This window comes from Gossypium hirsutum, chromosome A11, assembly GCF_007990345.1.
Source record: "Gossypium hirsutum isolate 1008001.06 chromosome A11, Gossypium_hirsutum_v2.1, whole genome shotgun sequence".
Lineage (NCBI taxonomy): Eukaryota > Viridiplantae > Streptophyta > Magnoliopsida > Malvales > Malvaceae > Gossypium > Gossypium hirsutum.
This window is the reverse complement of record NC_053434.1, coordinates 6,285,574-6,357,662: the sequence shown is the minus strand read 5'-3', so window position 1 is coordinate 6,357,662 and position 72,089 is coordinate 6,285,574. Positions and strand designations below refer to the sequence as shown.

The window sequence follows — 72,089 nt, the reverse complement described above, 5'->3', positions numbered from 1 at the left end:
CATTTTTTATGATCCGTCAAACCTTTTATCCACTTGGAACTCTTCTTCAAGTCATGCTTATGTATGGTGTCAAATGCGCTAACTCTCCGATAAAGTGATAGCTTTGTCGCTTCCCACAATGGGCTTTCCGGGGAGATCCCTGGTGTTATTGGAGACCTTAAGTTTTTGCAGGTTCTCCAAGTCCAGGCAACAATTTTTCCGGCCAGATTCCGGTCCAGATAAGCTCTATTTCTTCTCTCAATGTTCTCAACTTGTCTTTCAACTCATTTTCTGGTCATATACCAGATAAACTCATCGGTAACAGCACTTGAAAGTTATCGACTTGTCCAATAATCTGTTTTCTGGTAGGATTAGTGTTGATAATTCTAGCAGGTGTGAGTTTTTGACTCATTTGAGCCTGTCTAATAACTCTCTTGTTGGCAATATACCCCCTGAGATTGGAATTGCAAAACTTGAGGACTTTGTTGCTTGATTACACCTTTTAGAAGGCAAGATTCCAGCTGAAATAGGCCAAATTACTGAGCTTCGGGTTCTAGATGTTTCTAGGAACAGTCTCACTGATGTAATTCCAAAGGAGATAGCAGACTGTAAGAAATTATCAGCTCTTGTGCTAACCAATTTGATAGATTTCGGTTCTGATGCGAAAACAAGTTACATGGATGGTTATCGAGGAGAATTCAATGCATTCGACCTCGGTGTTCCTTTAGAACTATTTTTCCATTCTAGTTTGGAGGTCTTGTGGGCGCCAAGAGCCAATCTTCGAGGGGGGTTGCCTGCTAAATGGAGTGAGTTTTGCTCACTCAGGGTCCTAAATTTGGGGCAGAATTACTTTGATGGTGTGATACCAGAAAGCATTGTGATGTGCAAGAACCTTACTTTCTTGGATTTGAGTTCCAATAATTTGTTTGGGTACCTTCCTTGGAAGCTAAATGTTCTTGTATGACATACTTCAACATTAGTAGGAATAATATTTCTGGTAATATTCATGGATACAACAGGAAAGCAGCTGTGATGGGTCATGGTTTCTCATGTTCTATCGTCTAGTTCCACATGGGTTGAATTCGAGTATGGTAATCTTCCTTTTTGGGGTTCTAAGATGGGGTTGATGATGGATGAGAGTTTTGCAGTACTCCATGATCTAAGCTGGAATAGTTTCACTGGCTCGATACCGGTGTTCTTCATCGCAGATCAGTTATTGGCTAATGATAGTAAATTTTCATACAGGTTGCTACTGAATAATAACATGTTCAATGGTTCTTCTCATAGGGAGCTAATATCTGATTGTGATAAGTTGCAGAGTGTCTCGGTTAACTTGAATGAAAACAAGATAGTAGGTGGGATCGGAAGACCTTTTTTCTTGATTGTGTACGGCTAATAGAGTTGAAGCAGCATATAATCGGATTGAGGGATCCATAGATCCTTGTATTGGCAACTTGACGATGCTTGAATGGCTAGACCTTAGAGGAAATACTCTCTGGATCTTTGCCAAATCAGCTGGGGAAGTTGAAGAACCTGACATGGATATCTCTTGGAGACAACAACTTAAGTGGAGAAATTCCACCCGAACTCGGTCAATTGGCACTGCTTAAGGTTCTTGATCTTTCCCACAATTTTCTTACAGGATCCATCCCTGCTAGCCTAACAAATGCTGGAAATCTTGAAACCATTTTATTAGACCACAATCGGCTTTATGGGGAAATACCCCATCTTTCTCTTTGCTTTCTCATCTGACTGTTTTGGACCTTTCTTTTAATGACCTTTCCGGTTCGATACCAAGACTCCTGCATCAGATTTCAGAAAGGAGAGGGAATTTCGGAACCCTTATAATTTCAGATAACTTCTGCTTTTTTGTTTTTTTTTGTTTGTATGGTGCGTGCAGTTTATCTGTCGATTTAGAAGGGAAAAAAGTTAAGGACTTGGTGCTCTTGAAGGAAAAGTGGTGGTGACTTTTGCTGTGCTCCAAATGAGCTGAATTATGATAATGTAGTTAGTGCTACAGGTAACTTTAGCACCCGAAACCTCATTGGTATGGGTGGATTTGGATCAACTACAAAGCAGAGTTGTCCGCAGGGCTATCATGTAGCTGTAAAGAAGCTTTATATTGGTCGTATTTCAAGGTGTCAGCAATTTGATGCAGAGATAAGAACACTAGGGAAGAATTCGACATAAGAACCTTGTAACTCTTATTGGATATTATGTTGGGGGAAAATGAAATGTTTTTGATTTACAATTACCTTTCTGGTGGAAACCTTGAGACTTCATTCATGACAAGTCCCGGAAAAAAACGAACAGTGGTCAGTTATCTACAATATAACAGTGGATATAGCTCAGGCTCTTGCTTACCTCCATTACTCGTGTGTTCTCCCGGATAGTTCATCGAGACATCAAGCCAAGCAACATTCTGCTTGATGAAAATCTTAATGCCTTCCTCTCGACTTTGGGTTGGCTAGGCTTTTAGAAGTTCTGAGACCATGCCACCCAGATGTTGCTGGCACATTTGGTTATGTAGCACCAGAATATGCAACAACTGCCGGGTCTCCGACAAGGCAGATGTGGTACAGTTTGGGTGTTGTAATGTTAGAATTGCTGTCGGGGAAGAAAGTCCCTTGATCCATCATTTTCTGAGTACGGAAATGGATTCAACATGTGAATGGACCAAGTTGTTGGTCAAGGAAGGGCGTCCTTCGCGGTGTTCTCTGCTCAAGTGGAAGCTGACCTAGGGAGAATCTCTTGAAGCTTAGCTTGCATACGCCTGTACGCGGACACTTCTGTTCGGCTTCAATAAGCAATTCTGAAAATTAAAGCAGTGAAAAACTGAAAAAAAAGATGACAGAACATAAAATGGCTTTTCCGCAGATTCTTCTGTTCATATTCGAAAGAGGTAGCGAACTAGAATTGTTGCCAATGCAAATGTAATAACTATCAGTTCTCTTTAGAGTTATTCTGGATATTTTCTCATACTCAAAACAAGATCTAGATGCGTTTGTACGGTCCGGCAAAACTGTGGTTTTCTTTTCTGGTTGGTTTGTGCAGATGACATTGGAATGGACACTATTCAGTCTTGCCTCGGCAGCCATATTAATGATTATCTTTTATCTCGTTTCCTAAGGTTACCTAACTTGTCCATTATACTATTTCTTTTATTTCTAGGTTAAAAAAAACGATTTTGAGATTAAACTGCTCCACAAATAATCTTGTCGGTTTTTTTTTTGCAGAACGGAGCAGACGGTTGTTGAGATGGTGCAATTGCATAGTCATACAAAACACAATGACAGCTACAAATAATGGCAACTTGGATCGTCATTATCTAGATTCAATACAAATATATAGATGATAGGTGATGTAAGTAATAAAGTATATGATATGCAGCAATTTGTGAAGACATTATACTGCAAATGTCAAATGTGGCAGTGACTATCTGTTCAAATTTGATTGTAAGTAATAGCAGTATATGATATGCAGCAATTATGGTGATGACATTATTACTGCAAAATTGTCAAATGTGGCAGGACTATTTGTTCACACTTTGAAATTCTTTGTAAATATTTACATACAAAGTCCTTGTCATTCTGTTGTACTGCTACCAAATCCACAACCCCATAAAACACATTATTCAACTAAGAGACAAGAAGCAGCTTAATTTAAGCCTCCAACATTATTGAATATAAAGTTATGATACGTAAATCTACAAGTATGAGATGCCATGCCAGGTTTTTCATCCTTCACAAGTCACGACTTACCTCCCACCATCCCACCTAATAGTTTGTGTTGTTTGTGTTGAGTTCAGTTGGCTCTTGTATAGGTAAATATTTAAATACAAAGTCCTTGTCATTCCATTGTACTCTTACGAAATCCACAACACCATAAAAACACATTATTCAACTAAGAGACAGAGAAGCAGCTGTAATTAAAGCCTCCAACATTATGAGTATACTTGATATAGTCAATGGGATCAAACGAGGGAATATGAAATAAGGAAAAAGAAAAAGAAACCTAAGTTGTGATATGTAAATCTACCAAATATGAGATGCCATGCCAGGGTTTTTTCATCCTTCACAAGTCACGACTTACCTCCCACCACCCCACCTAATAGTTTGTGTTTGTTTTGTGTTGAGTTCAGTTGGCTCTTTGTATAGGTATGTACTGAGACCTAGCTTTGGAATCTTGTAACCTAGAAAGTCGATTTCTCTACCATCCCTCTAAAAATAATTATAGGAACGAACCACCAATCACATGAAGTACTTGTTCAGCATATCTCGCAATCATCCAAGCCAGTTCATGAATGATGAACTTTAGGCCTTCCACTCCTCAGAAACAAAATTAAAAAAAGGACCTTTCCATGACCTTAAAATTGTTTCCCCATTGGATCACGCAAAGCAGGATTCTGATGTTGTATGTTCATCCATCCTGAATCATCAGCAGCCATCAATGAGGAAGTTGTATCACAAGTACCTAAATAATCGAACGGAAGAGCAGCTTGCTGCATACTATTTCCAATTATTCCAGAAGGCCCCCCCCTCACCATTCCATTGTTCCTCTGTGGAATGAACTGCCCAGTAGAGCCCATTGATACATAAGGGCTGCTCGAATGAAATTGGTTACAGTGAGATAGAACACTAAAAAAGCTCTGATCTGCATTGCTTGCACTCATGATACTCTGACTTTGGCCACTAAAACCATCTGAACCAGCCCATCCACCACGAACTGGAACTTGATGCTCTCCAGTAAACCAGTTTTGACTCAACAGTTCTCTACTGTTCAACGGATGTTGGAAAGCGCTGGCATGCGGCAGGAGTGACTGCCCAATCTTGCATATTTTCTGAAGGCAGGTGTTCTTGCCTCAGTGACAAGTACCTACCCCCAGTGGAGTAAATATTTTGTGGCATGTTCTGTCCCATATAAACCTCATTCTGCCTCTTTGCTCTCCTCTAACAGCAATGATGACTGCAACTGCTCCCGAAATTGCCCATTAAAATGACCATCTCCCATCAATAGATTTTTGGGGGCTGGAAATCTAGCCCTGCCTGTTTCTGCTCAATATGATATGGTGGCACTCCCTGATCTTTGAAGAAAGATTGAAGCATCTCATTTCGGTCCTGATTTGTATAACTAAAGGAACCATCTTCAGAAAGTCTATGCAACATATCCTTTCCATTATTTTCTTTGTGCGAGTCTGATTCCAGATCAATCATTCGGTTCTGTTGGTCTTCATTGTCTTCATGAATAAATGGCAATCCACTGGTAGATGTGCCTTTGTGGCCAGCAGTAGAATCATGGTAAGAGTGTGGCATGCTATCTGCTGGCCAAACAATTTCCGCAGAAGAGACGGGAACTTCCTGACTAACAGTTGCATCAGCAGTGTTCAAATTGTCTGAGTGCTCGGATACATCTGAAGATGCAACATCTGAATTTGAGAGGTTCTCATTGTTTTCAGACTCTGCATAATTGCACAACCGGCCACTATCAATAGAAGAAATCTGCTGTGGAGACTGATTCTGTGGTAAGGCCAGACTAGACTCCCCATCTTCCATGCTGGACTCACTTTCTATTGCTTCAGTATCCTTTTGATATTCGAGCAACTTCTCAGGATCCTCTTCCTCTACATCTAGAACAGGCAAATTTGTAACAACATTGGCTTCCTGATTCTGGACCAATGTATCTTCATCCTCTTCATCCTAAAACACCAAAAAATATCAAGATTTTAGTAGCATACAGGATGTTCAAAGCTGCTAAAACTTCTTAGCAAAGTGTCAAGAAGATAAGTTGTGAAGCATATGCTATGGCTCAAGCCCCAACAACCACCACCCCCTAAAATATCAGGAAAAAAAGCGGAAAAGATGTTCAAAGCCCATAGAAAAGAAACACAGATCCAACGAGTTTTGATGAATGTCAAACAACAGATTGCAAGTAAGGAACTATACATATACAAGTGGTGAGAGTTAAAGACATGCAAACAAACCTCCAGCAGCGTATCTAGTTTCTCTTTCATCTCTTGCTCCAACAACCTGGTTATTTTCCATTTCTGCGACTGTATCTCTCTCCAGTTTGCATATGATGCAGGGAGATCTTCCTTTACCAGTCTCAACCTATTTAAACAACATTATTTTGAGCAGAGGTATAGTGAATTTTCCAGAGTTCAAGAAAGGATTGTTTACTTTCAACACTCACCAATGTTCATGCAACCTTCTCTGCTCTTCTTCCACGAATACTTCATATGGTTGCACATGCAAGGTATCGATGTCACCTAAAACACGGGTGAGAGACCTAGATTGAATGCTTTTACCAGACTGTTCCATATTCTTAAAAAGATCATGTTGCTTCTTGCTTATCTGAAACATATCAAAGGCAAATTACCCATTAATAACCTTAGGAAGAACAGGAGAACGAGAGAAGGCTGAAAAGTAATAGACACTAAAGAAATCCTCAGTTAAAGAATATAACAGGAGGGTATATAATACAAGTATCACTGGTATATAGTCGTTATTCCTGCCCCACAGTATAATGGTGATAACTGAGAGTTTACTATAAACTATAAAGGAGTGACAAGTTAACCAAGCAGAAATGAATCATATCGCAGTAGAAACAATAAGCTAGGAATCTGGCCACTGGTTCGGCTCAAAAAGGAAGCTTTCGAAAGTTGCATGCTTCCATCAGCCAATCAAAAGTTTAACTAATAACTAATCCTATATCAGAAAGGGTAATTCTAATCCAAGGAGATATTTGTTCAAGATAAAAGGCACCTACTCAAAATAATCCTGTAATTTATAATTTTATACCAATTAAAGCAGCTGCTGACCTTAAAACATGACATGTATTTAGCACCATCACAGTGCTGAATATTGTGCTTGCGTATCTTGTCACCTTTTTTGGGTCTTGCTTCCAGAGTCGGTGCATAATCTGGTGCAGTCAAGAGCATTTCACCTTTGTCCTTGATGATCCTTTTCTTGTACATACTAATATCCATGACAACTAATAAGATTATTCACCGTGAAATAAATATAAACAGAGTAAAACTAAGAGAAAACTAGTCCAGCCACCATTACAAATTCCGACCAGGAGATCTAAATGCTGCAAAAGTTTCTTAAACATGGTTATGGTACACATGAGTGTTGTCAAGGCATGCACCCAGGCACGCCTGCACCTTGTTCCTTAGCAAAGTTCAACAAAAATGCCTCAGACCCTTCCAGTCGAGGCCCAATTGATCAAGTGCACGCTTGGTGTGCCTAGGTACACTATTTGTAAGGCTATAGGCATAGAAAGCCTACCTGATTGAAATTCCTTTTAATTTCCTTTGTTTTTCCCAGTTTTCATTTGATATACCTTTACTAGTAATGAAGGGATGATAACAAACTCTATAATTCCCAATATTTGAGCATTAAATTCTCTATAATTCATAATGCACATTGACCGATAAAAGAGTTGCATGTTCTGTAGATAAACAAAACCACACTTTAGAGTTTATCTTATATCTTAAGCCTTATATATTATACACACACAGACTTGCAAAAACTCACACATATACATATCGCGCTTTACTTCACTCAGACTAACACTTTTCTGTGCCTTGTGCCTGAGGCAATAGAATGGTTTTAGCGCCTAGAGTGCACCTTGTGCCCTTGACAACACATAATTTCTAGTTCAGAAAAAATGACAAGATTGAGAACCACCTAAACCACAAACAAAGGTAAGAAATAATAATACATGCAGCATGGTGGTTCATGATGGAAAAAAAGAGACTACCTTCTTTGTATCTTTCCATCCTTCAGAGCAGAAGAGTTCTGGTTATCACTACTGCATGCTTTCTCATCTGCAACCCAAGAAGAAGATTCAGAAGTCGCTGTAACATCTTGCTCAACGTTGCCAAGCCTAGATTCATTTGAATGTGAGAAAACCCTTTTCTTACCAACCCTTTTTGACCTATCAAAGGAATTGATTGTAACCCAAAAATGAGATTTGATTTTAGCACATAAAAAGAACTAAATGTTCAATAAAAGGGTAAGCACAAAATTTCAATTCTTCATTTTTGTTTGGAACAACCAATCTCAAGGGAAAAGGCTCAAACTGAGAAAACAATGCTATCGTATTCCCTATCATGATGATGTTATGCAATGAAGTAGAGAAACAAGTTACACCGACCAATTTCACAGGGAAGAACCTTCCTCTGCCAAAACCAACCACTTTCCAGAAAATTGAAACACTGTGGCAAATACAAACCTCCATAACTTCTGCACAATTTCTTGTTCTGGGTCTTTGCAGCTTTCCCATTTTTCCTTCAGTTTCTGCAGATAATCTATGGTACTGCCACAAGAAGCAACACAATTGTTGCAACCACATTATTAGGCACCAAATGCACCTTTGCCAAAAACAGCCTATATATTCATGGGTAAATTTAATTATTTTTCACATACTCATTATGGTAGTCCTGTAACTCTGAGTAGTAAGCTTTCTTCTCGGCCTTCAAACGCCGTTCCTCCTTAATAACTTTATCAGGGTGAAGATGACCCGAACAAAGTGATGCACCCCTGTAAGCAAAAATTCCAGTCAAATCTAGCAGATTCAAACTCTACATTAGAATCCTGAATATTATATCTCCTGAAATAGAACTAGAGAGACAAATAGTAAATACCCCAAGAGCTATAACTTCTTTATAAGGAAATCCAAAGTAGTAAAGTTGCAAAATATATGCTTATGGGTAAATGTATTTGCCAATGGACAGCCAACAGAAACTACAAGAAGATAGGATCCATCATCCACAGAGTGAAAAAAGTGTCAAGAGGGAATATACATATACTTACCATTTAAGAAAATGATTTCCGAAGTGAAAGTTATCTCCAGAAAATAAGGCTCGCAGAGTCTGCTCTTTGTCTATCCCTGTGGGAAGAAACTGCATCAGAAGATTTCTCTCGTTTTCAGACAGACGAGTCTGCCAAACCTGTAACAATTTCATGTAAATTCCAAGAGGCATGAGATCAGAAGACAGAGGAGATTAGAAGCAACTGGTTATGAATAATAAGAATATTACCTGATACGAAAGCACCCTTTTCAAGTTCTCTAAGTCGAAAATTTCATGAGGTAGAGTCAAAACATCTGCCAAGACTTTGTGGTAATGTACTGTGGAATCTGTAAATGGTCTTAAATGCCGCCAACTTAAGCCAATTTGTTCCCTTTTGGCAACAACTTTTTTTTGGTTCCCGTCCCACTCAAGGGAAATACAAGATTTTGTGTTTAGATCATTTCTTGGAGACTCTAGTTTTTCTTTTTGGTTCTGTATTGGACCCAAGAATTGCAGCCAGCAATGCTTGCACCATTCAGTCGTTTTCTCCGTTGGTCAGCTGCCATTGATATCAGATGTCAAAAGAAAAGGCAGCAAACATTTTCCTGCATGTGCAAACAGAAAACCAGTACTAAATTGTATGCAACTGAGGAAAACCATTGAACCATTAAAAAAAAAAGCAGTACACCCAAATAAGAATCACCATCAGAACAATTCATAAGACTGCTTAATTAGGCAAAGCACAACCAATCCACTGCCTTTAAATGCATATATACACAGAAAAAAATATATCAGAAAAAAAATTTAAGCATGTTAAAAACAAATTTCTAATTTGGTTTCTGCTTTGCATAATAAGGGACCCCTACTGCTGTCAACCAATAATAATCCACCAGAAAAGGAGCTTCACAACCATAGCAGCAGGCACAATACATAATCTGAAGAAAGCTGTACACCCACATCTTAATCAACTTTGAATTAGAACAATGCATAAGACTGTTTAATCAGACAAAGCACAACACATCCACTGCTTTTAAATGCATATATACACAAAAAGGTGCATCAGAAAACAAATCTTAAGCATATTAGAAAAATGTTAAAGTAATATTGTAAATAAAAAAGATCTGAAATTCTAATTTGGTTTCTGCTTTGCGAAATAAGGAACCCCAATTGCTTTCAACCAATAATAATATGCCAGAAAAGGAGCTTCACGACCATAGCAGAAGGCACAGCATCTAATCCGAAGAAACAGTCCGCCTGCCTCCCGCAAATTAACCAAAAGAGGAAAATTGATTCTGATTTTTTCTATTCAGTCTTACTAGTCAAAACATGAATCGGATCCAAATGAAGTAAGTACAGCAATAAAGCTAACCAAGTTAAAAATTTTCCCTTTACACCAAGTATTTACTCAACTAAATATTTGCAATTCAATTTAACAGAACATTCAGTGTGCAGCATATAGTAAACAATGGAAGATATAGAAACTTTATCCACAATAAAAATAACTAACAACGGCGGTAATCCAATACAGGGCAACAAAAAAAAGAGAACATCTTTATAAAATTCAAACAATTACACTTTAAATTAAAATAATCAGCAAGCACCCAACAAAAAAAAATGGCCCGGAATCAGACAAAAAAAAACCCATGAATAACAAAAACACATTGAATCAACAAACAAAGCAAAAAAGAAAAACTGTTTGCCGAGTCTTGAAGAGGAGATATATTGAAATAAAGGAAACCCTTTTTTGTAAATAACAAAACAATCAAATCCGAAAAAGATTTCTTATGAAAGAAGCAAAAAAGAAGTACCTTGGAACGAGTGGATTGAGAAAAAGGCAAAAAGAAAAAAACAGAGGGTAAACGAAGGGGGAGAGAAAAGGGACGTGAAGAATTTGGGATTAGAAGAAACGGCGAGAGAGGAAAAAAGAGGAAACAAAAGAGAGGGTTTGAGGTTTATCCAATAAACAGAGAGAAAGGCAAAGAGGAGAGAATGTTAAGAGATAGATAGAGATAGAAGGGAGAAGAGTGGAATAGAATTAACATTGCATTACATTACAAAGAGGGGAGAGAGAGAAGGGGGAGGGTGGTGGGGGCGGGTGCGGTTTTTCGGAACCGTTATGTGAAGCCATTGAATCGTTCGTTCTTTGGCGCCTAGCCTAGCCTAGCCTAGCCTCGGCTCTTGGCTTTCACAGTCTAGCCGCTTCCTACACCTCGCCTCGCTTATATAATTTTAATTTTAATTTTATATAATTTTATATTTAATTTTTTTATTTAATTTAATTGTTGTAAATTATTAACATAATTATTGATATAATATAATTTTATATTTATATATTGCGTATATAAATAATTACATTTATTCAGTATAAAAATAAATTGATGTATTTATTTAAATATGTATGATTAAATTAAAATTAAAGTTTTAAATATACATTTGAACCAAAATTAGAGTTTTACGTATATAATTGCATTAAATTAAAGTTTATGTATACAATTACACATTAAATAAAAAATCATGTATAATTTTAAAATTTATCCCAAATAACAATCGTAACCTATTAAATTATCTGAGTTTTTTTAAGTACTATACCAAATAGAATATTTATTTAAAAATAAATTAATTTAAGGATTTTTTAAAAAAAAAGATTTTCTTACATAAAGAGATTTTCTTCCATAATAAATTAGAATGATAAATAATTCACTGAACAATAGCAAAAAAATAGAAAAATATATCAAATTAATAAAATGAAAATGATATTTAAAATTGTATGTCCTAATGTTCTAACTATTGCATGTTGTGGCCATCATAAAAGTCTAGTGAAAGACAGATATGCTGTAACGCCCCCTAACCCTATACCGTCATCGGAACAGGGTTACGAGACATTACCAGTCAGTACAGTCTAATTTCGGTCATTAATTAAAATAAATATTTACACACATCCTAGTTTTAAGATGTCGTCCCTTTAATGGGCCCTCGCGGTCCAATATGAACAGTAAATTTAATTCGGAACTAATTTAGAATCACTACGAATTTTTAGTAAATTTCAAAATTCATACTACATACCGTTGCCAACCATAATTTACTCATTTCATGATCTACAACCTAAATGACTCTCATAAAACATCCTAGGTACATGCCATTACCAATAATTAACACACTTTACCTTAATGAATTCGGGATCGAACTGGGATGCTGATTCAACGTTCTATCTTTACTAAACCTGCGCACGGAAACAAACCGTACGCTGAGTATGGTATACTCAGTGGTATTTCCATAATCCGAACACTTAATAATATAACAATTAAACTTAAAATCACAATAACAATTATAAGTATTCATTTATTTGTTTTATAGATAAATTTTCAATTACTTACCATATAAATTCTATACAAGTCATATAACAAACACAATAACATATTTGTTCAATTCTTTTCATTTACTTACCGTATAAATTCTATACAATATATTCACAATTCACTTGTTTTCACACTTTATTTCTTAACAATATACCATTTTAATTCATTCTAACATCAATCATCATCCATTTGAACTTCACTCATTTCATGAACTTTTTGGTTCATGTTTTCAATCTCATATCTCAATTTCAATTCTCAATTCAATTTCTCATTTCATTCCAATAGCTCAATCAATCAAATTCACTCGACTTATCTTTTCACTTATTTAACCCTATTAACAAGACTCGGACCTTGGCGGATACACGGATCCAACCAAACACACCAATATGGCACCCAGTGCCTCATCGGATAGTTCGAAGCAATATTTGACACCCAGTGTCTCATCGGCCTAACCGAAGTAAAGTTGGTACCCAGTACCTCATCGAATCTATCCGAAGAAATATAGTGACACCCAGTGTCTCATCGACTCGAGGTCGAAGAATCCCTGAACACTTCCAATCCTATGGCATGCCAACTATATCCGACTCAGCCCGATACTGTTAATAGGGTATTCAATTCACTTTCAATTTTTTTCAATCAATACACATTTTAATTAATCACATAAATTCATAATTCAATACAATTCAATTCACTTTTCAATAACAAATATCCAAATATCACAAATCTCATATTTAAAATTTTCAACAATTTATATTTCAATTCAATTCAAATAATCAATATATATTCAATATTCAATATATATATCTATATATATACGCCAATTCAATCAATATAAATTCAATAATTTCATCATATACTATATCAATCCATTTCATTTGCAAAACACAATAATTCTTACTTCAAAACACTTAATATACATATTAAGAAATAAATTCAACAATTAAGTATTAAGTTCGGATTATAGAAATACAAACCGTAATTTTCGAGCTAACTCCCGTTGACTTTGTCTTGTCCTTTCTTAGCCGAGATTTCAAATTAAACTTTGAGCCTTGAAACCCAAATTTTCCTTTTTCTTTTTCTTTCTTTCTTTCTTCCCTGTTTCTTCTCTGTTTCGTTTGCTTTCATTCTGTTTCTTATGTTTCTTTACTTATTTATATAATATAATATATAATATAATATACTATAATATAATAATAATTTAATATATATATTTTAACACATAAAAAATCTCAGATTTTTATGTTTATGCCGCCTCACTTAGGACAAATGGCATAATTGCCATTTTGGTCCTCTTCATTTTCTTTTATTCTACAATTCAACTTTCATCATTTATTCAATTTAGTCATTTTTCCTAATTACTCTTAATTAAACTAAATTTACTTAATTAAACTCTAATTAACCACTCAATTGACTTCGTAAATATTTTTAATAAATATTTACGAATCCATTTTTCAGAAACGGAGACCCAAAAATATACTTTTTCGGTAACGGTAAAATTCGGGTCGTTACATATGCATAACAATAACTACTAAATGAGCAATACTAGAAAACCACTAGAGATGGATCATCGTGGTCAATTGCTAATAACAATATCTTAATCTTGCCATTGTTAAATTATATTGACAATGAACTCTAATTAACAACAATAACGCAAGATGCTTCCCAAAAGCTCTTTAGCATTGATGGTGCATAAAATCAATCATCAAAACTAACATAATAGATGTTATGTAGGTCCAACCTTCTACAAAATGCTAAAAACTACAACTATGAAGACCAAAATACATCACTTGCACAATATCAAACATTTTTTAAAGTAGTTTTTGTTTAAAAAAAAAACAAATGTACCTTTGAATTATTATTTATTAACATATAAAAATAAAAAATTATTTTAAATTATTCTCAATTGAGTTGGTGTGACTTGGTTAAGTAGCACTGAACTCACTAATTTATATTTAATTGAATTAGTGTCATCCATCAATCAAATTCTAATTCAGTCAGAAAATAATTAAAAATTATATTTTAAAAAAATAAATTATATTATTATAAAGATGTGTTCATGTTTATATTTTTATGTATATAAAAAATAACAAACAATGATATTTGAATTTGATATAAAAAATTTTAAACCTTCGACGTATCATTTTAACCAAAAATTTATTTAATTCGAATATAAAATTTTAAAAAATATACTTTTTCGTTATTTTTTTTATTTCATAAGTGTGTCATAATCGAATGGATCTTACATAAGTATCGGTTTGTAACATTTGCTTTTTAAAAATTTACAGCAAACTAGATTTTAAAAATATAATGTTTAATTTGATATTAAAAATATAATTTAGTTTATTGAATATTTATCATTTTAATTTAAAAATTAATAAATTTATTATTACCAATGTGTAAAATCTTTTTTAATGAATTTAAATAATTGCTTTCATCTTAAACTATTTTCAAGATTTTTGTGAAAGATTTTTTATTTGAAAGAAAATTGGTAAATTAAGAATGATATATTATTTGTAATTATATAAGAATGATATATTAGTGGGTTCCATAGAATTGTGTGTAATTGAATCACCCAATTACACTTTCAATTTCTTAGAGTGATAATGAGAATTGGAGTAATTACACCAAAATCTAAATTTTTAAAAAAATATTTTTATACAAATTATAATAATTATATTATAGTATGAACACGTACAGTGTTTATTATGGTTTTGACAAAAAAAATGTATTATAAATCTTAATAAATTATGTTATAAAAATAATTTATGTATTTTATAAAGTTATGATTGAAAATTTTATTATAAAAAGTTATGACTAATAAGTATTGACATAATTTATTAGTGCCCATACTATATATTATAAAAAATAATATATTTATTCATAAAAATGTTATGATTTTTTTATCTTAACTTATTTATAAAAAATAGCTTTCTAGAATTATGGCAAAAAAATTATATTATTTATAAGATGAACAATTTATAAAATATTTTTTATAAAAGTTATATATTGTAAATTTTATTTTAATTTTTTACTTAATTTAGTATTATGAAAAGCGATATAACCTAGCATATATATATATTTTTAAATTAAATTTGCAATTAAAGCTATAAATTATTTAGTCTATGAATCCAAATATTTTAATGTCGATACAAGTTATACAAATATAAAAGATTTTCTCACATCATATGGTGAGGTATAATATCATTTGAGAGAATAATATCAGATACAAGCACTATAGATAGTTTGCAAACTTTTTAATTTAAAACATTTGAGGCTTCTAAATATGGTCAAGAAGACATTTGTTGTTCTAAAAAAAATATTTCTTATATTAACAACATTACCTTAATATAACATAAAAAAGAAGAAGGTTGAATCATATTAGAATGCTACATATTTTATTATTTCAATCATAAGGTAGAATTGAGATTATTTATACTTGAAAGAGTACATGAAAGAAAATATTAACGATCTTAATTCTAAAAATTCAATTTCAAATGCTGATGAACTTGGTTAATGACCAATATAAGATGATAATGAATATATGTTAAATATTAAAGAGGAAATAACCCAACAAATACATACTAGAACATTTTGATAAAATTGCATATGATGTTTATTTTTTTGTTATTTTTATTAGTAATAATCCTATTATCATACTAATATTTTTTATAATATTTAAAATATCTTTTATACAATATATGGTTGAATTATTTTGTAGTAGAAAAAAAGAAGTTTGTCGTCCTAAGAAAAGAAATAAAAATTGATTTGATTTTTTGTTGAAGTAATAATTATCGGCTCGGCTATTAGCCTAGTAAGGTGGGGAGGGGGTTGACGGTAAATAGCTTAAAGGTCATTGGCTCGCGTGGACTTTTAGTTCTCAAAGTAAACGTTGTATATTTTCTTTAATCTTATATTACTCTTCCCTTATCTTTCACATTGCCTTAACCTCCACCTTTTCCCCTTTTTTCAATTTCATCCCTCACTTTTCAATTCTTGACATTTATTTCATTCAGAAAATATCATCCTACTTTTCTTTCTTTTTTTTCAAATATGCACACTTAATTTATTAATAAATAAAAGCTATTTTTAAAAATTAATATAAATAAAAAATTTTAATAGGTGCTATAATATATCTATACTAACATTTGGATCGAAAAATGTCTGATTACCTCTGTATTACTAGGATTTACGTTATTTAGATTTACTTATTTGTATGTTAATTTTTTTTATTTGGTTTGATTAGTTAAAATGTAATTTTCTTTTATTTGGTTGAGAGAATATGAGAAATCAGACATAACACAAATTTTTACTAAATTATTTTTAATCACAATAAAAATAAATAAATAAATTATGAAGAGAATAAATAGATATTATGAAAATAAAGGAAAAAATTTAAGGCATAATAATAAAAATATTTAAATTTTCAATTAAGAAATAATAAAATAATAGGAAAACCTCTTATCATAATTAAATAAATAAAAATTAAGGAAATATGGTAGGTTTAACTTTAAAAAAAAAGTTGACTTGTAAGATCGATGTGGTTGGTGCAAGAACAGATGGTGAAACCTGGGCCATCCAAGTGGCTGACCACTGCAGCACCAAGGCTGGGGCAAAATACACTGCTTAAACCCAGGCAGCTCAAGTGGCTGAGATAATACCTCTTGTGCTTTTGGGAGGATAATGGCAACGAAGATCCCATCCCCACATCCACACGCTCTCTACTCCTTCACCCTCCCTTCCAAATTCACCAGCACACACACCTACCACCTACACCAGCCATGGCTAGGTCGGGTCTCAACCCCTTCCAGTTCCCAAAGACATCATCTTCCTCGGCTGTCCTTGCAGCAAACCATTGTGTCTTCTTCTGCTCTTATGGACCATCTCCAACATTATCAACAAAACCCAGATTCCATGTTTTTTCTTGCAGAGACTGCCGGCTATTCATTGTCTAGCTACTACACTTCTCTTGGTCTCTTTGTCATCTCTGTTCCTGGCCTTTGGTCCCTCATTAAACGCTCAGTTAAATCCAAGGTATCTTCAAGTAGTTAAATAACTTGTTTCTTTCCTTTTTGTATTTAATTGATTAAATAGCAACGGCAAACTATGTCCAAAAAGTTTGTGCTAAGCACTACTTGGCTGCAAACTGGTTTGCAGATAGTGCAGAAGACATTCATAGGGGAAGGAGCTGAGAAGAAGGCACCAAATCAAGTTGCTGCAGAGATTTTATCTTTCTTCACTCGCAACAATTTTGTGGTCACCGATAGGGGAGAGACTATCACGTAAGCTTTATCAGTTAAACACCACCCCCATTCATCCTCTTTTTAATTATCTTTTAGGGATTACAGAAAGACAAATTTGATGAACTTAAAATGAAGATTTGCCATCGGCTCTTTTGTTATTTTCAAGGTTCGAGGGAATGATGGTTCCCAGCCGAGGACAAGCAGCACTGTTGACATTCTGCACCTGCATCAGCCTTGCAAGCGTTGCCCTTGTGCTCACTATAACTTTTCCAGATGTTGGAAATAACTGGTTCTGGATCACTGTTCTAAGTCCATTGGCGTAAGCACGCAAGCTCTATGAACATAAACCATTTTCCTTACTATTTTTTTTTCTGGAATTGTACTTTGAAGCTAATGCTATCTTATTATCTTGATGGAAAATACATATATTTGCAGAGGAGCTTATTACTGGAAGCGGGCATCGAGAAAGGAGCAGATCAAAGTTAAAATACTGGTTACTGATGATGGGACTGTGAATGAGATTGTTGTTCAAGGGGATGACCAGCAAGTAGATCAAATGAGAAAAGAACTCAAGCTCAGTGAAAAAGGCATGGTTTATGTAAAGGGCCTATTCGAGAGATGACAAAAGATATGTGATATTGCAGATTTTGACAGTTCATTGAAATGCACTCCACCGGCCTATATGTATGCTTTAGCCATAAATTTAGGCTTCTGGGAGTAGACTGGCATCTGCGTTACTTCACCTGCAAATTTTGTTACAATCTATCTAAAAATTAAAAGGTTGAATTGTGTTGTATACTGCAAATGTGGTGTCCCTAACTGGTTTTTTCTCTTCCATAAATGGTGATGATTGTTTTTTGCCTGTTAAATGCATTTGATAGGGCTTCATAAAAATGTTCAAGAACACAGTGAAGCATCATTATGTTGCAATAAGAAATCAAAATAATTTAAAACACCCACAGCATCCACGTATGGCAAATAGTCAAGTCTAAAGAACAATTATATTTGGTTCTCCTCAAAATCCGGGAAAATTATTCAGAGTTCAGAGAAATATCAACTGGCTGCAGTTGCAATTATTCCAGTTACAAAAACAACACTAACAATGCCCTCAAAGTCCAAGGCAGGAAAAGCAAAATTCTGTAACAAACCTTCGGCATTATCTAATAAAATTTTAAAACTTATGAGAACCCAAAGGAACACTACCAATTCTTAACCGATAAGCAGTTTGCTCTCATCCAAGAAGGTGTAAGTGGGTACTTCCAGGTTGTATGGTGCCGGACCCTTGCGAATCCTGCCAGAGACATCATAATGGGAACCATGGCAAGGGCAAAACCATCCGCCATAATCACCAGCATTTGGCAAGGGAATGCAACCCAGATGTGTGCAAACCCCAACAACAATTAACCACTCTGGATTCTTAACCCTTGCTGCATCCTCCTGTGGATCACGAAGAGACCCTAGATCAACACTGTTCGCTAACTTGATATCCTCGTCAGTTCGGCGCCTGATGAAGACTGGCTTTCCACGCCATTTAACAGTTACGGTGCTGCCAGGTTCAATGCTGGAGAGATCAACCTCGAGAGAAGCCAGTGCAAGAACATCCTTACTGGCTGACATGCTCAGGACAAGCTTGAGGATGAGCAGACGGATAACAGATGCGTACACAAACCTACCACCTGTCAGGACAAAATAGGCAAATGCCCGCTTGCTGGGGTCACCAGGAGGAAAACGTTCATGGTTGTATTCATCATAAACTATTTTAGAACTGGGGTTCTTAATGGCAGCCACTGTTGCTGGAACATCAGGAATCACACTGTGGTCACTTTTTGGGGTGAGTGACTCAGAAGCAAAACCTGAAGCAAACATTACAAGCATATCTTTAGTTAATAAGCACAAAATAGAAAAACAACCTTTTTCAGCATTTTAGTATTTGAATTTCAGGAAAGGAGGAATATTGAATGGAAAATATCATTTCATGCCATGGAATTGGAAAGGTACAGGCAACAAGTACCATTTGGGTAAAGAAATCCAAGAGTCAAGCCTCCATTGCACATGGCTTTGTAAATACTGGTGCTCAAAAGGAAAAAATAAAAAGGCTTCATAACCAGTAGGTTTCACTTCTCAAATTTAATTGATAATACAGGATCATAACCAATTTCAGACAGTATTTATGTTTCCAAAAAAAATAGGAATAGCGAGCCACTAAAAAAGGACCAACAGATAATATCAAGCATTAATCCTAATCTTGTACATTTGAAAGATGCTCTAACACAGTTTCTCTCACATAACTTACTAAAGAAACACTACAGCTGATCAATCCTCTGTTGATCAAAGGCAATATGCTGTAGATAGAAGCGAAAAAACCATAGCTACCAAATTAGACCAACAAAGACACCTTTCAATCCTTCTTTTTTTTTTTGGGGGGGGGTGGTCATAGGGAGATGCCTTGCCCCAAACATCAAATTCTTTTTTCACCTTAAAAAATGGGTTCCTAAATTAGCTAAATCTATAACCTTTAAGACCATATTTTGATCCAATTGTACTATATTTTAAATAATTTGAGCGATTTCCTAAATTCCATAAGAGAGGTAAGCAACTTCGATTAATTAAGCGAACAAAAGTAAGAAATAAAAAATTTCAAAATGATGCAAAATAAAGCGTGTATTTTCAATTAGAATTTGAATATGAAAACTGTCACAGCGAAAACCTAAACAATAATAGTATTTGATATGACCGCCATATTGGGACGAAAAAGTGAAACAAAGCGGAGAAAATTTGAAAAGCAAAAGGAAACCCTAACCTCTGGTGGGAAGAAGGAATTGAGAAGCGAAAGAGAAGGAAAAGGAAGAGGAGGAGGAGGAGGAATTGGATCTGAGACAATCAGAAGAATCGGCGCCGTCGATGAAAGGACGAGAGGCGATAGCGGAGGTGGCCTGGTGCGACCTCCACGCAGACGAATAAGAAGTGAGCCGCCTCGTTGCCACTCTCAACATCTTCGATTTGATTGGATTCACAAAGAGAGAGAGCCTTTGTTTCTTCGGTTTTTACCTTCAAGACTCTTCCAATTAGCTCGGGAAATCGAGAGGAAAAGTAGAGATATGATTTGTTTAATCTGTAAAATAATAAAAATAAAAAACTGTGTATGTGGGTTTTTAATCTCTCGCTTTTTTAATTGAATAGTTAGTATTTAATATATTTTTTAGAAGGGGAAAAAACTAATATATCTAAATATCCCTATTTTTATTTTTTATTTTTATATAATTTATTTAACTAAAATGTCGCACAAATTTAGTCGAAGATTTCTTATATAAATTTTAAAACTTATTAAAATAATAATTTGAGTTAATGGAAATTTCAACTATTATACTTAATTTTGAAATTGAATATTTTATTTTAATTTGGAATATTTTTTAATTTCATAATTTCAATTATTTATACAAATAATTACCATATTAATTATTGTGATTAAAATGCTTATATTATTATAAAATAAATAATAAAAATGTTATATTGTATTATTATATTTAGAGAATATATGTAAGACAATTTTGAAACAATTTTGATTTCAATTAAAATTATAAATTAAAAAAATTAAAAACAATCAATTAAATTTCATTAAATATTTAATCCAAATATTTCTTAATAGTAAAATTTATTATAAAAATTAAATACATGAATATTATATTTTAATTAATAAAAATAAATTCATAAATTATTATTACATTATTAGAAAAGAATTTAGTGAACCAAACGTAATAATATAACTTTTTTGATATCCTAGGTGAACATTGGAATCCTAAAACATATTAAAATTCTTATTCTAATGGATATCCACTTTATAATAATAAAATATTTATAATATTTTCTATTGGATGTTCGTTAATAAAAAATGTGCCTCCTTAAAATTTTGCTAAGATAAAAACATATGGGAAAAATTTGTAGTGAAGGAAAAAAAGTACAAACATATATAACATGTAACACCCCCTAACCCTATACCGTTGCCAATACAGGATTACGAAATATTATCGGTCACTAGAGTTCTGTAATGACCTAAAATTCACGGGCATCGAAAAAGTACATTAACGGGCCTCCGTCTTAGTAAATCGAGTTTGAAATAATTACTAGAAATATTTATGAGTTTAGCGATGTGTTTAATTAGGTTTAAATTAGGTGAATTTAGCTTAATTTAGAGTAATTAGTAAAAATGACTAAATTGAATAAAGAGTAAAAATTTAATTATAAATTAGTAGGAAATAATAAGGACCAAATAGGGAATTAAGCCTATTTGGGAAGATGAGGCGGCAAAAGGAGTAAAAATTTAAGATTTTTACTTGGTTATATAGTATAATTTTGACAAGTGGATGGTAAAAAAAATAAAAATAAATTATTATTATATATTATTAGTAACTAAAGTGAATAAAAGAAACAGGGTAAAGAAAAGAAACAAAAAGAATAGAGAAAGGAGAACAGAAAGCATTCGAGCAGGGGAAGGAAAGAAGAAAATAAAAGAGAGAAAAAGGGAAATAGGGTTTTTGAAGCTTGGAGTTTAATTGTTAACAAAGAACCCAAGACATCGGCGCACAAAGGAAAGGAGAAAGCTATCGAGGATTAAAACGAGAAATTCACGGTTTGTATTACTATAATTCAAATTACTTTTTATTAAATGTTTTATATCAATTCTATATTTAATAAGTGAATTATAAGGTAAGTATTGATATTTGAGTTGAATGAGAATTGAATTGAATGGTGAATGTGTATGTATAATTGAATTGTAAATTGATTTGAATGTGAAAATTTTAATTGAAAAGTAATCTTGGAATGGAAATGAAAGTGAATTGAGAATTGAAATACCCTATTAACTAGTCGGGCTAAGTCGGATATAATTGGCATGCCATAGGATCTGGAAGTGTACGGGAATTTGCCGGCTTTACTGATCAGGCACTTTATGTGTCGTATTTCAGGCACCTCGTGTGTCGTATCAGACACCTCGTGTGTGGTTTTAGGCACTTTATGTGTCATATACTGATCAGGTACTATGTACCGTTTTAGGCACAATGTGCCGTACTGGTGTGTTGGGTTGGAATCCGTGTATCCGTCAAAGTCCGGATTTGTTAATAGGGTGAATATCTAAAATGAGAAATTTAAAATAAATTGATTGATTATATTATTGAAATATTGAAAGAAACGAAAAAGTTGAATAGTGGATTGAAATTGAGATTGAAAATGAAAGGCATGAACTTAATGTTCATATAGTGATTGAAATTGTTACATGTAATATGTGATGGAAACTGAAGAATAGATAAAAATTATATCGTTATTATTAATTAATGAAAGTTTAAGAATGAATTGATATTTGTGAAATTAGATAGTTACATGTTTGGTAATTAAAATTCTTTATTGCTATTATAATTTGAATTATGGTAATACCACTGAGTACGGAATACTCAGCGTGCGGTTGTTTCCGTGCGCAGGTTAATAGGAGTCTAGTACCCTGGTCCAGCATCTGAACGATCCCGACTCCAGCAAATTTTGGGTGACGTTTTCTTTCTTAATTGAAAGTGGCATGTACTAGGTGTTGTATAAGTTATATAGATATACTTGTAATGTTGGTTATAAGAATGGTATACCACATTTTGTTATTAGTTTGATAAAATGGTAAATATTATATTATATAATTTGGTATTAAGTTGGAATGAAAAATGAATGAAGTTATTAGTTAATTTGGATTAATATTATGAATGTTTAGTTATTAAATGACTATGTTAATGAATTGGTTATGATTTAGATATATTTAGGTTTAAATTGTTTTTGATTGTGCCATTGGTTTTGGATTAGTTTGGTTTTTGGTTTGAATTTGAAGGGGGTTTTATGTAAAAATTAAGAAGAAATGCTGTCGAAATTTTTGTAAAAATAAAAAAAATAAAAAATCTCTGAATACTCGAACAAGTCCCCTTCCATTCCACTTTAATACTTGTGTTGGGCTTCGAAAGTCCATTATAGGGACATAATTCTTCAATTATACTATGAATGTTATAATAATTGTAAAATATCCATAAGTTGTCTGATATATCCGGTAATGCCTCGTAGCCCTGTTCTGGCGACTGTTTGGGGTTAGGGGGTGTTACATTTATTGGTATCAGAGCTATCAGGTTTAGCTGATTCTCGGGCTATATCGAGCTCGAAATTGAGTCTAGAAGTACATGCCACTTTTGAGTCGAAATTGAGCCGGGATTTTTGGATGATGATCTATTTATTTGTTTTGTTTTATAGATTAAAGATGTCGGATGAAAGAATAAATGATACTGATGAAGAAATACATACTAGAGAAGAAGAATCTTATGGGTTAGATGAAACTGAATTGGTAACACCTAGTATTAACCCGATGAGAAACCAACCTCCTAGAGCAGAAAGAAGAAATGATAGAGATGATTCTGATACAAATAGAAAAATTGCCGATGCACTACAAAGAATAGTGAAAATTGTTCCTGCTATGACTTCAGTTCCAATTCAAAGACGGGCCCCGATAAAGGAATTGAGAAAGTATGGTACCAATAAATTTATGGGTCTGAAAGGAGTCGATCCATCTGTAGCTAAAAATTGGATGGAGTCGACTAAAAGAATTTTACGACAATTAGATTGTACCCCCGAGAGTGTTTGATTTGTGCTGTATCGTTGTTACAAGAAGAAACTTACTTATGGTGGGAATCAGTGGTTCGACATTTACCAGAGAATCAGATTACTTGGGATCTATTTCAGAAAGAGTTTTGAAAGAAATGTATCGAAGAAATGTACATCGAAGATAAGAAACAAGAGTTTTTGACGTTACAACAGGGTGACATGTCAGTAATAGAATATGAGAGGGAATTCTCGAGACTCAGTAGATATGCCTCAGAGTTTATTCCAACTGAAGCTGATAGTTGTAAGAGATTTTTACGGGGTTTACGAGATGATATCAAATTACAGTTGGTATCTCAACGTATTACTAAAATGGTAGACTTGATTGAGCAAGCTAAAATGGTAGAACAAGTGTTGGGCTTTAATAAAAAGACTCAAAGTGTTAGATTAGCTGGGAAGCGTACGGGAACTACCAGTTGGAACCCTCAGCCGAAAAGACCAAAAGAATCTCAGGGTGGTTGGAGATTCAGTTTTAGATCAGACAGAGGTAGAAGAAGCCAACGAAAACAGACGACGGTATTTACTGGTAGTATACGAGGTCCACCTCGAGATGTGGACATTCCAGAATGTGGACATTGTGGAAAGAGACATTTGGGTGAATGTTGGAAAGTGACCGGAGGTTGTTTCCGTTGTGGGTCGATGGAGCATTTTGTTAAAGACTGTTCGAAGAATAAAAATGATACTCCTGTCACATCACAGTAATCAGTATCTACTGCTCGAGGTAGAGGTCTAGGTAGAGGTAGTTTGGTTGCCAGAAGAGAAGCTGGTAGAAGGAGCAGTGATATTATTACTCAGCAGTCTGAAGCCAGAATACCAGCTAGAGCTTATATGGTCAAAACTCGTGAAGAAGGCGATGCTCACGATGTGGTAACAGATATATTTTTACTGTATTCTGAGCCTGTTTATGCTTTAATTGATCCTGGATCTTCACATTTTTACATTAATTCGAATTTAGTTGAGTTGAGAAAATTAAAATCCGAAATGTCTAGAGTGTCTATTGAGGTGTCGAGTCCGTTAGGGCAAACAGTGTTAGTGAATCAGGTCTGTCTAAGATGCCCGTTGATTATACAGAATAAAACTTTTCCGGTTGACTTGTTGATTATGCCATTTGGGGACTTTGATATAATATTGGGCATGGATTGGTTATCCGAATATGGGATGATTTTGGATTGTTACAAAAAGAGGTTTAGTATTCAGACAGAGGATGGGGACAGAGCTGAAGTAAGTGGCATCCGTACCAGTGATCCGACACATATCATTTCGGTGATGAAAGCTAATAAATTGCTTCAGCAGGGTTGTTCAGCATATTTGGCTTATGTTATTAATTCTGATTCAGTTAGAAGTCAGTGTAGTCAGATCAGTACCGTATGTGAGTTTTCAAATGTATTTCCTGAAGAATTGCCGGGCTTACCACCTAACAGAGAGGTTGAATTTGCTATTGAAGTGTATCCGGGTACAGCACCAATCTCTATACCTCTGTATCGAATGTCGCCCACTGAGTTGAAAGAGTTGAAGGTGCAGTTACATGATTTACTAGATCGTGGATTTATTAGACCAAGCATTTCACCCTGGGGAGCTCCAGTGTTGTTTGTTAAAAAGAAAGATGGTTCTATGCGGTTATGCATTGATTATCGACAATTGAATAAAGTGGCGATCAAGAATCGGTATTCGTTGCCTCGTATAGATGATTTGTTTGGTCAACTTAAGGGAGCTTCACTATTTTCAAAAATTGATTTGAGATCCGGGTATTATCAACTAAAGGTGAAGGAAAGTGATGTGCCTAAAACTGCCTTTCGTACTCGTTATGGCCATTATGAATTTTTAGTGATGCCGTTTGGGTTGACCAATGCCCCAGCTGCTTTCATGGATTTGATTAACCGTATTTTTCAGCCGTATTTAGATCAGTTTGTGGTGATTTTTATTGATGATATATTGGTATATTCGAAGACAGAGGTAGAACATGATCAGCATCTTCGAATAGTTTTACAGATTTTGCGAGAGAAACAGTTGTATGGAAAGCTCAGTAAATGTGAATTTTGGTTATCAGAGGTTGTATTTCTGGGACATGTAGTATCTATGACGGAATTCAGGTTGATCCAAAGAAGATTGAAGCGATTGTCTAATGGAAACTACCCAAGAATGTATCAGAGGTACGCAGTTTTCTCGGTCTAGCTGGGTATTACAAGAGGTTTGTAAATGGATTATCAAAGATAGCACTACCAATGACTAAACTACTGCAAAAGAATGTTCCTTTTATCTGGGATGATCAGTGCCAGAAGAATTTTGAAACTTTGAAGCGAATGTTAACAGAGGCACCGGTATTAACATTACCAGAGTCGGGAGAAGATTTTGTCTTGTATAGTGATGCTTCTCTGAGTGGTCTGGGCTGTGTATTGATGCAAGATGGGAAGGTCGTAGCTTATGCATCTCGACAATTAAAAACACATGAACGTAATTACCCGACGCACTACTTAGAGCTAGCTGTAGTAATTTTTGCTTTAAAGATTTGGAGGCATTACTTATATGGTGAAAAATGCTACATTTACATGGATCACAAAAGTCTTAAATATTTTCTATCGCAAAAGGAGTTGAATTTAAGACAGAGACGGTGGATCGAACTTTTGAAAGATTATGATTGTGTTATAGATTACTACCCGGGAAAGGCGAATGTGGTAGCTGATGCATTGAGTAGAAAAGCAGTGGGGGAATTAAGGGCAATATTTGCTCGACTTAGTATTAATGATGATGGAAGCTTGCAAACTGAATTAAGGGTTAAGCCGATGATGTTTGATCAGATTAGAGTAGCTCAGATGAAAGATGATAGGCTATTGAAGAAAAGAGAAATGGTTCAGAATGGTACAACCAAGAGTTTTAGTATTGACGAGCATGATTGTTTGAGGTTTCAAAATCGAGTTTGTGTTCCAGCTACTTCTGAACTAAAAGAGTTAATTCCTCAAGAAGTACATGATAGTGTTTTTGCTTTGCACCCTGGTGGAATGAAGATGTATTGTGATTTACGAGAATTATATTGGTGGCCTGGAATGAAAAGGGACATAGTTGAATATGTTAGTAAATGTTTGACATGTCAGCAAGTAAAGGCAGGACATCAAGTTCCTACTGGATTACTTCAGCCTATTAGCATTCTTGAGTGGAAATGGAATCGTATTACAATGGATTTTGTTACGGGATTGCCATTGTCGGCAAGTAAAAAGAATGCTATTTGGGTAATTGTTGATCGGCTTACAAAATCAGCTCACTTTATAGCTGTTAGAACAAATTGGTCATTGCAGAAGTTTGCAGAAGTGTATATTCGAGAAATTGTTAGATTACACGGTATTCCGGTGTCAATAATCTCAGATCGAGATCCTCGGTTCACATCGAGATTTTGGAGACAGCTACATGAATCATTGGGTATTCGACTTAACTTTAGTACGGCCTTTCATCCACAAACAGATGGACAATCCGAACGGGTAATACAGATATTAGAAGATATGCTTCGGGCTTGTATCATTGATTTTGAATCAGGTTGGGAACATTATTTGCCATTAGCTGAATTTGTCTATAACAATAGTTTCTAATCTAGTATTCAAATGGCTCCGTATGAAGCATTATATGGTCGAAGGTGTCGATCACCGGTATGTTGGACAGAATTGAATGAAAGAAAAATGATTGGGCCAGAATTGATTCAAGAAACAGAAGAAACAGTTAAGAAGATTAAAGATAGATTGAAAGCAGCTTTTGGTAGGCAGAAATCATATGCAGACTTGAAACGGCGAGACATTGAATATTCTGTTGGTGATAAAGTATTCCTCAAAGTATCACCTTGGAAGAAAGTTTTGAGATTTGGCCGAAAGGGTAAGTTAAGTCCATGTTTTATTGGGCTTTATGAGATTGTGGAAAGAATTGGGCCTGTTGCCTACCGACTAGCTTTACCTCCAAAATTACAGAAAATTCATGATGTTTTTCATGTTTCGATGCTCCGGAGATATAGATCAGATCCTTCCTACATTATTCCTACTGAAAATATTGAAATTCGGTCTGATTTGACTTATGAAGAAGAGCCGGTTCAGATATTAGCTCGAGAAGTAAAAGAGCTGAGAAATAAACGGGTCCCTCTAGTAAAAGTGTTATGGAGGAGTTATAGTATGGAAGAAGCGACTTGGGAACCGGAAGAAACAATGAGAGCACAATATCCTCATCTATTCTCAGGTAAATTTCGAGGACGAAATTTATTAAGGTGGGAGAAATGTAATGACCCAAAATTCACAGGCATTGGAAAAGTACATCAACGGGCCTCCGTCTTAGTAAATCAAGTTCGAAATAATTACTAGAAATATTTATGAGTTTAGTGATGTGTTTAATTAGGTTTAAATTAGGTGAATTTAGCTTAATTTAGAGTAATTAGTAAAAATGACTAAATTGAATAAGGAGTAAAAATTTAATTATAAATTAGTAGGAAATAATAAGGACCAAATAGGGAATTATGCCTATTTGGGAAGATGAGGCGGCAAAAGGAGTAAAAATCTAAGATTTTTACTCGGTTATATAGTATAATTTTGACAAGTGGATGGTAAAAAAAATAAAAATAAATTATTATTATATATTATTAGTAACTAAAGTGAATAAAAGAAACAGAGTAAAGAAAAAAAACAAAAAGAATAGAGAAAAGAGAACAGAAAGCATTCGAGCAGGGGAAGGAAAGAAGAAAATAAAAGATAGAAAAGGGGAAATAGGGTTTTTGAAGCTTGGAGTTTAATTGTTAACAAAGAACCCAAGACATCGGCGCACAAAGGAAAGGAGAAAGCTATCAAGGATTAAAACGAGAAATTCACGGTTTGTATTACTATAATTCAAATTACTTTTTATTAAATGTTTTATATCAATTCTATATTTAATAAGTGAGTTATAAGGTAAGTATTGATATTTGAGTTGAATGAGAATTGAATTGAATGGTGAATGTGTATGTATAATTGAATTGTAAATTGATTTGAATGTGAAAATTTTAATTGAAAAGTAATCTTGGAATGGAAATGAAAGTGAATTGAGAATTGAAATACCCTATTAACTAGTCTGGCTAAGTTGAATATAATTGGCATGCCATAGGATCTGGAAGTGTACGGGGAATTTTCCGGCTTTACTGATCAGACACTTTATGTGTCGTATTTCAGGCACCTCGTGTGTCGTATCAGGCACCTCGTGTGTCATTTTAGGCACTTTATGTGTCGTATACTGATCAGGTACTATGTACCATTTTAGGCACAATGTGCCGTACTGGTGTGTTGGGTTGGAATCCGTGTATCCGTCAAAGTCCGGATTTGTTAATAGGGTGAATATCTAAAATGAGAAATTTAAAATAAATTGATTGATTATATTATTGAAATATTGAAAGAAACGAAAAAGTTGAATAGTGGATTGAAATTGAGATTGAAAATGAAAGGCATGAACTTAATGTTCATGTAGTGATTGAAATTGTTACATGTAATATGTGATAGAAACTGAAGAATAGATAAAAATTGTATCGTTATTATTAATTAATGAAAGTTTAAGAATGAATTGATATTTGTGAAATTAGATAGTTACATGTTTGGTAATTAAAATTCTTTATTGCTATTATAATTTGAATTATGGTAATACCACTGAGTACGGAATACTCAGCGTGCGGTTGTTTCCGTGCGCAGGTTAATAGGAGTCTAGTACTCCGGTCCAGCATCTGAACGATCCCGACTCTAGCAAATTTTGGGTGACGTTTTCTTTCTTAATTGAAAGTGGCATGTACTAGGTGTTGTATAAGTTATATAGATATACTTGTAATGTTGGTTATAAGAATGGTATACCACATTTTGTTATTAGTTTGATAAAATGGTAAATATTATATTATATAATTTGGTATTAAGTTGGAATGAAAAATGAATGAAGTTATTAGTTAATTTGGATTAATATTATGAATGTTTAGTTATTAAATGACTATGTTAATGAATTGGTTATGATTTAGATATATTTAGGTTTAAATTGTTTTTGATTGTGCCATTGGTTTTGGATTAGTTTGGTTTTTGGTTTGAATTTGAAGGGGGTTTTATGTAAAAATTAAGAAGAAATGCTATCGAAATTTTTGTAAAAATAAAAAAAATAAAAAATCTCTGAATACTCGAACAAGTCCCCTTCCATTCCACTTTAATACTTGTGTTGGGCTTCGAAAGTCCATTATAAGGACATAATTCTTCAATTATACTATGAATGTTATAATAATTGTAAAATATCCATAAGTTGTCTGATATATCCAGTAATGCCTCGTAGCCCTGTTCCGGCGACGGTTTGGGGTTAGGGGGTGTTACAAGTTCAAACATAAACAGTACAGAAATAATTATTAAGTATTTTAGAAATTTGTCTTAGTGTCCCTTTTTTGGGCCCTCGAGACCCAAAATAGAGATTAGAAACGATTTGGGACCCAATCGAAAACTCATATTACTTTTAGAAAAAAATTTAAATTTTACCTATGAACAGTACCACACGCCCGTGTGGCCGAAGGGACACGCCCATGTGTCTCCATAACACACCCATGTGGGCACACCGTGTGGCTCGTACGACCTGGACACGCCCGTGTCCTTTACCGTGGAGCTCTCTGACTTTTTAGTCATGAACAAATCAATGTCACACGGCCAAGTCACACGCCCGTGTGCTTTGACATGTGCCTCACACGATTGAGACACACGCCCGTGTTTCTGTCTGTGTGGTAATTCTTGGACATTTTGTTTTCAACATTTTAGGTGCAGGGGACACACAGCCTAACAACATGCCTGCGTGCAAGCCGTGTGTCTCACACGGTCTGGTCACATGCCCGTGTGCTAGGCCATGAGGACTCAAAATGAGCCTTACAAATCTAGTTTACCAACCCTGCAAATCTTGAACCACAAGCAACATAATTTCTAACCTTTTAACTTATTCAAATTACAATCAAACACATCTAAAACATATTGAATCGATCATCTTAAGTGTCTAACCAATGTACCATTATTGGTATCACAAATTTTTATCAGTAAAACCTAGCAATAATTTACTTATTAAACCTATTTATAATTATACCAAACTTAATTAAGTTATATACTCAATCATTATCTTTTATAACAACATTTACAATAATTCTCCAAAATGACCACTTTTGACATCCTAGGTACATGTAATTACCAATAATTAACATACTTCACCTCAATTGAGTTTGGGATCGGCCTGGTATGTTGATTCGATAGTCTGACTTTAACCTATCCTGCGCACGGAAACAAATCGTACGCCAGTATGAACTCAGTGGTATTTCTATAATCCGAACACTTAATAATGTGAAAATATAACATTACTTAATAATCATATAACAATCACAATTATATAACTGTTAAATTCATAGATAAATCCTTTATAACAAGATCAATTCTTTTCATCTACTAACCCGTATAATTTTTCACAATATATATATTCATAATTCACTTGAACAATAGTATTATTTACTTATATCCCATTCAGAGTTACATAATTCATGTGTTTCTATCGTGTTTCTATCATATTTCAGTTCACTGTTCAATATTAATAAATAATAGTCAACTATTCACATTTCAATCAGTAATTCGTTTTAATCTAAGCTCAATATCAGTCGATATTTTTCAATATCAATCAATTTATCAATATTACTCAATAACAATCAATTATTCAGTAGCAATCAATTATTCTGTGGCAATCAATTATTCTGTAACAATTAATTATTCTGTAACAGTCAGTTATTCAGTACTTTTATTTACCCCTATTAACATGACTCGGACACTGACGGATACACGGATCCAACCATCACACCAGTACAGTACGACACATAGTGCCTCATCGGCCAAGTCGAAGTAAACAGTAACAGTAACAGTACAGTACAGAGTACCTCATCGGAATTAATCCGAAACAGTAACTAACAGTACGAGACTTATAGTGCCTCATCGACTCAAGGTCAAAGTATTCCTAAACGCTTCCAATCCTATGGTATGCCAAGTATATCCGACTTAGCCGGATACTGTTAATAGAGTTTTAATAAATTTTCAATTTCCAATTAATACACATTTCAATTAATCACATAAATTAATAATTCAATACAATTCAATTTACTTTTTATTAACATATATTCAAATTCCATATCACTCACACATATATTCATATAAATTCAATAAATTTATCACATACCAAATCAATCTATTTCAATTGTAAAACACAATACAATTAATTCTCACCTTAATTACTTACCATAACATTTAATCAAAATACAACAATTAATAATTAAATTCACCTTTCAAATTTCAACCAATGTTCACTCCAATTCAAATAATCATCTCAATGGACTTAACATACATATTAAATAATAATTTCAACAATTAAATATTAAGTTCGGATTATAGATGTAATGCCCCCGTACCCGAGACCGTCACTGGAGTCGAGCACAAGATGTTAACGGACTTAATTCATTAATTAAATAGCTCAAACAATTTATTTTAGAATTTCCAGACAAGCTGGCTAACTGCATCACAGTCGCTAAAAAATTCATATCTCGAGTTAAAAAACTCAAAATCCAATTCCGTAAATTTTACTTGAAACTAGACTCATATATCTACTTACTAATATTTTTCTAGAATTTTTGGTCAGGCAAATTAGTACAGTTTATTAGTTAAAGTCTCCACTGTTTCAAGGTTCGGCTACTCTGAACCCTGTGTATTACGAATCAGATATCTCCTTGTACAGAGTTTCAATGACTATTCTGTTTGTTTCTCATAAAACTAGACTCAATAAGGATTTCATACATGTAATGTAAAACTCCTAATTGTTTTTGTACAATTTATGATGAATTTTTAAATTCAGAACAGGGGATTCAAAGATTGCTCTGACCCTATTTCACCAAAACTTAAATATCTCATAAAATATAACTCATTTACCTATTTCATTTCTTCCATATGAAAACAGACTCATCAAGCTTCGATTCCATAATTATTCATCATTTAATTCCATTTCTACTATTTTTAGTGATTTTTCAAATTCACGTCACTTCTACTGTCTGATTCTGTTTTGTGGCAAATTTTACCTTTCCAAAGATTTTCATGGTTTAGTTAAGACATAAAGCATACATGTTATCATAGATAAACTTGATTAGCCATTCCAATAGCTAATCATTCTCAAACATTTCCATTCCATCCATGGCCATATTGTAAGATTATACACACAAAATGATTGGAATGCTATACATGCCATATTTCCAAAAATTTCAAGTCATTATATCGCGATTGTCCAGTGATAGTGTGAGCGTGCCTCCGACCGTCCCGATCTCCAAATTGACTTGTCAAAACTACAAAGAATGAAAATGAGGGAGTAAGTATAGATGCTTAGTAAGTCCACATGCAAATAACAAATAACTTAACAAAGCAATTATACCAACCAACATTAGCATAATATCACCAAAACATGTATCACATTTCTATTCATCATTCATCATCTTACCATATTATTGTTGTCGTATCAAGTCTCAACCCAAGGGTTAAGTACATACCTGTCCAAAGTGCCCATTCCACAACACTTACCAATACGTCACTTGCATCTTGAGTATTCTTCCATTTCACTAGAATTTTACCCGTTGAACACATTGGAATATAACTCGGATACATGGAAAGTTTGCACATAAGTGCCACATATGTAGCCAATGTAACAGCCTAATTTTCAGTGGTATCGGGAATAGAGATTTGATATCACCAAATCCGACGGGTGAGTTAAAAATTTAATAAATTAATACCTATGAGTCAAATGTGAATATAAAAGCATTTTTGAATTAGTGAATTTGGTGATTTAAAAGATTTAATTAGGTAAATTGCATCGAGAATGAGGTATCGAGACCTCGACTTCATAAATCGAGCCATAAATATTTTTAGAAATATTTATGGAGTGTTGGTGAGGTAGTAATAAAATTTAGTCAGAAAATTTTGACGTTTGGGTGGTTAATTAAATAAAAAGGACTAAATTAAAAAGGGTGTAAAAGTTGTTAAAAGGATAAAATAGCTTAATTGTCAAATGAGGAAGAACCTAAAGTGCAAATAATCCCAAAGGAGATATCTGGGCAGCAATAGCTGAGAAAAATCAGGAAATGGGGAAATGGGTGAAATAAGGGCAAAATTAGAAAATTGCCAAAATTGGCTAAATAAAAATGGGACTAAATTGGAATATATAGAATTCTCTTCATTTCTCTTCATATTCATAAGCTGAAAAATAGCCATGGAGGAGGGTTCAAGCTGGTTTTCATACTCTAGCTTCATGTAAGTTTAATTCTTGCTTTCTCCTTGAAATTTTTATGTTTTTGGACTTTTATAATTGGGTCCAACTTAATATTTCATTAGTTTTTGATTCCATGTCTAATTTTTGAAGTTTTTATGGATGAGTGCTAGAAGTATATGATGATTTAGCATGGAATTAGAGCTTTAAATTGTTTATATTCTGATTGTATAGAAAGAATTGAATAGAAAGTGAATGTTTAGGACCTAATTGTAAAAGAGTTTAAAGTTAGAGTTTCATGTGGAAATTTTGAACTTCAATAGTTATGAAATAACTTATAATGTCTAGAAAAAGTATTAATTGAGAAAATTATCTTAATTGAGGGGTTAATTGAGCAAGGACTGAATTGTATGAATTGTGAAATTTGGGGTAAAATGGAAGTCAACATTTTGCACTAAAACTGTTTTGGGCAGCAGCTGTAGCTTAACTTTGAAAAATTACCAAAAATTGTAGAAATCGAATTAGAGGATGAATAAAATATGAAATTAAAGCTTATTGAGTTTAGTTTCTTATAAAAGAAATTATGTAAACAATGGAGTTGTAAATCATGAGATACAATAACTTTTGTGAGACAATGTCAGAATGATTTCGGGTTCCCCTATTCTGATTTTGGAAAATCATCAAAAATTGGATAAAAATAATTAGGGGCTTAAATTTATATTTTTAGAATCCTAAAAGAGTCTATTTTCAAGAGAAATAAACAGAAACATCATTCGAATTCTGTACAAGGAGATAATTAATTTTTAGTGAAGAAGGGTCAGAACAGTTAGACAGCAGATCAGAGGAAAATTTAAAGAATAAACTGTACTTATTAACTAAACCAAGAATTCTGAAAATTTTATGGTAAGAAGATATATGAGTCTAGTTTCAGGGAAAATTAGCGGATCTTAATTTTGAGTTCCATAGCTCCAGATATAAATAATTTAGTGACTATGATACAGATGGATAACTTTGAATATACATATAAGTTAATAGTGAAATTATTGATAACGTTACTTATAAGCATGATATATACATTAAGGATGTGGAATGGAGTGGGGGAGGAGGAAAATATATATGAATATTCAATTAGCATGGCTAATTTGCATGTTTTAAGCTCATGGACTAAATTGAATAAAAGTAAAACTTTAGGGGGCAATTTTGTAAAAATGTCATAGATGACTAAATTGAAGGGAATGAATTGTTTTATTATCTAAATTAATAAATTGAATGAAATTATCAATTTAAAGATTGGATGAAATTTGGGAAAATAGTAAATTACCAATATGCCCTTAAATCTTGGTATTTCTGCAATTTAGTCAGGTAGGTTCGTATATCTTGAATGAGCATGTAAATATGACAATTTAAATATTGTATCGTATTTTATATGATGTTTGAATTGAATATTTGAAAAGGATGTTACATGAAACATGAATATGAATACTAAATAATATAAATTAATTGAAATTATTCTAAAAATCTCGGTAATGCCTCGTATCCTATCCCGGTCTCAGGTACGGGTATGGGGTATTACATTTAATGGTATCAGAGCTGCGGTTTAGTCGATTCTCAGACCAAACGTAGTATATGTGAAGTCTAAAAACACATGTCATTAAAATATGTGATAGTGTGATATCTCTCAACTCTAATGAAATTTGTTTTACTCATAGAAAGAGATTTTTTTTCAACCAAGTTAATTCTAATAATGCTAAAAGCGATACTCAAGTATACGAGTAGAAAGTTGATTATGATGAATCGGTACAAAAAAAAAGGTATGATTCAATGATGAATATTATGTTATATGTATTATTAAAAGCAAATTATATTACTACATGAAATATTGTGCTGATGACTAAATTACAAAATATATAAATATAATATATGAAGTACATGATAAGGATTATTAGAGAATTATGAATGAATAGTGAATTTTGAAATATATTACATGTATTGAAGATATAGAAGATATAAGTATATGAATTATTGGTACAAGGATTAAATTGTAAAGCATGTAAAAATATTATGCGAAAGGTGTAAAAGTGATATGCATGTATGAAATAATTTGCCCAAGTAGACAAGATTAGAACTACTAGGATGTTAAGGGACCTCAGCATGCTCTCTGAATATTAGCACGCCAGTGCTCTCTGATTATTAGCACGCTAGTGCTCTCTGATATTTAGCACGTGAGTGCTCTCTGATTAGCACATTTGTGCTCTCTGTATAGCACTTCAGTGCTCTCTGTTCATTAGTGCATAATAATGCACCTCTGTATAAGTCATGTATATCCGAAGTGTTCTATCTAGTCTACTGGGCCTCTGTTAAGTAAAAAGTAAACAATTTTCGTTACAAGGTAAATGATTATCCCTGAGTAAAAATGTTAGTTATGATGAAGCAGAACTCGTCAAAGTACGAATAAATGTTTTATAGTACTTGAGAATGATAAATGTTATATGAGTAAATATATGAAAATTAAATTATGAGACTTAGCGATCTATATCCCTTTACTAGTACAGTTATATACAATGAAATTCATGAGATTTATATTGATTAAGTTCAGAAGTGGAAAGTGAAAAGTTCAATGGTTGAACAATTAATAATACAGTCGGAACTGAGAGTGAGTTAATAGGTAAAAATGGGTTCTGAATAGAAACATCATTTTTTTTTGAAAACTAGCTGGGATATACAGTACCACTGTTAAATAAAGAAGTTATTTATAGGAAAATTGATTTGTTCAAATATGGTATTTACAGAATGGTCAATTGAAAATTCCTTCCGAATTAGTTTCTTGAGTGAACTGAATGATGTGAAATTATTAATGACTATACTAGTCAATAGATTGGTGAATAAATTGCAAAAATATTTGAATATAACATTTATAATTGGGTATATTATAGTAAATTTTTGGGATATTATGTGGGTATCTTATATGTACTGATATTTTCAGAGGCATATGCAATTGTTAATGTTTGGATGCTATAATCAATATATGAAAAGGTTAGATAAATTGCTAATAGACAGAAATTATCGCAAGTCTGATTGATTCACAAGTGGTACTACTCTATCCTTCATTGGTTTTCCAAGCTAATATATTGATAAAACACTTGATAATAAGATTCATATGATATTATCTTCTATTCCTATTGGTAAAAGCTCTGAGAGGCAAATGTGAAATATTGAATTGAAAATAAAATGTGAAATGAAAGGATAGAGAATGGATATAAATGATAAACTAGGTAAATATGTGCAGAAAGAAACTATAGAATTATAGAAATAGTGAAATTCATGATAAAAAGAAAATAGTGTAAAGTGTTTAGAGATACATGCCATATAAATCTGTGATAGAGTCATGTGTATAATCCGATCAAAATTTTATTTTACTTATAGACAGAAATACTTTTTAATCGAGTTATTTCAGAAAGTGTTGAAAGTGACACTAATGTGTCTGAGTAAGAATGTGTTTATGATGAGTTGAAACTTGGAAAGGTATGAAAAGAGTTCATGATATGGTTGTGATGATGTATGAAATGAAATAAAAGTTTATCTTGTGATGAGCGCGCCTATGTTGTTTGGTATTTATATGATGTTATGTTGTTGATAAATGATATGTTAGATGTGTGTATATATATGTATATAAGAGCTAAAAGTCGAGGCTTTACAATTTTCACCCCCTATAATTATGGTATTATATAATAAAGTTTATGAAATTTATATTGAATAAGTTCACAAGTGTGAAACAAAAGAGTTCAAAAAGTGGAATAATTAATAATGTGGTCGGAGATAAGAATGGTTTAGTAAGTAAAAACAGTTCTGGAAGAGATGATAGACTGTTTTGAAAATCATTCAAATTAAGTGATGCCACAGTTAAAGAAGAGGACAATCAACTTATCCAGGTATGATATCTAAAGAATGTGTTATCAGGAATTCTTCGAGATGTGTTATCAGGAGGCATCGACAAAATGTGGATTGTGACTGTTCAAGCTAAATTTTTATATTGATTTTCTTTTATTAGGTAATATTGATTAAGGTCAATGACATAAATCGAGATGTGGTGTTTTGTTTGAACTAATGCCGTTAGTAAAGCTTTTTGACTAGCCTGTTACGGAAATTGTGAAAGATTATGTGATTGAGTTTTTCTAACAACTTGAAGAGGAAATTGTTTAAAAAGTTATTATTGTTTGACAGTTAAGATGGAATAAAATGTTTTAATCAGAACAAATTATTCAGTTGGAAGGTAATTTGAGATATATGCATGTAAATCGATCCTCGAGTTTGGAAATGAATTTTATGTATTCATGGGTAAATAGGCGGATAGTCTGAAAAAAAAAATTCTACATACTCCCTGATTCCAAGAGTTTAAAGTGTCGAATATTACAGAAAATTTGAATTTAAGATAGTAATAATGAATTTAAAATATTGAAAGATTGTGAGTAGTTATCGAAAGATTGTGAGTAGCTATCGATTAACCTTTGAGAGGAGTAAATGTAGATATGTATGCTCTGAGTAATGAAGTTTTGTTTACTTTGCGAGTGATGATTACTTAATTGATATTGTATAATGACATTCAGAAAATTAAAAGTAATCGAGTACAGTGTAAGGTTCTTAGGCAACATTACAGGATGGAGGATTTATGCTGAAACCTTAACCTCTTTTCTAGTAAGATTTTCGGGGACGAAAATCCCTAAAGGGGGAAGAGTTGTAACAGCCTAATTTTTAGTGGTATCGGGAATAGAGATTTGATATCACCAAATCCGACGGGTGAATTAAAAATTTAATAAATTAATACCTATGAGTCAAATGTGAATATAAAAGCATTTTTGAATTAATGAATTAGGTGATTTAAAAGATTTAATTAGGTAAATTGGGTCGAGAATGAGGTATCGAGACCTCGACTTCATAAATCGAGCCATAAATATTTTTAGAAATATTTATGGAGTGTTGGTGAGGTAGTAATAAAATTTAGTCAGAAAATTTTGACGTTTGGGTGGTTAATTAAATAAAAAGAACTAAATTGAAAATGGTGTAAAAGTTGCTAAAAGGATAAAATAGCTCAATTGTCAAATGAGAAAGAACCTAAAGTGAAAATAGTCCCAAAGGAGATATTTTGGGCGGCAATAGTTGAGAAAAATCAGGAAATGGGTGAAATAAGGGCAAAATTGGAAAATTGCTAATATTGGCTAAATAAAAATGGGACTAAATTGGAATATCTAGAATTCTCTTCATCCCTCTTCATATTCATAAGCTGAAAAACAGCCATGGAGGAGGGTTCAAGCTGGTTTTCATACTCTAGCTTCATGTAAGTTTAATTCTTGCTTTCTCCTTGAAATTTTTATGTTTTTGGACTTTTACAATTGGGTCCAACTTAATATTTCATTAGTTTTTGATTCCATGTATAATTTTTGAAGTTTTTATGGATGAGTTCTGGAAGTATATGATGATTTATCATGGAATTAGAGCTTTAAATTGTTTAAATTCTGATTGTATAGAAAGAATTGAATAGAAAGTGAATGTTTGGGACCTAATTGTAAAAGAGTTTGAAGTTAGAGTTTCATGTGAAAATTCTGAATTTCAATAGTTATGAAATAACTTATAATGTCTAGAAAAAGTATTAATTGAGAAAATTATCTTAATTGAGGGGTTAATTGAGCAAGGACTGAATTGTATGAATTGTGAAATTTGGGGTAAAATGGAAGTCAACATTTTGCACTAAAACTGTTTTGGGCAGCAGCAGTAGCTTAACTTTGAAAAATTACCAAAAATTGTATAAATCGAATTAGAGGATGAATAAAATATGAAATTAAAGCTTATTGAGTCTAGCTTCTTATAAAAGAAATTATGTAAGCAATGGAGTTGTAAATCATGAGATACAATAACTTTTGTGAGACAATGTCAGAATGATTTCGGGTTCCCCTATTCTGACTTTGGAAAATCATAAAAAATTGGATAAAAATAATTATAGAATTAAATTTATATGTTTAGAATCCTGAAAGAGTATATTTTCAAGAGAAATAAACAGAAACATCATTCGAATTCTGTACAAGGAGATAATTAATTTTTAGTGAATAAGGGTCAGAACGGTTAGACAGCAGATCAGAGGAAAATTTAAAGAATAAATTGTACTTATTGGCTAAACCAAAAATTCTGAAAATTTTATGGTAAGAAGATATATGAGTCTAGTTTCAGGGAAAATTAGCGGATCTTAATTTTGAGTTCCATATCTCCAGATATAAATAATTTAGCGACTATGACACAGATGGATAACTTTGAATATACATATAAGTTAATAGTGAAATTATTGATAACGTTACTTATAAGCATGATATATACATTAAGGATGTGGAATGGAGTGGCGGAGGAGGAAAATATATATGAATATTCAATTAGCATGGCTAATTTGCATGTTTTAAGCTCATGGACTAAATTGAATAAAAGTAAAACTTTAGGGGGCAATTTTGTAAGAAATTTCAAAGATGACTAAATTGAAGGGAATGAATTGTTTTATTATCTAAATTAATAAATTGAATGAAATTATCAATTTAAGATTGGGTGAAATTTGGGAAAATGGTAAATTATCAATATGCCCTTAAATCTTGGTATTTCTGCAATTTAGTCAGGTAGGTTCGTATATCTTGAATGAGCATGTAAATATGACAATTTAAATATTGTATCGTCTTTTATATGATGTTTGAATTGAATATTTGAAAAGGATGTTACATGAAACATGAATATGAATACAAAATAATATAAATTAATTGAAATTATTCTGAAAATCTCGGTAATACCTCGTATCCTATCCCGGTCTCAGGTACGGGTATGGGGTATTACAGCCAAGCTACCATGTAACCCGTCCATAAGCGAACTCGGACTCAATTCAACGAGTTAGATGTTCGCATCCGTAAGTGAACTCGGACTCAACTCAACGAGTTCGGATGCCCAAATATCCGAATCTATTCCTAAGGTTCAATGGGAATTTCCTCGTTCGTACTCCTTTACCATTCTCCTTGGAATACCAATGACGATACTTCGATAGTCTTTCACATTTTTCACATAATTCATAAAATTTTTGCATGTTGTCCAACAATGACCACAAAGCATAGAATTGCATGATAACAATCATAATATCTTATAAATAGCATTAAATGATTTAAAATAACGGTTATATTACAATATTTACATATGAACTTACCTCGATACAAAATGAGAATAGTCGAGCCTATTCCTCGTAAACTTTATTTTTCCCCCGATCTCGACTCGAATCTCTTTTCTCTTGATCTATAATACCAAATTAATTTATTTAATACACACATTCATCAAAATAGCCCCTAGTACGAAATTTGGTAAAATTACCATTTTGCCCCTAAACTTTCACATATTTACACTTTTGCCCCAAGACTCGTAAATTAAACCTCATCCTATTTTCTTATGTTTTATGTCATGCTGATCATTTTTCCCTTTTATAGCAACATCAAATTCACATTCTAACATGTACTTATGAATATTAGGTATTTTTACCGATTATGTCATTTTACTCGTTTCTACGAAAAATCACTTAGCAAAAGTTGTTTAACACAATCTCAAACTTCATATTCTACCATAAAACATCAAAATTTATACATATCATCCATGGATAAAAATTTAAATATAAACCCTAGCTCAAAATATTGGTAGAAATAGGTAAACCGAGCTACGAGGATTTCAAAAATGTAAAGAATATTAAAAATGGGCATAGAAATCACTTACAATCAAGGTTTAAAAGTGTTGAAACCCTAGCTATGGTGGAGAGCAAAATTCAGCAGCAACTTATGGAGAAGATGATCATTTTTGTGTTATTTTTCCCATTTTATTTCATTTAATATCCAAATGACCAAAATGCCCTTCCTTACTAAACTTTCAAAAATTCCATCCATGTCCAATTTTTGTCCATAAACTTAGAAATTGGTCAAATTCTATTTAAGACCTCCTAATTAATATTTCAAAGCAATTTCATACTAGAAACTTCTAGAATGCAAGTTTTGCAACTTATTCAATTTAGTCCCTAACTTCAAATTAAGCACTTTATGCATAAAATTTCTTCACGAAATTTTCACACAATCATGCAATCATATCATAGACCTCAAAATAATCATAAAATAATTATTTCTATCTCGGATTTTATGGTCCCGAAACCACTATTCCGATTAGGCCCTAATTCGGGTTACCACAATAGAAATACAAACCGTAATTTCCGAGCTAACCCTCGTTGACTTTGTCTTTTCCTTTCTTAGCCGAGGTCTTTCGGAATAATGTTAACTACGGAAATTATAACAATTGAAAATTATCAATACACTACCATTAAATTTCACATTGAATATTTTAAATTTTTATTCAACTTTTGTCTAAATTCCAATTTAGTCAGTAAACCGAGACTAACTTTTATTCTTCACCTTTAGCTTAATATTTTCATTCAATTTCCACTTTAGACTAGTTTCAACTCTCTAATTTCACCATAGAACCATAATTTTGAAATTCTCTCAATTTAGTTCCTACTATTCAAAACTTATGATTTATTTTACAATTCAATCCTTATTTCACTTCTAACTTGAAATTGTATCAATTTAACCCCTAACACTTCCATTAATTCAACATGAATGACACTTAAAAATCCACTGACTTTCAAATTTTCCACTTAAATCAAGTAGTACTTTGTTCTAGGATTCTAAAAACATCAAAATTACAAGAAAATTGACTAAATTAACTTACCAATTGAATTTGAAACCTTGAAATCCCTAATTTCCCTTTCTTTCCTTCTTTTCTTCTCTGTTTCGTTTGTTCTTGTTCTCTTTTTCCATCTTTTTGTTTCTTTTTCTTTTATTTCATTTACTTTACTTTATATATATTATAATAATATAATATAATAATAATTTATTATATTATAAGTAATTATAGAATTGTATTACAAATGTATGTATTTAATTTATTACACATATATATTTTTATTACCATACATTTGTCTTTACTTTAATTTATTTCATAATATACTATCAATTTAATAAAAATAACATTAATAAATATCAAATATAAAACCATAATAATAAATAATAATAATTTAATATACATATTTATGCATAAAAATCTTTAATTTATTTCATAATAAACTATCAATTTAATAAAAATAACATTAATAAATATCAAATATAAAACCATAATAATAAATAATAATTTAATATACATATTTATGCATAAAAATCAAAGATTTTTATGCATTTGCCGCCTCACTTAGGAAAAATAGCATAATTTTCATTGTGGTCCTTTTTATTTTCTTTTAATCTATAATTAAACTTTCACACTTTATTCAATTTAGTCTTTTTTCCTACTTACTCTTAATTAAGCTAAATTCACTTAATTAAAGCCTACTTAACCACTCGATTAACTTCATAAATATTTTTAGTAAATATTTACGAATTTTTTTTCAGAAATGGTGACCCAAAAAATACATTTTTCGATAACAGTAAAATTTGGGTCGTTACATAACACATGTAACATGTTGCCTCATTAAAAATCTTATCAATAAAACCTAGTGGGACAAAACCTCGATTAAAGGAAAAAAATTACATCATGTATTTACTCCATTCATGACAAAATCACATAAATTCTTATATTTTTACCTATTTCAACACTGAATACTGACTTTTCAAATGATCACTTGAACGAATTTGATAAACGTTTATGTCATCATTCTTCTGGAACTCATGAGTGATGAAGTATTTTGAGAAATATATTTTGATCTCTCCAGAAATCCCAATAACAATCATAATTTGGTCATTATCTCTTTGAAAGTCACAATATCTTTTTTTATAAATGTTATATGTATTATAAATTTTATTATATTATTTTTATCTAATTTATATATTATGAAAATAGTTATAATATAACATAAGTCTTTGTCTAAATTAAGTTTATATAATCAAAATTATAGATTGTTTACATCATGAACCTAAATATCGTGTGGAAAATATTAATTATGCAAATACAAAAACAAAACGTTTTTTCTGCATTATATCGAAGGGTACAATACAGTTTGAGAGAATCGACTCAAATACAAGCACTAAAGATAGGTTATGAACTCTTTAATTTGAAATATTCAAAACTTTAAAATGTGGTTGAAAGAATATTTGTTGTCCTATTTTTTTTTCTCCATATTATTAAGATCATACCTGTGTAGCATAAAAAATAAGTTTAGATCATATCGTGTTATTTTTTATTAGTCGTATCATCGACTACTTCCTTGTACTAATATATTACATGTGATGATCTAATTTTATTTTAAATTTTTGTTACTTATTTAAAAATTTTTATTGTACTAACATTTTTAACAATATAAATTATTTAACTATGTAATCACAATTTATATTACCAAATATGCTATAGAAAATTATAAAGTAATTAAATTCTGTTAACTAAACGCATCTAATAAATTATTACTCTTTCTAATGATTACACTTATTCTGTGATGTCAAAACAGTGTCTAATGTTTTAATTATATAAAAATTACGAGATTTAATAGTCACACGTCAATAGACCGATTCAATCTCCACTTCTTGTTTTCCAACTTTGAATCAGATTGAACTTGTGTGTTTCAGCTGGGAATCTTGGGACATTATTATCGTCTTAATCAATTGGAATGCCGCTGTATAATCTAACATTTTTTTTATAATAACATGCAATTATATCTTCCACGACTCTAAGAGGAAATGTTCTTTGGATTAAAAAGGATTTAAAGTACAACCCCATGGATCCAATACCATTGCAGACCTTTCGACCTAAAAAACAAATGAACCTCTAATTAGTATCAGCGCTAGTGTTTCCTTCAATCGGCACTCATGTCATGTCGTGTCAATCATTGTGAAACCTCCGAAACATGACAAAAGCTAAACCAGATATTTTTATCCTGCATGGATTAGACTCGTGGAAATATCTTAAAAGCTTCATAAATATCTCCAGCACAGTCGAGCTTTTTGCCCCTCATAAACTCACAACGAGGTATCGGATAAAAAAGATCCCTTATCTAGATTGAGTGGCAAATATCTTTGCTTTATACTATAATTTCCAACCCACCCCTTCTCTATAAATTCATTAGCATCTCTCACAAGCTTACTTAACACTTTTTAATTTGATATAATCCATTATACAACGAAATACTCCAAAATGCAGTCAGCAGCAGCAACAGCAACAGCAACAGCAACTCTCAGCATTGCACCACCCCTTATTCCTAATCTCTCACCCTCCAAAGCCTTCTCCCCAAGGCTTGGCAGCTCCATTCCTCCCTCTCGGCGCGGCCTTTCAATCAAAGCAACCGCCACCACCTACGACCCTTCAATGGTTGACTACAGCTCTATGCTCTCGTAAGTCTTTTTTTTCTAGTTTAAAGTTGTGTTGTTTCGTTTGACACGAAAGCTTTTAACTAATTTGGGCTCGTGGGGCATGCATTTATGCAGTGTGTTTCCAGCAGAGGCGTGTGAGACAATCGGTGGAGATGCATGCCGGGCAGACATATACCCTGAAGTGAAGCTACAACCGGAGGCCAGAAACAACTCCCCGAGGACCACAACAGAGTTGATGGACAGAGAATATCTGGAATACAATGATGCCAAAACGTATTAATTACTTTCTCAACAAACTATTGCCCAAATCTCGTATTCTATTTCTTTATACAAATTAAGTTATGAAAGCTGTTTCATTTCCATATGTAAATGCAGGGTTTTCTGTGCTGAGGCGTGTGATGATTTGGGCGGAGAATTCTGTAGCCGAGAGTATCAAAGGGGAGTGTATTAGAAACAAGTGACCATGTCGCCAGGATCCTTTTCAGCTATCAGGATTCAGGACTGGACATATTTATATTGAAATATGCGATGTATATAACAGACCTTTTACTTGCTGTGTAACTACGTATAACTTCTTTAATGATATAATATAGTTTGGATTTGAAGCAGAAAAGTAAAGTCGTATGTGTTATTTCAGACAGATTCTAATAATGATGATAACTAAAATATATACTCGGTTTAGCTGTAATAAGAATATTCTAACTATTTGATACACAAATCATGGCTGAAAACCAGATTCTGGAGTTATCCAAGATCAGAAAACATGAGAAAAACACAAATCTTAACCCAATATCACTTTCATTTTCCTATTCCACGTACGTAATCCACTTCCAATCCACACATAATAAGCAAGCAAAGAATATCAATAAATCAGATTTCATTCCTGGTAAAGCTTGTAACTTCTTTGAACCTAAAGAAACAACACAGTAAAAAGAAAGAAAACAAAAACAAAAACAAAAACAAAATAGAACCCAAAAAAGGTAGTTATTTGCTTTTCATTTTTTAATATTAGTTTTGGTTTTACTTGGATTTCTTGTTAATGATTTCATCAGGGACAGCTTGAAGCAGCTTCTTCTGCTTACTTTGTGGTCTTCTTCAATGTAATCTATCTCTTGAAACTTAGTTTTAGACCTTCTCTTAACATACAGTTCTGGACTGCAATCTCGCCATTGTAGGGTGGGTCAACCGGAGGTGATTTGTTGGGGTCGTCCATCAAAGGCACAGTGGATCATTTCAGAGGATGCCATCACGGCAGATGCAGCATCACTTGTTCATTTTGCCGCCAAAACCTTCGTCAAGGAGGTGGAAATCAATTGTGCAAGCCATGGCGGTTGACAAGGTGGAGCTTTTAATTTAAACCCTAAATAACTAACTTTTGAAGGAGGGAAATGTTGTTAAGCCTTATGTAGCTAGGATTTGCATCTATGGGGTTTTAGTAAAGCTCATGAAAATATCAAGAAAAGAATTCAGCCCATGGAAAGAGCCGTTGCTTACTTGCCTACTGTTCATCCACTGGACAGCAGCAACAAATATGACAGAAAAGGAAAAACTAAAAAGAGGTATAAAATAAGGAGATATTTTTATTTAAAAAAGCTGAAATTACTAAATAAAAACTGCAAATCAGAATGTTGTACTTCTCAAATAAACACTAAGTAATTAACATTATCAGCTAAAGATGCTTTGCTTGCGCCACCTACAAATGTTCTGCTTGAAATGGGTCCTTCACCAATGGGATGCTGCAGCAAACTGAGTTTATAAACTACCCCAAGACAAGCTATCCAAGTCACATTATCCCATGGAAACCAGCTGAATCAAGAAGTACTGCTTTGATTTGCTCAGCCATTAATTCTTGCCCTTCCCTGCATTGCTGTTGAACAAATAAACCAATTAACCAACAATCAATCTCTCCATCAAAACATATGAATGACAAGCCCATGCATGCTTAATTAACACATCAAAACTTCGTAATGCTTTCCACAAGTACAGTTGAGATGATTTTATTTCACAGCTTTCAGCTTCCACATTTTCAAATTCTTTTAATGATCTACGATCAACAATCATTAACCATTAGCATTAATTTAGCCTTCAGATCAGGAGGCCGGTGGAAGGCTTTAAAAATGTAACAACAGAAAAGGGGGAAAAAGTGTATCAATGCATTGCCTAGCATAGGTCCCACTATAAACCATGATTCAATTACATCAACCCATGTGCAAAATAGTACATGTAGTCAGAATACTACACAACAGGACAATAAGAAGAGAGTTCTCAGGAGTTTCCGGATCATGGTCTATAACATTAATTGAACTTGCCTTTTACCTAAACTAACACTAACAAAGATACAAAGAAAACAACATAGTTTCTTCCATAAAGGACCATTACTTTGTTGTTGCAAGAGTTAAAAACACAAGAAAGAACTCTATTTAGGGCTTTGGGTTTTGCATCGGAATTGGCTTGGCTTGGCTTGGAAAGAAACAAAATTCATTAAAATTGTTAGATGTTAGTCGCAATCATATGAGGAGAGCATACATAATCAGTTGGATAGACACACGTATCAAAGTTGATCTTTAAATGGAAATCAACAGAAGCAGATGAAGACAAGAAGAGAAGAAGAGTACCTCAGCTCGGAACACATCCAGTGCAAACCCATTGAAACAGCTAATTACAGCTTGTTGTATATCCAATCCAAGGTTGTCTAGAGCTCTCATAGTGGAGAGCAAGAGACCTGGCCTGCGAGCACAAAACATGTGAATGTTGACAGCCCTTCCTTCCCTTACCCTAACCTCCACCTGGAAATTGCAGAAACAAAAATTAGAAAACTAGGAGCTACTTGAGTTGTTGCTCAAAACATTTAGGGAAAAAGAGTCACATTCACAACCTGGTGAAAGTTTCTGGAATATGTCTATCCAAATGCATATAGATCATTGAAACTTTGGGGAAATAACAAATAGCTCCAGTTATTCGTTAATCAAATCAAAGAAGATGTTTGACTAAGACTATGGATTGCACAGAGTCATGAACTATGCTTGTTAGCAACAGGGATTTGGAGCAAGATATGCATGTTCAATGATTACTTCTCTGTTGTAATATCATTTAACTAATAATATAAGGGCCAAAAAAAAAAGAAAAGAAAAAAAAAAGAACAAAAACAAGAATAGAAGCCCAAAAATTAAAACTTCAGCTTCCTCAGTCTATCATATTAATACAATATATAGTTTTTCTATTTTCATGATTATGTCAATCAACAAATTTAAAACTTAACAAGTTTGATGAGCAGATGTTTGATCTATATAAATGGATGAACATTAAACCCTATTGATTTGCAAGTACATGTTAAAAGGTTTAACAGGGCACACTATTAACTCTCGAAAATCAACATTAAACATAAATAATTTAAATTTCTACCAGTTCATGGTCAAATTAGAAAAAGTACAATAATGTTTAGCTTATTTGTCTTGTTGATATCATGTAAGTCTTTCAGAATAGAACAAACTGGCATCCATGTTTTGCGCCTTTCAGCCTTGAAATTTTCAATTTTATTGAGCATGTCAAATTTTTTGCCTAATAGGCAAAAGACTTGAAAAACATCAGTTTCTTATAGAAACTATGCAAACTAAGCAAATAATAGGGAAAAAAAAAGAAAGAGAAAAGAAAGCAAACTATAAACTTTAGGTCCAAAAGTTAAACCTTTGCGGGTTGGCTTTTAGAGCTCGGCAAAGAGCTGGGGCATAGTTCTTCCTTCACACGACATGGAAGGGTAGGTGGGGTCGGAGTCAATGGGTGGATACTTGTAGATGGTGGCATCAAAGAGCCATGTGGAGTGGATTCAAGTTCAGTATGGAGATCATTAATCTTTCGCAGAAGCTCCTTCAAATAATCAATGGCGTCCCCAAGTATTGAAGCCCTATCCATCTATGACACGATAACCACAATGAGCAGCCGCCAACAATACCAGTTTCAATTAAAAGAATACCAAGAAAATATGTCTTTTGTCTAACTAATAAACTAAAATCACCCCGAAACAATTACAATCAGAATCACTCAACGGACAAGTAATATTAAAAGAAAAGGGGCAAATACTAAAAATAAGTAAATGCATGTTCTCAAACTGTCAATATAAAATAGGTGAGGCATAGCATTCAATTCAAGAGTCAAAGACCAAATGACACATTTCAAGATTCTAAATAAACCCAAATGACCAAATAGGAAGATCACTATAATAATTATTTCGTTGCGATTTTCAAGATGATATACCTTGCTAATCTTGGGCACCACAGACCTAAGCATGTAAAGCCTATCGTTGAGCTTCTTCCTCCTCCGTCTCTCCGCCATCAGATTTTTTGCTGGCATCCCTTTTTTCTTCCCTTTCTGGTCTCCACCACCAGTAACTGTACTGGTTGCATTTGAGTTGCAACCACCATTGTTCACAGTCTCCTCCAGTTTGCAATCACCATTCCTGTCATCAGAATCATAATTCAGACCCGACACATCGATGCTGGCTTCCTCAATATCCAATTCCCCATGTCTCTTCCTCTTTCCATCTGATGCTTCCCCTCCAAATCTCAGCCCTGAGACATCCAAATTCCCCAATTTATCAGACCCACCAGAGCCCTGCCGCATGGCTGCTCGCTTCTGAAACAAAGTTGGTTGAGAACCAACTGAAGGGAAAACTTCAAGGGGCTTCAAAGTCTTTGCTCTGTTCACAAACGGGACATTCCCTGACCCGTCGAAACCACCAGCACTAAACCCACCGCTCAAAGGAGAAGCATTTTCAGTTCCTGCGAACAATCTCGTACCTTGAAACTCAGAGCTCGAACTGAACTCAGGAGTACCCATTTGAGTCTGGGGGAAAGCCATCAAATTCGGGGTGGGATTCGGCTGAAACTGAGCGAGAAAAGCCGGTTCGGAGGCGAAATCAAAGGCATTATCAAAAGGGTTGTGGCAGGAAACATTGAGGAGAGAAGAGAAGCAAGATTTAGGAGGCAACAAAGGGTGAGACTGGGAAGGGTCAAGCGTGAAGGCCTGGGAGGGAGAACATGAAGCAGAGGAATCAATCTGGTGGTGAAGAAGGAGACTGTTATCCACCTGGTTGGAGCAAAAACCAAGTTCTCTGATCTGAAGGTCCTGGTTCATAGCCGGGCTAATGTACCAATCAGCATCCAGCATGGATTTGAAGGAGGAAAGAGAAGCAGCAGACATAGCCAAGTCGTCCTCTTTAGTCTCAAATTCATTATTGGCGTTACCGTCGTTGTTGTTGTTCCGCGTCCAAGAAGAAATCGCATCTTCTTCTTCCTCTTCGCCGCCCATCCAAACGACGCCGTTATCTCCAAGGACCATGTCTTCACTCTCGGGCAGCCTCTCTTTTCAACAGGTTTAGTAGAGAAAGAAAAAGGCAGTTACAGCAGCAGAGGGAAAGAAGAAATGAGAAAAAGGAGAAGAGAAAAGTGAAGAAGCTTTATTCAGCAGAGAATCATAATATTGGGGGAAAAAGAAGAGAGAGGATTTGAAGTATGAAAGTTTGAACGTTACAAAATGTAGCGAAGCATTGGCAAATGAAGGGAGAGTGGCTCTCCCTGTCCTCTGCTTTTTATCTATTCGTCTATTACGTCTGTGTCTATGAACCATGTGTCTATCGCTACTTGCTTTCTTGCTTTATGTTTTTCCTTTTTTTTCTATTTTTCATTTTCTGCCCCATCTTCTAATACTTGGATATCCATACATGTGGGTCGGATTGGATTGGGTCGAGATACCGACGTTTCTTTTTGTTTTTTTTTTCATTTTTCATTTCTTCTTAAATATTTTTATATAATTATTTAAAACTATATCTCTATTTGCTTCTTCACATTCACATTGTATGCTGGTTTCAATTGGGTATCGATTTAAAGAAATACATTAAATCTATTGATTTTTAAGAATCGGTATAAATAATTGAATAATTTTTTTATAAATTTTTTATAACAGTATAACTTTTATTTGTGAGAACTTTTAAAAATTCATAATTTAATTTTGACAAAAAAGAAATTATCTTCATCTCTTATAATAGGTCTAACTCAACATAATATAAGTAATTGTTTTGATTTTATATTTGATATGTTGTTATTATATAAATTTATACACAAAAAGTGAAAGAGCATTATCTATATATAAACCCATTCAAAACATTATTAAATTTATAATTTTCATGTTGGTTAAGGTAAAAGTTTTGGGACTTTGATTTAAGGTAATTAGTATTGTATAAGGGGATGTATTTTTTTTCTATTGATAATGATATATATTGGTACTTATTTATTTTAGTGTATCATTTTAAATTTATCGTTATTTTAAAAAATTATTTATAAATATCAAATAACTAATTTAAATAAATTTTAAACATAAAATACTCTTTAATAAGTTTCACAAACACACTTTATTATTTAAACAAAATATTCCATGTAGAAAATAAACTTATATTGTGCTTATAATAATTCATCATTCAAGAAATTAAAAATAAATAGTAAAAATTTTAAATTTAAACTTCATTTTTTTTATACAGATCAATACACAAAATATTAGCCAATACAAATTGAATCCATCGGCATATATCGAAACAATACTACGAAAGCCGAGCATTCCAGCTAATATGGGTGGTAAATATCACCATTTTTAATTGCGAGTTGTGGGTTTTATCATTCCCAACTTTTGCATATGCCACATTTATAAGTTTTGTATTGTTCTTCCCAATTTTTCATCTAATTCTTTATTTATTATAATTATATTATATTTATGGATGTGGTATGTAGATAATAGTGAAATTTAAAGAAAATTTTTTAAAATATAGAAAATTAAACTCTTTTAAATCTCTTAACTAATTTTTTTTATGTCTCAATGTATTTATTAGAGCAAACTTAATAATTAACTTTCTGCATTTTGTAGGCTCATTAACGGATAGATACTAGCTATAAATTTTAAAACTATTTCATACTCAAAACGATAATAAAACCCTCAATCACAAGAATCATTACTATATGACGAATTTTCTAACTAAAAATTTTGACGTATGATAACACATAATCCTCTTATGGAAGTTAACTTTTCCAACTTTTACTTCTCATTTAGAACTAATTTATTAAATCCTTACCCCAAAAAATAAAGACTTTTTTAACACAATAAATGATGTGGTTGCAAGTTGATAATCAACTTGCTTAGTCGAACTAAGGGTTGATATAATGACTGAAATTTCTACCTCTCTTTACGTCTAATTTGGGTTTTGACTGAGTTTTATTAATTAGTCAAAGCAACCATCATCAATTTAATATTGAAATTCAAGATATTTTACACAATATAACTCTGTCGTTAAACCTTAGAATGAATGAAAATAATTATTTGATATATCATCTTCTCAGAGAGAGAGATGACATATCTTCGTTTGTTTGCATTCAAAACCCAGAAATATGGAACAACTATAGCATATTCTTATATATGTTAAATGAAATCACATAATACATGTTATATGTACTATTTTTTATAATTATTACTGAAAAACATATCTGACATACATGCCAATCGTATCATTAAAGATTGATAGAGAGAAGCCGGCCAAAAAGTAAACTATAAAATAGCCACTTTTATTTGTCTCGGATTACATTTTAGTCATTTATGTTTGAAATGTTACGTTTTAATTGTTTATGCTATCATTTTGTTACGAAATAGTCACTCTACTGTTAAGCTTTGTTACCTCCCTAATGGCGGTTCAAATGAGTTTTAAATGCCAACTTAGATGTCCTACGTGATAGTCCAAATTAAATTTATTTTATTAAAAACCTATTTTCATCCCAACAATTAGACATCCAAGTTGGCATTTAAAACCCATTTGGACTACTACATGAACTGTCGTTAGGGACAATGGCAGAGTTAGGAAATTTTTGGGGAGGGTTGGAATTAAATTGTATATTTTTACAATGGTAAAAATACAATTTCACCATTTTAATAATATATATCTTTATAATTTTTAAAGTATTCAATTAAATTTTTATTATTTTTGAAGGGACCAAATTACAATTTTATCATTACTAATTTAAAATTTGATAAATTATAAAGTGCTTAAATGAAAAAAATCATTTTAGGGGGGGCCAGGGCCACTGCCAGCCCTCCCTTGGCTCCGCCACTGGTTAAGGAGATAACGAAATTTAACGGTAAAGTAATTATTTTGTAACAAAACGATAACGTAAGTGACTAAAACGTAACATTTTAAACATAAGTGACTAAAATATAATATGAAGCAAACAAAAGTGACTATTTTTATAATTTATCCTAAATTAAAAAATATATATAATCACTTCACGCATTGTAGAGTGAAAAATTGCAGGGTTAGCTGTTGGTATTGTACTATCTTTCATTCAAATATAAAGCAAAGCAATTATTAGAGCCCATATGTTAATAAATTTGCCATTTTCTACATGCAACACCTTTAATTAATTTGGAATTAAATCTTTCTAAAACCAAACCCAAGTTTCTCGTGATTCTACCTTCTTCTTTTTCCATTCACCGCTCCTACTCCCCAATCAAACTCGTCCCTTTCCTTTCACCTTTTTTTTTTCTCTCTTTAATTTGTGAAGTTAAAAAGATATTATTAGGGTTAGGACATCAAAAACTGAGTGTGGGCAGCGTTTTCCACTGATTTTCCATTCGCCAACTTCACTGTAAGCCGCCAAGTAGACTGTTTCAACGTTCAACGAATTAAAGAAAATTATTTTTGTAACGTAAGAGAGACTCTGTATCTCTCTCTTCACGTGAGAGAGCAGAATTGCATGGAGAACATGAAAGGTGTACGTGGCAAACATGCAACTAATGAAGGAAGAGATACATATATACATTTTCTGACTAATAATCAAAGCCGTAGGTCCTACGGTTTCCTCCGTATGCAAGGCTGGCTAACATGTATTGTATTCGTATACATACTTGTTTCCATCGTATTTCTACTCCAATTTGTTTTTTTTTTAACGGTTGACATTGCCTTTGCCCATGTGAATTTGACCAGTACCATCTGGGTGATATTGGCGGTTCGCTCTCCCTCTACCTTAAACTTGCTTCACAAATATAATACAAAATTTTACATTTATATAATGATATCAATTTTAATATTTTAAATTTATATGAGTTTGAATTAGTGTCAATTTAAATAATATTAATTTTTTTTATTTTTATGTCGGTTGAGTTTTAGTTCAATTAGTATGGGTATTATTATCAATGCAAGAAGACGTGAGTTTAAGTATGTTGAAGTACATTATTTTCCTATTTATAGGTTGGGAAAAAGTTACGATAGTTCTAGGCATTGTGTAATAAAAAAGCGTATATGACCAAAACCTATAATAGGATTATTCAAAAAATATCTTTGTTTTCATAAGTTCAATTTTCACATATTTTCGTTTTCATTTTCCAAAAATTATTTTTTAAATATTTCAACTAAACACATTTTTTTAATATTTTTCATTTTTCAATAAAACAAAAATAGTCTATATTTCTTGAAAAAAAAAGCTTAATATTTTCAGTAATTTTTTTTAAATTACGATAACCTTTAATTTAAACTACTTAATAGAATTAAAAAAATAAAATGATAAGTAAATATAGACTTAATTATTACTTAATAAAAAATATGTTTAATTTGTTCTTTTATTCAACAATATTTTATATGAAATATGAACCTTCAACTCTTTTTTATTCTCAATAATGATATTTATTTTTCATAGTAAAGTTATTTAAATTTAATTTTTTTCAAAACATCTTAAAATTAAGGATAAAAATGTAAAATATTTTTTTATCATAATTTAAAATTTATATTTATCAAACCATTTAATTATATTAAGTACTTAACTTCAAATAAAATATCAAATAAATATTATAACTTAAATTTTTAATTTATCAAAGAGGGTTTTACAAAAAAAAATTATTTAATACCAACAAATATTAAATATAATAATAAAAGACATTATGTTTTTAACAATAAAATATAAATTCAAATAACAAAAATAATATTATTAAAAGGACTAATAATAAATCTCGAAAAAATTAATATTTATAAATCATAAAATCAACAAAAACAATATATTAATTATACTCAAAATAAAAAGAATATTTGATGTATTAATCATATGGCAAATAATAGACTTCCATTTCATGTGATGAGACAGAGTATCGATGCGATTTGATAGAGCGTTAGTTTGACAGATGATTATAGCGAGCTGCATGGCATTGGGACCATAGACCAACACCAAAGCCGAGGAGTTAGAACCTTATGCTATTAATAGAAGGATGGTTATGGGTACATCAAAAAGGCTCCCGATGTACATTCTTCAATTATCCCCCAACCCCATGGCCATTAATTGTATGATAGATGACTGACTGCTTAGATGTTTCCAAATCTTTAAACTATATATTTCAATCTTATCCCTAATTTCGTAAATATCAGTATGATTTCTACCCTACTCTGTATTGGATTAATTTTGTAGGTTAAATTATAATGTAAAAAACCGAATATTAAAATATTTTTATTTTTATATATTTGAAATTTAATTTTTATTTTTTATTTTTTTATTTTAGGATTTTAAATTTTTTATTCTTTGTATTTAAAAATCCATCTAACTGTTAATACAGTTAAATTCATTGGTTTGATATTTAAAAAAAAACTCATTTGATAGTTATATAATAAAAAAAGTATTATAGTGTACTTGAATTTACCAAATAATTTTAATAGTGTTGACAAGTCTTAAAAATTATATCAATCTTTTAATCAAAATGAAGTATTTGTATAACACCTTATACTTGACATATTATCGAGTTTGAGCTACAGATATCACATCATATTTGTTGCCAAAGCAACTACGAATACAATTTCAACCCATTCAATAATTTATACAAGTTAATCTAGACAGTACTTCAATATAACGTGCTTTATATTCTTATTGGGGTTTACGAGCTTACAAAAGCTCCTATGATAATCCAAGACCATTTGAGGACTAGAATGTAAACTTCAAGAGTGCAATGTTGCAACTTTGAAAACAGTGGGTTGGCGTCGCGACTTCAAACAAAGGATGTTGCGGCATCGAAAGTTGGTGTCGTGACATCAACAAATTTGCGTCGCGACTCTATAAACAAATTCCTTCAAAATCTACTTCATTTAATTCAATTAGTCTAATAACCCATCATGAAAAACATTTTAACCCATGATGATATTCAATTACACATTTCCTACCTTTTGAAGCTTTAAAACATATATACACATGTTATTGTTGGAAGATCGGGTTTGAAAAACGCATAGAAAAATAGGTTTAAGGGAAAATCAGAGTTTAAATTTTTTTCTAAAAACAAGAAATTGGTTGTGTTATTTAAAATAATAAACAATTAATTAAAATCGTACATTTATGATTCGTCTAGGATGAATGTTTCAACCGAGTAGTCTTCTCTATTATCCTCTAGCTCGCGTCTGTCAAGTGTGGGCTCATTTTGAATCAGAAAATTTTGTAAATAAAAAGAATATTTCTAGAAAATTTTTAAAATAATTTATTCAAAAAAAATTCTTTCTCCAACTTTTTTTGAATTCAAGTGTATGAGAATAATGATTCATGCTCTCTTTATATAGGGAGAGTTTAAAGAGAGCTCAACTAGAATTAGAATTAATCACATTAATATTAATTTAATAAAATATTATATAGATAAATATTAAATTAAATTTAATATGAAATTCATTAAAACAATATTATTTTTGAAAAAGTTAATTTGAAATCAAGTTACCTTATAGAGTCTCATTAGGAGTCTAATTTTTTCACTGCTCTACCACTGAAGAACCACCGTTGCTGACCATTCGCCGGCCACTGGATTGTCGTCATTGCAATTTTCGTGCTCGGTAGTGCCACCGCCGACACAACTCCACCGGCACCTTGAATTATCGTCATTTTGCCTGAATGGGCCTAGCCAATTCTGTCCAGACTATTGACGGCCTGACCGACGTCGGTCCAATTTTTGAGTTTTGGTTCTTGAGTTCAATTTTCGTTATCGGGTCCAATTTTCAAGTTCAATTACCGATTGGGCCAATTGTTAGACTTGAAAATTAATTTATAAAAATACCATATTTAATTTAATTAATTTAAGTATACTTGATCAAAATTAAATTTCCCAAAAATCACTGAGATTTTCCAAATAAAATTTTCAAGAAAATTCTTTAATCAAATTATTTAGTTGAATAATTCTCATGATTGCTTAATTTAATTCCACATTGAATAAATCGACTCAATTAAATTATTTCCAAAGTTGTAAAATTTTCTTCTGATTCAAATGGAGTCCGATCGAGCTTTTGTTGAACTAGCGGAGGGACCAATCGAATTACATATACGATTTGGCTTGAGTACTTGCAATTATGTCTAAAAGCATCGTTCCAATAATTCGCAATTTACTTAATCATGGAGTCAGTCCACAAGAAGTACCATGATTGAAAACTTCTTATTATACACTCTTATTATACACTCTTTGTGAAAGCAATTTATCCAACTATTTTGTCCAATGACATCGTCATGTGTGTCTTACCCTCATATGATATCCTTAATTCCTTTGAGTTAAACTCATTCACTCAGTACAATCCTATTTTATCTCATTGTCACCACTGTGTCTTCTTAATGATTAATATGATCACTGTCAACTAATTATTGTGACAAATTTCTCATTCGAGAACAAACAAGCCGTGACCACGTTCCATATTTATCAATCCACATAATGTCAATGAGAGGATATCATCAAGTCTTTAATCGAGTTATGAATTTCATTGTTGCTAGTAAAGTCATACTATACACAAATCATGTACCCAACATGCCGCTATCGGCTCGATCATCTTTAGAGCATAAGCCTCCACTTATATCAAAGCACTTGAGTTACATACGCATGGTCAGTGGCTAACTCAAGATTTAGGTAAGTCTCACCATGAACATCACAAGTGTATTAATTCACAAACAAAATCGAAATTAATTCAACTTGGGTCCAGTTCAATGTATTGTTCTTCTAATAAGTACATTTATGTTTCTACTCGTGGAGTCAGCTACTCTGGTAACTAAGACTAATAATCTCCTAATTGGAACTGTACACGACATAATAATTCTTCTATGTATTTGAATCAAATGCTCTCTTTGATTCTTTTACGGGATTACGAGCTCGTTTAGATTATCTACTGAAGTAAGTTATCTTTCTCGCAATGTAAACATTCTTACAGTGCCACTTATCATCAGTTCGAACTTAGACAATCAATGAGCTAATATTTGCTTGTTAGTTTTGCTATGTATGCAAACTATGAAAGACAGAAATACAAAAGATATAATAGTGAAATGTGAAATTAATTTTATTCATCATTTAAATACATAAAAACAGTTACATGTTTATTACAATATGGGCACATTTCTCAATAGTTATAACAATGCATATGTCAACCTTCATTATCATTCCTTAATCAAAATACTTCATTAACCATTTACAATCCTAAAATGATTCAAACCTAGGTACATGTCATCTATTGAAATGTAAAGAACTATACAAACATTACTGAGTCGAGATTCTACGATTCGAATAATACTTTATTTGACGAAACCTTAAGATCCGTTGATACCTTCACATGAAATAAACAAATCGTACGTTGAGTGATAAAACTCAATGATACTTCCATGGTTCAAGTCATAAAATGAGTATATTCACAATAATGATTCAATCAATAAATGAAGGTTCAATCATGCCAATTTACATGTTCATTATTCAATGTCAATCTTATACATTAGCTCATTTAATAACCAATTGAAACATTCAATACCATACTTTATGATAACAAAGGTACAAACAATTTTCATTTTAATTTCAAGCACATATGCATAAAACAATATGATACTCAATCTTCAATTTCAATCAATGCCACAATCTTTCAAGACAAATACAATTTTCTCTCTCTTGAGTCTATTGACTCATTCATATTTGATTCGGCCCCCAAGGCTCATTTCTATCCGATTCACATGATCTTTCACGTGCTAACTTTAATCACATTTTACATTATCATTATCATTTCAATTCAATATTGTTTATCAAGTTCATACTTTATATCCCTATTAACTTGACTCATACTCAGATTGATACACAGATCATCCAACCAACACACCAATCTGACATCTAGTGCCTCATTGGAACGTATGAAATAATATGCACCTAGCACCCATTAACATATAGTCGAAGTATAACCCATACACAATCTAACCCTATAGCATGCCAACTATATCCAATTTTATCCAAACAATTTATAGGGTATTCAATATCCAACTACATTTTATAACCAATTTACATATCAATTCATATTCAATATCATAACCCCATTTCAATTCATCTTCACTTCATATATTCCCAATATCACATAGCATGGTTCATTCTATATTCATATCACATATCTCGCATCAACTACATCATACTATTTTCTACTTCATCCCAATATCACAAAGCATGGTTCATTCTATAGTCATATCACATATCATGCATCAACTATATCATGCTATTTTCTACTTCATCCCAATATCACATAGCATGGTTCATACTATATTCATGTCACATATCATGCATCAACTATATCATACTATTTTCTACTTCATTTAGTTTAGTCCAATTCTCACTATTCAACACCATTCAATACGAAACAATTCATATGATGATATGAGCTTGCCTCAATAGTAAATCATGCATTTAACATATATAGATGTGTACATATATTCAATGATCTTGAATCATAAAAGTACAAACTGATAGTTCATCTACTTGTCAATTACTTTCGCTTTTTCTTCCTTTTGCGACGGTTCGACGTCGTCCTTAGCTACATATGATAATTCAATAATAAAAATAATATCAATTTATACTCAATTCATGTAACACCCCCTACCCGTATCCGTCGCCGGAATAGAGTACGAGGCATTACCGAGGAGTACAAAACACTTACAGATAATTTAAATATATTTTCATAACAACTTGTTTCGATTTCATACTATTTCATATTTAAGCTTTACTCACCAAAGTATTTGAAATATCATCTTTATGCAAATAGCACACATGAGGTACATAATTCCATAATTAAGAATGAACACATTTATCAAACATATTCCACATTCATATATCAATGTCTCACGTTTCAATATATCAATAACCGTCATTTTTCTTGTTTTTCAGATAATTATGTGTAACCATTGATAAGCATGCAATTCACTATTTCTTCCTGTTAATCACAATTTCAAATGACAAATTCGTGTGAATGAGCTCAACCTCATTAGGTGTTTAAATTCTGTTACTTTGATTCACATACTCATAATTTACTAACATATCCTATCAAACACAATCTCTGAATGACAAAATCACATAATTGAGCTCAATAATAATAATGATAACATTACTTACATTTCTTTTTCCACACGTTACATTTACGACTTACTAACTTGTCCATTCAAGGAACCGCTTACGGATTTGAGTACATCGTAATCTGAAACCCGAAGTCTAGCTGAAGCACATAAGTGCTAAACGGAAGCCCGAAGGCTAACTGAAGCTCATCAGAGCTGAACTGAAACCCCAAAAGGGTTGACTGAAACTCATATGAGTTAACGGAAGCTCATAAGAGCTGAACGGAAAGCAAACACGAGAATTCGCAACAAATGCTGAATCTCGGTTTACTTGGGTAATTTACCGTCAATTCATCTTTTTCACTGAAAGATCGTACTCATTTCCTGCTTTCCGTTCCTCCGAAATTCTCAGTTCAATTTCATAACTTTTGTACATAATTTACTTATTTTCAACAATTAACATGCATAAATATTAATCACCATTCATTAAATAATATTGAAATTTAATAATATTAACAAATGGTCACTAAATTTAGTTATATAAACTCACAAGTTCGATTTTTTGTATTATAGCAATAATCATAATTTCATAATAAATATTCCAAATAAAACATTATATCGTTTCTAATTCAACACTTATCGATTATAATCGGGCATGTGATCAATTTATACACGAGTCATTCATATATTTTTCCTCCTCCTCCTCTCCATCCACATCCTTGGTATAAATAACACACTTGTAAGTAACCTTATCCATAATTTTTAGTAATTACTTATGTGAATATTCAAGCTATCCACCCGTGTCATAGTCACTAAATTATTTTTATCTAAAGCTACGAAACTCCAAATTAAGATCCGCTAATTTTCCCTAAAACTAGATTCACATATCTTCTTACCATAAAATTTTCATAATTTTTGGTTGGGCCAATTAATACAGTTTATTCATTGAAGTCTCCCCTGTTCTGCTGTCTGACAGTTCCGACTCTTCTTCACTAAAAATTAATTATCTCCTCGTACAGGATTCGAATGATGTTCTTGTTTGTTTCTCTTGAAAATAGACTCATTCAGGATTCTAAACATATAAATTTAAGCCCCTAATTATTTTTATCCAATTTTTAATGATTTTACAAAGTCAGAACAGGGGAACCCGAAATCATTCTGACATTGTCTCACAAAATTTATCATATCTCATGATTTACAGTTTCATTGCTTATATCATTTCTTCTATAAGAAACTAGACTCAATAAGCTTTAATTTTATATTTTATTCATCCTCTAATTTCATTTATACAATTTTTGGTGATTTTTCAAAGTTAGACCACTGCTGCTGTCCAAAACAGTTTTAGTGCAAACTGTTGATTTCCATTTTGCCCCAAATTTCACAATTCATACAATTCAGTCCTTGCTCAATTAACCCCTCAATTAAGATAATTTTCTCAATTAATACTTTTCCTAAACATTATAAGTTATTTCATAACTATTGAAATTCAGAATTTCTACATAAACTCTAACTTCAAACTCTTTTACAATTAGGTCCCAAGCATTCACTTTCTATTCAATTCTTTCAATAAAATCAACATATAAACAATTTAAAGCTCTAATTCCATGCCAAATCATCATATACTTCCAGCACATATGCATAGAAACTTTAAATTTCTTTCTTAGAATCAAAAACTAATGAATTCAACAAGTGGACCTAGTTGTAAAAGTCACAAAAACACAAAAATTTCAAGAAATAATCAAGAATTGAACTTACTTGCAGCAAAAATATGAAAAACCAGCTTAATAGAACTCTTTCATGGCGTTTTTCTGATTAGAATGCCGAAAAAATAAAGAGAAATCTGGATAATTCCACTTTAGTCCTAGCTTTTTTAAGTAAATTTTGCAATTTTGCAATTTTACCCTTAATTCTCCTTATTTTCTTGCTGATTTCATGCCCTTGCCTTCCAGCCCAAATAGACCTTTGGGTCTATTTTCCTTTTAAACCCTCTTTCTTTTATCAATTAAGCTATTTAATCATTTCTCACAATTTTGCATTTGATACAATTTAGTCCTTTTTGTTCAATTAACTATCAGAACTTTAAAATTTCTTGACGAAACTTTAATACTAACATATTAACACTCCATAAATATTTATAAAAATATTTATGGCTCGATTTAAAATTCCCAAAATCTCGATACCTCGTTTTTTATTCTAATTATTTTAATATTTATTTTTAGTACACTATTCACTATTTCAAAATTTTCCCTAACTTCACATTTAACTTATACTCACTAAATTAATAATATTTCCTACTCATTTGTCGGATTTAGTGATCTCGAATCACTGTTCCGACACCACTGAAAATTAGGCTGTTACAATTCACGTCCAAACACATAGCCACTTATATTTTACATTTTATTCAATTTAGCCCCTATACGCGGGATATGCATATTTTTCGGTATTTAGCATTAGATCAAAATCCGATTTCACATTCTTCCATTAGGGACCCTATACTTTCTATTTACAGCACAATCCCATGATAATTTTTAATTTATTCAATTTAATCCTGAAATGTTTCAAAATTATTTAACAAGCTTAATTAGCTTTAGAATTTAATCCTTATCATATCTAAGCTTATTAACTACCAAATTCAAGCCTAATTCATTAATTTCTCTATAATTGTAAGTTTCTAAAAACTTAACAATTAAACAAATCAGTATATAAGTTAGCTAAATCAAGCTCATATAATCATAAATCTATGAAAATTTCATGAATTTAACTTTGTTACCTTACAATTTTGACGGCTCAAAGAAGCTTTCAAAAATGGTGGTTTTTCTCTATTTTTGGACGGTTGAACACTTGAGGAAGATGAAATGTTGTCATCTCCACTAAGTTAACCTTTATTCTTAGATTATATTTTAATTAGTCTAAATTAATTGGTTAATTAAGTTTTAATCATAATTTAATCTTAGGCGAAATTACTCATCATTATCCGTTACTTTATGTTAATTAATGGTTAAATAATCATTTTGATCATTGGATAATTACTATTCAAATTCTAAAGTTTTTTCTGAATTAATTTAATTTTTGAGCTTAATTAACTAATTTATCAATTAATTTACTTAATTAAACCTCAATATATTTTGATATTAATTTCTCAATCTTTAGTTTTCGTCCATACAGATTTAATTTACAGAAATGAAAATCTGAATTTCTATTCGTTACAATTTAGCTAATCAATGTTGGTTCCAAGTTTAAGAAAGAAAAAATGTTCTCTTAGAGTTTTGTCTCTTTTTTTTAGTGTTGTTTAAGAATCAATTTAGTGTTGTTTAAGAATCAACTTTCACCTTTCTCTTTGTAGACAGCCAACCACCAGTTGTTGGTGGCTAGCTGTCTTACCTCTCTTGTCCTTGCTTCCCTCCTCTCAAAATATTAACTCTACAAGTTTCAGTGGTTTAAGCAGTTCCCACGGACAGTTCAACTGGTGGCAGCAGCAGATATAACAGTTCAATGTATTTTATTTTAGTTAAATATACCTCCTCTTCAACTCTTTGGGTAGGTGGTTCTTGGCAATTTCCATGCCAGGTGGAGCGTCGTCGCCGTTTGGCCTTGATGGCTTGTGCTTAGTAACGTCGATCGAGTTGCACCTGACCCTTGTTTTGTCTTGGTGCTAATGCCCCTCTCGGAGGCTTTGGATTTACAGTCGTCAGTGTCCCCTACTAGCTCCACGGGGGTGACGGTGGCCCGTTTGGGCTCTCCCTTGGCCTTGGCTCCTCCTCGACGATGGATCTGTTAGGCGTGAGTATGACAATCCTGTTGGTGTTCATTTCTTCGGTCACTTTCCTCACTCCCCTATTGCAAGCGACAGCGGCTGGGAACGGTGGTGGCTATGGTTTTCTCCTCTTAGGACTGGGCTGGGCCTTAATTGTCATTTTTCTTATTGTTTCAATTTTTAGGGTATGATTGTACTCTTATGATTAATGTTATTTGTTGTCTTAAAAAAAACCAATGTTAAAAAGTTAAATTCAAAGATCAATTTTTTACCATTATTATATAATCTCAAATTTGAATATAGTCTAAGGATGAAAATTGAAATTTGACCATAACATATATTTTTCAAGTAACCTATCTGTCTAATAAATTATAATTATAATGTTGTTTTGTTGGAAAATCTTAATTTTCGGTATCCAGATTACTTGCATAAGAAATATTGTTTGATAAGTTTAGTGGTATTTTTTAGTATTTATAGAAAAGAGAATGTTCTTTTCTTTTTTTTTGAGAAAACTTAATTTTTACAAAAACTTCAAATTTATACTTTACAAAAATATCATACATACTTAAGCAACCATAAAAACATCAGTTTCATTTCAATTAGTTATTGGTACTCAATTGGGATATGGATAAGTTAAGAGGTAAGAAACAATTGGCATCAAAGAAACCATTGGCTAGAAACCCGTAAGCATTAAATTTGATGCTTAACTTTTGTAATACCCTTTATTTGTATAATATGTAGAAGCATTAAATTTGGATGAATTTGAAAGGAATAAAGAAAAATAAGTAATCTCGGAATTCTATGTGATAGATACGACAAATGAATTCTTGAGTATAATTGATTTGTATGTATTTGTTCGATTTTAGGTGTTGAGTTGTGGAGTATTTTAGAAAGCTTAACGATTGCTATTGATAGAGGATTTGACAAAGTGTTTATCTTATCGAACAATCTAGAGGCAGTACAAGTTGTTCAAGGGAGTGCTACAAAGTGTCTAATTCGGCTTTGGTTAGATGAATCAAAATAAATTGACTAAAATGGTGCATTGGTTAATTCACCACGTATCCAAAAATTATAATAGAGGTTGATAGCCTAACTAAAATGTTTGTTGGTAATAATGGTAGTACTCATCTTTTTAAAACGCCTCCATGAAGATTTGGTAGTCTTTTTTGTAATGTTTTTTATTCAAAAAAAATTATAGAGTGTGTAAAAGGTCATTAATATTAGGGTTGTACCTCTAATGAGTAAAAAAAATTTATTCAAATACAAAGTATTTAGTTCATGGAATATAAAATTATTTATAATCAATTTCTATTTTATTGTCATTGTTATATAATTTTGTTGAAAATTGTCGTTCATTTCCTTCACTATTTTTTAGTCTCAAATTTTTGATAAAATTATATAATAATTTAATAAGTTTATTTTTATTACACATTGATTTTAGCATATGAACTTATACCCACAATATTTCCATGTAAAATTCTAACAAGCAAATTATATGATGTAGGGATCCTATCCTTCATGTTTAAAAAAATAAAGTAAATGCATTCATGATTGATAAATTAATTCCAAAATTCAAATATTAATTTATTTAGTAATTTTTATTTCTAAATTTACTCATTCATTGCTAATGTAATTATTGAAACCCTACTCATAGTCTTTGAAAATGTTGGGTGGAAAAATGTAAGGATAAAGATAAAATGTACAAACCATTCTTATTTTAACTATTAAAATTATATTGATTAATATAATGAAACAAAAGGGTATTTTTATCTTAGACAATTTAAGAAAAGAATTAGAACATTATGGCATTATTCCATAATATAAGATTATGAGATAGTTGAAATATTTTAAACATCGTAATCTTATTACATTCAGTCAATTAAACACCCCTTAAATATATGTAAAGTGAGAATCATTATATATTTATATAATCTCACATGTAATTTTATTTCTAATGAAGTGGAATCTAGCTTAGCTCAATAAGATCCTTATAATTATGATTATCGAAGCAGGGGTTGTGGAACCCTCCATCAACGACCAAGCTATGACCTGTTACATACTGGACCAGCCTCATATCTGAACCCAAGTACGATTAATGTAACTAAGTTATCTCCACATTTGTACCCTTAATTTGGAACTCCCCGGCCTTTGCCCAGTTATGATCTCAATCAGCTTTGGGTAATTTAATCTATTTGACTTAACTTATTATCAATGAAGCTGGTGTGATTGCAACTGTTGATAATGGAAGTTCTATTTTAATATGGATTTTTCATGTGATTATATTTATAGTTTATGCTAATGGCATATGTATATAGGATGCTGAAAGATCGACCAAAGAGTTTTGTTGTTCAAATAGGCTTACAGAAATATTTTATATATAGACATGTGAACTGATCAAAGTTACTGAAATATATATAGAAGGCAGAGGTGAAGCCTCAACATTGCAGATTGTCAGAAATAGAAACCAAGGGTTAAAGCCTCAAATTCAGAATACAAAAGTTTCAGACACTGCTCCCTAAGGTGAGGATGTCCATAAATAACTAAAGAATCAATATACAGCATCTCCTACACTTTACGTTATTATCATTTGTCGTCTTGATGAAGATGCTCAGAATCAAGAGCTAGCAATTGCATTCATCAAGCAATGTTGATTGTGAAGGAGACATAGGGATAGGTGTCGGCATCACCTCCTAAACCAGCCATTGCTCCGCCTTCATCTTCAGTCTTCCAGTATGTGCTGCATTTCAGAGAGGACCAGTATTAGTGAATTTCATATCAGAGAAAGTAGGAAATTAGTATGAGAATCAAGTCAATTATTTTTCAGGATGAACAAATAAAAGTATCCGTTTTTGTAACAGCATTGTCAAATTTAGCATATTTCAAGATCAACATTGCCATTTTCAGCCATGTACACATCAACAGGGAGAAAAGAAAGAACATATTTAAAATAACTCATTTCCCACACAATTACTAGTTAATGATTGCAGCCTAATGTAACAAATTGGGGGATTTGAGCAGTGTTTTTCTTTTTGGCGCCCCATATTGGGATTTGGGCAGATGAGCAAAAGATAACAACAGCAGTTGACAACATATTCACTCTGGTTTTGTCAACTTTATTACACATGACAAGATTAAAAGCTGTGTACCTGTTTGTGCTATCACATAACTCTTCAAGGATGGACCGCACTTTCTTCTCACCCTTTGTAGATGGGGACAAAACGCATGCCTGATATCAGTACAAAACCAGCACTTAGTTGTCAAGGAAATTTTGGTTCATAAATCATTGTAGAAATGACCAAGTAAAAGTTACCAGGAAAGACGGCGGCAGACCATATCTTAGAATGCTCTCTGCAAAGATACGTAAAGCACAAAAATGCATCCAGGAGTTGAAAACCTACGGGCAAGCAACTGATTCAAAAACTTGTTCAAAATATGGTAAAATTTGAGGGATTTCACAGCAAAAGGAAAGGAAATATAAGATACCTCCCCATAACTAGTGTAACACCATTGCAAAAGTGAGCTTCGCAAGCTATCTTGGTCTTGTACCAATTTCTCTAGTTCCTGCTTACGACTTTCTTGTGCTTCTGGACTATATTCAAAATCACGAATCTGAATGACACCAAAAGAAATGCGGCAACAATGGGAATAAGAAATCCTCCAAGGGAGTAAAACATTTTCTATGCACCATGACCATGCATAAGAATATCCTAAAGAAATTTTACTCATATAGAAAATGCAAATGCAACCATCGAATGCACTCACTTGGAAGCCTCGTTCCCGTGCACTAGTTCTGAAATTGTCAGCGACGCGACCAAATAACGTGACAGTGTAAAGAGCATATTCATTATCTTCATACAACTTCTTGGAGGACCTAGGGACCTGAAATCGCATGGCTCTGTTACTCAGAATGACCACAACAAACAATAAGAAAGTTTAATAACTAAATAGACAAGTCTGTAATACAAAGAGTGGATACAATATTCAGTAAGAGAAAAAAAGAAGTGGGGCAATAAATAAGAAGCTAAAACTGACAAAGTTCAGTCATTGATAAGCTCCAAATTTTATCCCAAAAATGAATTCTATTTCTCATATCATCAGAAATAAACTGGAACAACTGCTCTCACAAGATTCACCCATTCCAGGGGCCTAAACAAATCACAAGAATAACTGCTCTCTGAGGTGGCATTGTATATCACAAGCAACAATGAATTGACAGCTAAAGTTCCTTTAAACCATGGATGACATTACTTACCACATAGGTAGTCAATGTTTCGTAGCTTGAAAGCCAATCCTTCTGTGAATACTTGGGAATAACTGCGAGGAGAGTCACTAGGTGTTCAGAAGTAATGATATCCTCAGGCTTCACTATATTAGACAGGTCACGAACAGCCAAGCTAAAACATACAGAATTCAATCAGCTAGTAAAAGCAAAATCTTCTTGCATTTGTACTGATCATACTGAAGCGACAGCCATACCTTCCACTTTGCTTTCTGTTTATGGCATTAAGTTGGCCGCGCACATTGTTATACTCAGCAACACGAACCTAACATAATAAACAACACTTCAAGACCCCAACTTCCCATTCAACTAATAAATGTAAGAAACAAACATGTATAAAGGTATATAAAATCTGAAATTTGAGCCAAGAAATTACCTTGAGATCATCCTCGATCTTTGCCACTAGAATGTGAATACCATCAACAATTTCCCTCAAGGGGGACATTGTCGGGTACTTTGCTTCATCCCAAACAAACCTTCCATCAAATCACCAAAAATTAACTCTTGTAACAAAACAAATTGTCCATGGTAACCAATGAGATCCATGACTAATACCGCCACATTCATTCACATGAGTGAGCCAATTTTTTTTTTTTACCTTGTTAGATAAGAATCAATGGGGACTCCATCAACGGTGAGGGCATTGCTCTCCAATCCAGATACTCTCTCCAGTTCCTCGATCTGCCTCCTGATTTTCTGAGAAACTCCTTCGATAAAGGTATTCAACTGCTCATACATGAAAATCAAAATCAAAGAAAATAAATTAAAACTCAATTCTAAAAGTTGTAGTAATTTCACATAATTTTGTTTTAAACAAATCTAAAGACACAAACAGTGGTTAAGCCTCAGGTGAATCATCAGAAATTTAGCAGATCTAAGGGAAAAAAAGTAGAATTTGATAAATAAATATATAAAAAGCAGAAAGTAAAAAAGAGGAAGATTACTTTGAAGAGATCATCACTGAGAGCAAGGAGGGAATCGAGAGTGCCAACACGTAGATTTGGTATATTAAACTGCGAAAATTGGATTGAAGAAATGAAAAAGAGAAAGAAGGATGAGAAAATTAGATGTAATTGAGGGGAAAAGAAAGAGAGACCGTGAGAAAAGGTACCCTGTAAAGAGGAGTGTCGAAGGAATGCTTGGAGATTTGGTCTTGTAAGCTATTCCACAATGTGGACGCCGAATTCTGAACCGGAAGAGACACCACCCAGTATCTGTTCGCCATTGACAGCAAGGCGAGAAACCAAACCAAAATAACAAAACAAAGGAACAGAGAGAGAAGACAGAATCCCAGGTCGGATGTCGTTGCTATGGGTATGTGCCTTTGGCAGTTGGCAAAGGTATAGTAGGATTGTAAAATTAATATAAACTAAAGATTACTTGATTTTATTTTTAAACATGTTTGATGTGCATTATCTCTGTTAATCAATGTTTTCAAATCTAGGTAATCAGTTATCGATTCAACTGATTTTTTAATTAATTTAATTAATTTATACTAATTTTCGATTTAACCAATTCAAAAACATTTATCAAATCAATACTTTAAATTAAATTTTGATTCGGCTCAAGTCAAATAACATTACTACTATTTATATAAAACCGAGTTTCTCAGCGGGGTATTAACTTAAATGAGAAAATAGCTAATATTATTATAATGTTGTTTTTATTTTTTAGTATTACATTAAAAATACAAATAAAGCCACATATTTAAAAATTTAAATACAAGTTATTTGTCAAAATAAATTATAATTTCTTTTACGTTAAAGATATTCTTTCATCCACATTGTTTAGATAATTTTATTATTTTACATTAGATTACATGACAGACTTGAGTAAAAAAAGTATTATAAAATCTTTAAGATTAGATTTATAAATACTTCCATGGAATATTGTTTGAAACTTCTTTATTAATATCTTAAGGTTGAAATTATGATATTGTATATTTTAGCAGTTTGTTAAGATTTTATATTAATTATTAAATAATATAAATACTTTCATAATAATATTTATTTTTTATGTAAAAATAATATTTTAATTATTTATGATATTAATTTAATCAAAATTATTAATTTTTTATAAAATTATTTATATTTTTAGAATTGCAATATATGCGATCAATCGATAAATTAAAATTTATATATAAATAAATAACTATTAAACTCCCACATGATGAACACGTGGCAGCATGTAAAGGTGCTTGAGAGATACCCATGGACAACCTTTTGTTTTCCTCCCGTCCTACAATACTTGATATGTTCTCCACCTAAGTGCTCGAATAGTCCTCTTCTCGGCTGGTCACTAGCCAGCCACCTGAGCACTTCATCCTCCAAGTTACCTGCCTTTAGGATAAATGCGCTCATCTCTAAAGAAGGGACCACCAAGGGACCATTAGACATAACAATTTTGCACTACCTCAATCAAGGGAATGCCAGAACAACAGCATGCATAGGACAACTCACGTACAACAGTCCCGCACTTGACCAACCATACAATCACCATGTCTTGGATTTTTCAGTGATGTGGCCTAATTGGGCACAAAACTTACTTCCTTATAAATACTTTGTAGAATGATGAAGGAATGATAAATCTTTTAGCCTTCCAACAACCTTAAGCACTAGTAAACTCCTTTGCTACCTTATCTTCTTCCTCCCTTACCTCTTTTCTCCGGCTTTTTACTTGTTTAAGTGAATCGGTCTTTTTATAACTATCACCTTCTCTTTCTTGACACCTTCAAAATGTTAGGACACTTTGCTGATTAAGTTTTAGCTCGATTAGTATTGATATTGGCATTGTTGCCAATGCAGGAGGATGTGAGTTCGAATACGCTGAAGCGCATTATGCTCCTATTAATGGGTAGTTCAAGGCTTTTATGTCAAATAAAAACAGTTATGATCAAAACTTATAATAAAATTATTAAAAAATAAAACACATTAAAATATCTTCATTTCTATTTGTAAAACTTACATAAAAGTGGGT

General features: G+C 32.4%; 5 protein-coding genes and 2 pseudogenes across 5 annotated transcripts; 3 read left to right on the top strand and 4 right to left on the bottom strand.

Annotated features, from left to right (window-relative positions):
* LOC121209872 (LRR receptor-like serine/threonine-protein kinase RPK2) overlaps positions 1-2,720 on the top strand; it is a 3,545-nt pseudogene extending 825 nt beyond the window's left edge.
* A 1,089-nt stretch (positions 2,721-3,809) lies between these two features.
* On the bottom strand, positions 3,810-9,378 carry LOC121203550 (uncharacterized; annotated as a pseudogene).
* Positions 9,379-16,666: 7,288 nt separating this feature from the next.
* LOC107924148 (protein COFACTOR ASSEMBLY OF COMPLEX C SUBUNIT B CCB1, chloroplastic) lies at positions 16,667-18,238 on the top strand. The gene is made up of 4 exons (XM_016854457.2): positions 16,667-17,160; positions 17,284-17,408; positions 17,536-17,688; positions 17,805-18,238. Exons 1-4 carry the CDS (start codon positions 16,810-16,812, stop codon positions 17,989-17,991), a joined length of 816 nt encoding a protein of 271 aa, XP_016709946.1. The 5' UTR covers positions 16,667-16,809; the 3' UTR covers positions 17,992-18,238.
* A 120-nt stretch (positions 18,239-18,358) lies between these two features.
* On the bottom strand, positions 18,359-20,559 carry LOC107924147 (cytochrome b-c1 complex subunit Rieske-4, mitochondrial). The gene is made up of 2 exons (XM_016854456.2): positions 20,170-20,559; positions 18,359-19,222 (listed from the first exon to the last, which is right to left on the bottom strand). Exons 1-2 carry the CDS (start codon positions 20,360-20,362, stop codon positions 18,579-18,581), a joined length of 837 nt encoding a protein of 278 aa, XP_016709945.1. The 5' UTR covers positions 20,363-20,559; the 3' UTR covers positions 18,359-18,578.
* A 24,743-nt stretch (positions 20,560-45,302) lies between these two features.
* LOC107924345 (light-regulated protein 1, chloroplastic) lies at positions 45,303-46,320 on the top strand. Its single transcript, XM_016854745.2, has 3 exons — positions 45,303-45,733; positions 45,827-45,985; positions 46,088-46,320. The coding sequence occupies exons 1-3, from the start codon at positions 45,537-45,539 to the stop codon at positions 46,161-46,163; spliced, it is 432 nt and encodes a 143-aa protein (XP_016710234.1). The 5' UTR covers positions 45,303-45,536; the 3' UTR covers positions 46,164-46,320.
* A 954-nt stretch (positions 46,321-47,274) lies between these two features.
* Positions 47,275-51,430, bottom strand: LOC107924344 (transcription factor ICE1). Its single transcript, XM_016854744.2, has 4 exons — positions 49,964-51,430; positions 49,397-49,621; positions 48,328-48,498; positions 47,275-47,579 (listed from the first exon to the last, which is right to left on the bottom strand). Exons 1-4 carry the CDS (start codon positions 51,044-51,046, stop codon positions 47,496-47,498), a joined length of 1,563 nt encoding a protein of 520 aa, XP_016710233.1. The 5' UTR covers positions 51,047-51,430; the 3' UTR covers positions 47,275-47,495.
* Positions 51,431-67,225: 15,795 nt separating this feature from the next.
* LOC107922793 (V-type proton ATPase subunit C) lies at positions 67,226-70,474 on the bottom strand. Its single transcript, XM_016852964.2, has 11 exons — positions 70,225-70,474; positions 70,058-70,126; positions 69,712-69,839; positions 69,490-69,589; positions 69,311-69,378; positions 69,087-69,228; positions 68,597-68,713; positions 68,318-68,443; positions 68,145-68,228; positions 67,981-68,060; positions 67,226-67,571 (listed from the first exon to the last, which is right to left on the bottom strand). Exons 1-11 carry the CDS (start codon positions 70,336-70,338, stop codon positions 67,472-67,474), a joined length of 1,128 nt encoding a protein of 375 aa, XP_016708453.2. The 5' UTR covers positions 70,339-70,474; the 3' UTR covers positions 67,226-67,471.
* Between the last annotated feature and the right edge of the window lie 1,615 nt (positions 70,475-72,089).

Bases quoted from the DNA above. Each gene is read 5' to 3' on its own strand.
- LOC107924148 (XM_016854457.2), top strand. From the start codon at position 16,810: ATGGCAACGAAGATCCCATCCCCACATCCACACGCTCTCTACTCCTTC. The intron at 17,409-17,535 runs GTAAGCTTTATC...GTTATTTTCAAG, and splicing joins GATAGGGGAGAGACTATCAC to GTTCGAGGGAATGATGGTTC. The intron at 17,689-17,804 runs GTAAGCACGCAA...ATATATTTGCAG, and splicing joins ACTGTTCTAAGTCCATTGGC to AGGAGCTTATTACTGGAAGC.
- LOC107924147 (XM_016854456.2), bottom strand. From the start codon at position 20,362: ATGTTGAGAGTGGCAACGAGGCGGCTCACTTCTTATTCGTCTGCGTGG. The intron at 19,223-20,169 runs GTTAGGGTTTCC...TGTTTGCTTCAG, and splicing joins ATTCCTTCTTCCCACCAGAG to GTTTTGCTTCTGAGTCACTC.
- LOC107924345 (XM_016854745.2), top strand. From the start codon at position 45,537: ATGCAGTCAGCAGCAGCAACAGCAACAGCAACAGCAACTCTCAGCATT. The intron at 45,734-45,826 runs GTAAGTCTTTTT...GCATTTATGCAG, and splicing joins GACTACAGCTCTATGCTCTC to TGTGTTTCCAGCAGAGGCGT. The intron at 45,986-46,087 runs GTATTAATTACT...ATGTAAATGCAG, and splicing joins GAATACAATGATGCCAAAAC to GGTTTTCTGTGCTGAGGCGT.
- LOC107924344 (XM_016854744.2), bottom strand. From the start codon at position 51,046: ATGGTCCTTGGAGATAACGGCGTCGTTTGGATGGGCGGCGAAGAGGAA. The intron at 49,622-49,963 runs GTATATCATCTT...ATCGTGTCATAG, and splicing joins TGGTGCCCAAGATTAGCAAG to ATGGATAGGGCTTCAATACT. The intron at 48,499-49,396 runs GTTTAACTTTTG...TGCAATTTCCAG, and splicing joins CTAAAAGCCAACCCGCAAAG to GTGGAGGTTAGGGTAAGGGA.
- LOC107922793 (XM_016852964.2), bottom strand. From the start codon at position 70,338: ATGGCGAACAGATACTGGGTGGTGTCTCTTCCGGTTCAGAATTCGGCG. The intron at 69,590-69,711 runs GTAAAAAAAAAA...ATTTGATGGAAG, and splicing joins ATTGATTCTTATCTAACAAG to GTTTGTTTGGGATGAAGCAA. The intron at 69,229-69,310 runs GTATGGCTGTCG...TGTATGTTTTAG, and splicing joins AACAGAAAGCAAAGTGGAAG to CTTGGCTGTTCGTGACCTGT.